The 68,092-nt window shown below is 65.2% G+C and overlaps 2 protein-coding genes across 6 annotated transcripts; both read right to left on the minus strand.

Annotated features, from left to right (window-relative positions):
* Positions 1–3,574: 3,574 nt before the first annotated feature.
* On the minus strand, positions 3,575–42,538 carry KCNQ2 (potassium voltage-gated channel subfamily Q member 2). 5 transcript variants are annotated; one of them, XM_045529360.1, is made up of 17 exons: positions 42,066–42,520; positions 28,340–28,430; positions 27,477–27,603; positions 27,076–27,251; positions 26,725–26,850; positions 25,676–25,786; positions 24,883–24,978; positions 21,965–22,059; positions 20,642–20,671; positions 18,868–18,936; positions 18,713–18,742; positions 14,638–14,691; positions 10,925–11,148; positions 10,164–10,269; positions 9,578–9,709; positions 5,462–5,585; positions 3,589–4,552 (listed from the first exon to the last, which is right to left on the minus strand). In XM_045529360.1, exons 1-17 carry the CDS (start codon positions 42,359–42,361, stop codon positions 3,827–3,829), a joined length of 2,613 nt encoding a protein of 870 aa, XP_045385316.1. In that variant the 5' UTR covers positions 42,362–42,520; the 3' UTR covers positions 3,589–3,826. The 5 variants fall into 5 exon arrangements, with proteins under 5 accessions (XP_045385317.1, XP_045385316.1, XP_045385318.1 ...); XM_045529359.1 differs by lacking the exon at positions 14,638–14,691 and adding an exon at positions 7,919–8,026 and having other exon boundaries at positions 3,827–4,552; positions 42,066–42,538; XM_045529361.1 differs by lacking the exon at positions 14,638–14,691 and having other exon boundaries at positions 3,575–4,552; positions 42,066–42,538.
* Positions 42,539–51,187: 8,649 nt separating this feature from the next.
* EEF1A2 (eukaryotic translation elongation factor 1 alpha 2) lies at positions 51,188–60,247 on the minus strand. Its single transcript, XM_045529364.1, has 8 exons — positions 60,122–60,247; positions 58,668–58,886; positions 56,992–57,171; positions 56,115–56,411; positions 54,623–54,773; positions 53,334–53,590; positions 52,321–52,555; positions 51,188–51,558 (listed from the first exon to the last, which is right to left on the minus strand). The coding sequence occupies exons 2-8, from the start codon at positions 58,809–58,811 to the stop codon at positions 51,431–51,433; spliced, it is 1,392 nt and encodes a 463-aa protein (XP_045385320.1). The 5' UTR covers positions 58,812–58,886; positions 60,122–60,247; the 3' UTR covers positions 51,188–51,430.
* Between the last annotated feature and the right edge of the window lie 7,845 nt (positions 60,248–68,092).

Raw genomic sequence — 68,092 nt, forward strand, 5'->3', positions numbered from 1 at the left:
TGGCTTCTGGGAAGCATCTAGAACTATCTCTGGGCCCAGCTCTTTCCATGGAGAACGGGTGCTCTGTATGGGGTGTCCCCGGGACGTGGCAGCTTCCTCCTCCTTCCCTCCCACATCAGCTCTCGGCCCACGGCCACCAGCCTCCAGCTCGGGGAGGGGACAAAGGGATACATTAAAACGTTCATGGCACCCGGCTGGTGACTCTCCCCGGGGTGGGGACTCGGGGGATGGGCGCACGGCTTAGAGGGCCACCAGGGAGACGCCCCTGCACTGCCAGCCTCCTGGTGGGGGTTGAGACAAGGCCCCACAGGGAGGGCTGTGCTCAGGGGCCCCTCCCATAGGGACGGGCCAGGCGCATAGGCCTGGAGCAGCCCCGCTCCTGGCCCACGAGGGCCACGGTGTGCGGGAGGAGAGGGACAGGCCCACTCCCCGGGGGTCCGGCACAGGCCGTGGGGAGGACACCAAGGACCTCAATTTCACCTGGACAGGAGAGGCAGATGCTGGGCCAGGAAATGCTGACAGCAGATGGGGACACCGGCCCGGGGCGGGGCCGGGCATCCGAGAAGGACACGGAGCCACCAGCACCCCAGGCCGGCCGGACTCCAGGATGCCCCCGGGCCCAGCCCAGCCGCTGCAGCACTCAGCAGACCCTCACCCCCCGCGTGGCTCCGGTGGACCCTCTGCCACTGCTGCCCAGGAGCCCCGGAGAGCCGGAACCCCCACCCCAGGGCTCAACACTCCAGAACCATCCACGACTCCCGGACTCAGCGCTGCTCCCTTTCAGCCCCTCCCCAGCAGCTTAGATCCAGCACAGCTGGAGAGACCAGAGACAGAAGGACTGCCAGGGCCGGAAACACGGTATGTGCACACGTGTGTGTCAGAGTGTGCCTGTGTGAGCGTGCACATGTGCAAATGTCAAAATGTGCCTGTGTGAGCGTGCACATGTGTCAGAATGTCCTGTGTGAGTGTGCACGTGTGTCAGGGTGTACCTGTGAGTGTGCCCATGTGTCAGTGTGCCTGAGTGTGCACGTATGGCAGAATGTCCTGTGTGAGTGTGCACGTGTGTCAGAGTGTGCATGTGAGTGTTCACGTGTCTCAGTGTGCCCATGTGTGCGCATGTGTCACAGTGTGCCTGTGTGACTGTGCACGTGTGTCAGAATGTCCTGTGTGAGTGTGCACGTGTGTCAGAATGTCTTGTGTGAGTGTGCACCTGTGTCAGGGTGTACCTGTGAGTGTGCACGTGTCAGAATGTCCTGTGTGAGTGCCCATGTGACAGTGTGCCTGAGTGTGCACGTATGACAGAGTATCCTGTGTGAGTGTGCACGTGTGTCAGAGTGTGCATGTGAGTGTTCACGTGTGTCAGTGTGCCCATGTGTGCGCATGTGTCGAGTGTGCCTGTGTGCATGTGCACGTGTGTCAGGGTGTGCATGTGAGTGTTCACATGTGTCGGTGTGCCCATGTGTGCGCATGTGTCGAGTGTGCCTGTGTGCGTGTGCACGTGTGTCAGGGTGTGCCTGTGTGAGTGTGCACGTGTGTCAGAGTGTCCTGTGTGAGTGTGCACGTGTGAGTGCCCTTGTGAGACAGTGTGCCTTGTGTGTATGTGTGTGTCAGAGCGGAGTGTGTCATGTGGGTGTGTGCACCTATGTGCTTGCATGGGTGTGTGGTGAGTGTGCAGGTGTACACACGTGTGCAGGCGTGTGTGAGCACATGTATGTGCAGTGGGCACGTGGGGACGCATGTGCTAACAAATGTCTTGGGAAACCTCTGCCGCCCCTGCTGTGGGGGGCCCTGGCCACACTCACATGCCCGAGGAAGTGCACACTTCCCGCGGAAGCGTCCGGCCTCCTTCCTGTGCCCTTCTGTGGGGCGAGGAGCCGGGCGGTGACGCTGCTGGGCTCAGGCCAGGGTCTCCCACATGGCCCCCGAATGTCCCGCACAGACACGTGCCCTCCCTCTTTGCAGGGGACACACGCGCTCCTCACCCTCCTGCTGCAACCCGAGCGACTGTCCCGGCCTGGCCCACGGGGCAGCAGGGCTTCTGGGAGGGGAGGGGACGGGTCCACACTCCTTGCAGAGCCCCCAAGTGCCCAGGAGCTCCCAGCGCCCCGGGGAGGGGACTGCAGGGCACACACAGCACGGGGTGGCACTGCACACAGGCCTCCCCCAGGGGCCTGGAGCGGGGCGTGGGGAGGGCTGGGCCGGGCTGGGCCGGGCTGGTTTGGACGTGCTCAGCCCCCCGCCGTGGGCCCCTGGCTGGAGCCTCCCTGAGGGCGAGCGGGGCTCAGACCCCCAGGAAACTCCGCAGCGTCCACGCTGGAAGGGGCTTCTCGCCACCACAAGGCGTGAGGCCACCCAGCGCTGCCCTGGAGGCCCAGAGGGCAGGCTCCGCGCACAGGGAGGTAGGATGGGGGGCCCGGGGGGCCTGGCCGTGGTGGGGTGGGCAGGGAGGCTGCAGCAGCGGTGACTTGACCACCATGGGTGACAGACACGACTCCCCAAAGATCCCTGGGCACCCAGGACCCCTGAAAGCCAGGAGCATGTGACCCTCAAACGCTGCTTTCAAAGCTCTTCCCACGGCAAGACGGTCCACTCGCTGGGCACAAGGCCCCCCAGGCAGAACAGACTCAAAGCGGAAGTGGCATGAGGACAGCCAAGGGCTCTTCCTGCCTGCAGCGCTGTCACCCCAAATGGCACTAACGCTGAGGACCAGAACGGGGCCCCGCTCTGCCCCTGGGGGCTGGGCCCGCTGCCCCCTCAAGGCTGCCCTGAGTGCGCAGGCGGCCAGGACAGGAGGAGGCTCAGCCCAGGATGGGGGTGGCACGTCCCCTGAGACCCCGAGTGGCCACAGCCAAGGGACTGGTCAGTGGAGGACAGGGCAGGGCGGTGAGCTCCGGGGGGACAGAAGGGAGAGGCAGGACCCCCAGCCAGGCTGAGGCAGGGGTGACATCGTCCACTGACGGGGGTGGGCAAGCTGGTGGTGGGCGGCCCGGGCCTGTCAGGGTGGGGGACGGCCCAGGTGGGGGCCCCGGCTAAGAACTGTGGAGGTCTGGGCGGGTCTCATGGTGCTGGCCACAGCCCAGGGACCAGCACCCAGCGGGGCAGGTAGGAGAGCGGAGAGCCAGGGCCGAGGCCCCGGGAGCCCCCACAGACCCCCTTTTGGAGGAACCCGCAGAGCCAGAGCCCTGGGCCCACCCTGAGCCCGAGGCCCAGAGGGTCCGAGACTCCCTCTGGGCTCCGGTTTGGCTCCGAGGCCCCACCCCCTCCTCAGCTGCAGCCGAGGGTCCCAACCCCAGGCCACTCCCAGTGAAAGACCCCTCAGAACCCAGAAGGGACGAGAAGACGCTGACCAGCAGCTCTCTAGCCGGGTGCCCAGGAGGCCGGAGGGTGTCGCCCCGCCGAGCCCACAGACGGGGCAGAGGCAGGGACCCCGGTGGCCACGGCAGGCCTGGCCCGGGGTGGCCCTGCCTCCTGCAGCTGCCCGGCGGGGCTCACAAACAGGCCCCAAGGCCAAGATCGTCCCCAGCTCTGCTCCGGACCCCACACCTTCACCCGGGCGCCCAGGGCCTGTCCCCACGGCAGCCCCCACGCTGAGCAGGCGGGCAGGGTGGCCTTGCTGCCCCACGGTGCTCCTGGGGCCACCAGGGCCCCTCGCCGCCTCCCTCCAGCACGGTGGGAAAAGAACTCTCAGACAGCGTTGCCACCAGGCGCCCCTGCCCGTCCCCCCACAAACCCCACACCCCCGTTACTCTATGAAAAGGCCCCACGGGGTTCCCGCCTAAAAACCTCAGCGCCAGGAGTCGGAGGGGTGGCGGGCGGTCCTGCGGCCTCACTTCCTGGGCCCCGCCCAGCCCACGTCTCCGAAGGGGCCCTCGCCCGTGGCCGAGCGTGGCGGGGGCCCACACGGGGTGCAGAGGTCCGAGTCCGTGTCCGACTCGCCCTCGGCGATGTAGGGTCTGACTTTGGCGCAGGGCGCCACGGCCGCGTAGCAGCTGTTGAGGGCGTCCAGGTTCTCCTTGGACTGGGAGATGCTGAAGCCGCTGAAGGAGCGCTCCAGCTCCTCGTGGTCCACCGAGGGGATGGAGATGGACGTGTCGCTGTCCCGCAGGGCGGCCTCGTGGGGCCGGCAGGCGGCGTCCTCCTGCCTCAGGAACTCCGTGCTGGCCCGGCTGCCCCCGCCGTAGGCGGACAGCGACCGCTCGTGGGCCGGCGGCGGCGGGATGCGCACCAGCGAGCCGTGGTCCCCCACGGGGGAGGTGCCGTGGCCCTGGCGCGGGTGGCTCTGCTGCCACGAGGTGGAGGGCGGGCACTGGGCGGCAGGCGCGGCCGGCGGCGCCGAGAAGTTCTTCTGGCCGGTGGAGCTGGTGGAGCGCACGATCTTGATGATGCAGCCGTGCTTGTCCACCTGCTCCCGGCCGTCCTCCGGGCTGTGGTACGGCGGCGCCGGCTCCGGCTCCTTGGCCCCAAAGTAGGCCTCGGTCTCCGTCGGGGGGATGCCCATGCGCTGCATGTAGATGCTCACCAGGAAGTCCAGCTTCTTCTCCATGGACAAGACCTGCAAGAGGCGCTGCTGGGCCCGGCCCCTCGGGGAGGTGGGAGGATGTGGGGCGCTCCCTGGGGAGATACGGGGGTCCTGGGCTGGTCCCTGGGGAGATGCGGGGGTCCCGGGGTGGTCCCCGGGGAGATACGGGGGTCCCGGGCTGGTCCCCGGGGAGATGCGGGGGGTCCCGGGCTGGTCCCCGGGGAGATATGGGGGGGTCCTGGGCTGGTCCCTGGGGAGATGCAAGGGGGTCCCGGGCTGGTCCCCGGGGAGATACGGGGGTCCCGGGCTGGTCCCCAGGGAGATGCAGGGGGGGTCCCTGGCTGGTCCCCGGGGAGATGCAGGGGGGTCCCGGGTTAGTCCCCGGGGAGATACGGAGGTCCCGGGCTGGTGTCCGGGGAGATGCGGGGTGTCCCGGGCTGGTCCCCGGGGAGATGTGGGGGGGTCCCAGGCTGGTCCCTGGGGAGATGTGGGGGAGGAACCCATGGGGTGCAGGAGGAGGACCCAGGGCAGCTCAGCATCTGACCCCCCCGGTCAGTGTGTGCCACAGGGCCCCTGGTGTGTCCGGGCTGCCCGTGCTGCCTGCTGAGTGTCGCCGTCAGAGCAAACACTCCAGGGAAGGGGCCAGCTGTTCCTACCCCAGGCACGGGTGGTGGGGGGTCAGGCAGCAGGGCGCTGGAGGATGGCCGGCCTGTGTAACCCCTGGCAAGCTCCCCGGGGACCCCCCAAGGGATGCACGAATGCAGGCTGAGCCTGGCAGCTGCCCCACCTGGGCACTGTGGTGCTCGGGTGCTGGCGGGAGGCAAAGCACCTGAGCCCAGTGGTGGCCCGTGGTGGGATCTGCAAGGTCTGGCGGGAGCAGCCGCAGCTGGGACGGGGCCGTGTGCCCCCGGGGCTCAGGACCCCCCGCCCAGCCTCTCCTACCTGCCTCTCCACCTTCCCGAGACGCCCCATCATGCTGACGTCCTCCGGCAGCTCCGCCTCGGCCGGGCCCTTGGTGCGGTCCTTGTCTGTGATGGCCGGGCCCCGCCCCACGATCTGGTCCACTCTACCGGGAACAGAGACCCGCCCCCACGCATGAGTTCGGGTGGGTGCAGCAGGGCCCTGGCCCTCTCCTCCTGGGCCAGGCCCAGCCCAGAGCCGGCCAGGGGGGCAGCGGGTGCCAGGCCAGATGGGCACTGGTGCGTCCGTGTCACCCTGCGCTGACACGCGGGGTCCTGTGCCCTGTCCGTCCCGTCCCAGTGGATCTGGCACATTAGCGAGGAGTAAAGAGAGGGAGCCCCCACCCGGCCCAGCCCCACCCGGCTCCCCCTGGGCTGCAGCCCCCACCCCTGCCCCACCTGCCCGCCAGCCCCCTGCCCCAGCCAGGGCTTGCTGCAGGCCCAGAGGGTCACGTGGGGGCTGGCGGGCACCCCGCTGGGCCGCACCCGAGCCACGCCCGAGCCACACCCACCCAGAGCTTTACTCCCACGTAATGTGCCACTGTGACGCTGGCCCACCCGGGTGACGGGGACAGAGTCAAACGTCTACAGCAGGAACGACAGAAGCGGAGGGCGGTGAGAGCCACGGCTCCATGCACCAGGACGGGCGTGGGGGACAGAGAGCAGCACGAAACCACCACGCACAGACCGGGAGGGGCGAGACGAAGCCGCTGCCAACCAGAGAGGTTGTAAGTGTGCATGCGTGTTCACATGGAGGTGCATGTGCTTGTGTGTGCATGTGTGTGCACATGGGTGTGTGCATGCATGTGAGATGGTGTACTGTGTACATGTGTGTGCATGGGTATGCACATGTTTACACATGTGTGCATGTGTGTGCACGTGTGTGTGCAGGATGCAGAATTCGGCTGAGTTCCTCTCCAAGGAGGCAGCAGGTCACCAGTGACAGTGAGAAGGGAAGGAGGCTCCTTCGCGGGGCAGGGGCGTCTGTCTGCCCGGCGTGGCATCCACAGATGCACACGGCCCCGTGGACGGGAGGCCCTTGCGGGCGGGCAGGGCCGCGGGTGTTGTGGGCTGAGAGCTCCCCGGGAAGCAAAGGCCCTGCGCGAGGTCTACACGCCCAGCTGGGCGGACGCGGGTCGAGACGGGTGCGAGTGGGCAGGGCCGACCCGGGCGAGGTGCCGTCTGGCTCTCTGCACTGGAGCCTCACGCGTGACCCTCGGCAGGGCCACACCAGCCAGGCAGGGCCACACCCCACCTTCTGCCTCTGACGGGTGGGGGAGGGCGGGGTTCAGGCTTGCGTCGGCCACACTGCAGCCCCTCATGCTCCGCCGGGCGCCATGCTGGGCTCATGCAGAGGGCCGGGCGGCGGGGGGAGCCGGGCTCGCTGGTGTTCCCAAGTGTCACACGTTCCAGGCACAGACGCTCGGCACCTTCACCCCTGCCACATGACGGGCCGCCCAACTCGGTCCCATGGGAGCCTGGATACGGGCTCGGCCAGGAGCTGCTGCTGCTGGGGCCGGGCAGGGTCCTCCGAGACCCTGTGCCACCTGCTGCCCTCGACACCCTGGGGTGGGGCGGGTGCCCAGACGGGCCTTCCGCCTTCCTCTGCGTGTCCCCTGCCAGGGCTTCCCGGCTCCCGGCTCTGAGTGTCCGGCTGCCGTCCCTGCAGCAATGCCCAGAGGACAGGGCTTTGATCTCAGGGCACTGCAGACGCCGTCCTGCCCCGTCCCCGGGGCCTCCCCTCTCGTGGGCAGAGCGTCCGGCACACTGACCCTCAGCCTCGTGCAGACACCCTGGCCCACAGCACTCTGCTCATGGGCTGTCAGCCAGGTGGTGGTGGCCGTGGTCACCCTCCACGCACCCGCTTCCACCGCGAGCTCTGCCCCTTCTCCACGAGCAGGGACCACGTCCTCCCTACCAGCCACTCTGACCGGTGACAGCAGCTCGAGGCGAGTACCAGAGCCTGGGGCACTGCCCGGTGCTGGGCGCCTGGTGGGGGTCTCATGTGTCCTTCGCAGTGGCGCACGGGGCCAGCGCTGTCACTGCTGACCCTCACCCGTAAGGAAAGAGCTGCAGAGGCACCACGACCTGCTGGGGGCCACACGGCACCAAGGTCGACCCCAGTGGGGGGCTGGCCTTGGGGGGCACCTTGGTGGCCACTGTCCCTGCATCTGATCCCGGAGGTGCTGTCCCTCTGCCCAGGTGGGTGTCACAGGGGACGTCCGCGGAGGCCCCGGCTTCCCCAGGACCTGCCAAGAGAGCGCCTGGGCCCTCTCATCCTCACATCCCGCACGGCCTGCCGGGCCCTGGCCCAGGAGCAGAGAAAACCCAAGGTCCCCTGTGTCCAAGGAGAGAACAGTGGGGTGTTGCCGTCATGTGGCCTGGGGCAAAGGGCCGGCCATTCACAGAGACAGGCGGGGCGCGGCGCCATTGTCCTAACCTAGGTGAGTACTGGGGCGACTCTCTCGGAGGGGCGGTGGGTCCTTTGGTGGGGTACTTCTTGTGCCGGGGAGTTGAAGGGGGTGGGGGGCCCACAATCATATCTACCCTGGCAGAGCAAACAGAAGAGAGACACCAGCAAACGCATCGTAAGAGCAACACGAGAGGGAAAGGGGCAGTTGGCGAGAAAGTGGCAGGAACAGAGGGGACAACCCCGCCCGAAACAAGGGATGCTTTGCAGAAACACGGGCCGTGGCAACACCACACCCGCTGGACCTCGGAGTCTGGAGTGGGGCCCATGTGTGCACCCACACGCACCTTGGCGTGACCCTCCCGTGTCTCAAGCAAAGCACCTGCCCCCAGGAGCTGGGTGCTGGGCAGCCACGCTGCTGCCCCCAGGCGCCCGCCACTGGGAGCAGGCGCAGCGGGACCCCGTGCCACCACGTCTGACGCGGCGTCAGCAGCCGACAGCAAACACCCTGCGTTCCTCGGGGCGGCTGACTTGTTTTGTTTTTCCAGACAGAAAAGGAAGGAAAAAGGAAACTGAGGACGGAAGAGCCTGGAGAACAAACACGGCCGGGGTGGGAGATGTGGAGGCACCCACAGCAGTCGTGACCCGGACACTCTCGCGCGCGCACGCACACGGCACGCGTTGCCCACGCTCTGGGGAGGGCGCTGCGCCCGGCAGCGGGAGGCCCTCGGGCAGAAGCATGAAACTAACTCAGGAGCAGCTCACGACAACAGCCGCACGGGCTCCTTACGGTGCCCCAAACACACAGGCGTGTGCGGTGCTTGTATGTGGCTGAGGGTGCACACCTGTGAGCACGTGTGTGAACTCATGGGACACGTGTGTGGGCACCAGGCTAAAGCATGGCTGTGTGTGCACACGTGCATGAGGCCTGTACATGAGGATGCACATGGGTGCATGGGAGGCTCAGGCCCCTGCTTGTGTGTGTATGTAAGTGCTCGTATACGTGACTCTCACAGTGACAGCTCAGTTCCCACACATGTGGGGCCGACACACAAGAGCGCGTGTGCGCCCGGCTACCGCAAGCCTTGGACATGCGTCCACCCAGTGCCCGCTCAGGAGCTGGCCTCCCCTCTAGAAGAGCACCCCGTGTTCCAGAAGAAGAGGTGCCACGTGGCATAACCGCTGCCTGGTGGAGCCCACGGAAACCCTGCAGCTTCATCTCTCAATAGAACGACTCCGTTTCCAATACAGATGCACACGTGTGTGCACATGTGTCCACACACATGTATGCATCAGTACACGTGTGCATACATGGCACAGCACACAGGGTCACAAATGCACACACCCACACATTTGCACACACACAGGGGCACATGTACATACACCCATGTACATGCATACATTCAGGGACCCACACGCATGTATACTCACATGAGTGCATACATGTGTACACATATATGTGTGAGTGCACACACACCCTTGGCCACACAGCGTGCGTGGGGGGAGATGGGAGAGACGACAGAAACATTAAAAACAGACAGACCGTGTGAAGACACCGCAGAAAGCTGAGGGGGCCCTGCACGCCCTCCCACGCCGGCCCCCCTGGGCACCGCCCACTCTGGCCACGCCTGGGCTCTGGCCCCGAGGCCCCGCCCGTGTCCCCGCCAGCGGGCAGGTGGAGGCTCTTGCCTGGACTGCAGGCTCTTGATGCGGGACAGCATGTCCAGGTGGCCGGCAGAGTACTGCTCGATGACGTCCATCACGTCGTACGGCCGCAGACTCTCCTTGAACTTCCGCTTGGACACCAGGAAGCGCATGACACTGCAAGGGTGTGGGCAGGGCCGTGAGCCCCGGCCAGAGACCACCCCGGCCGCACTGACAGCCTGGCTCCAGTGTCTCCAAGGTCACAGCCCCTGGAGAGGGCCAGACGACGTAGCCTCTTCTCTGGGCCACTTCTGGGGTCTCCTGGCCCTGGGCAGGCCACAGCCCTCCCCGCCACACCGGACGCAGGTGACGCGAGCTGCTTCATAAACAATGAGAGCCAGACTAACGGGGGTGCCAGCCCCGAGGCCCCATCCCCAAAACCAGCCCCCGAGGCCTGCATGCCGGGAACAGTGGACCCCGGAACACCAGGCCGGACTTCTTGCCTGGCTCTGCCCTGGAAGCCTGCCACCTGCCACCTGCCACCGGCCACGGGGCCGGCACCATGAGGCCGGCACAGGTGCCCACGAGGGAGTTCCCCTCTGCGCCCAGCCGCGCCCCGCAGGATCCTCACCACACGGCTCTGATGCTGACTTTGAGGCCCGGGGTCAGGTCCTCGGTCACAAACTCGCAGTTACAGCTCTTGTCATCCACGATGTCCTCCCCCGGGAGACTTGCTTCTGGGTGGAAGGAGACAGGCTGTGAGGGGCGTCGCACCTGGGGCATCACCCCCGCGGTCCTGCGGCACATGCTGTCCACGCACCTGACCGGGCACCTCCTGTCCTGGAGACCCGCCCCTCTGTCCAGCCCCTGCCGCCGGTCCCCTGGCCGGGAATTTCTCCATAGGCCGTGGGCAGAGGGTGGCCGACCTGAGGGCTTAAAGGGCATCCCTGCCAGCCGATGACGGGCACACAAAATGTGACGTTGCCACACAACAGAATAGTGGCCAACTGGAAAAAGGAATGAAGCCTGACACACGCCACAGCACGGAAGAAGTGTCACACGCCACGCTCCTTGAAAGGAGCCACACGTATGATCCCACTCACGGGAGACACCCACGAGATTGGGGGTGGCTGGAGCTTGGGGAGGGGATGGCTAACGGGCACAGCTTTCCTCTGGGGCGATGAGAATATTCTGGAACTAGACTGAGGTGACGGCTACACAGCACTGAATGTACTAAACGCCACTGAATTTGTACACTTTCAAACAGTTCACGTTATGTTGCGTGAATTTCACCTCAACTGAAAAAAGAGGACGCGGGGGGGGGGCTTCCTGCCCCAGAGTGCAGGCAGGAGGCTGCGGCGCCAGGGGAGGGGGCGCCGTGGCCACACCCACCTTCCGAGTCCTGCCGAGACGCGGCGCCCTTGATCCGGAAAGCCTGGCGCGCCCGGCTGCGGTCCCCGAAGCTCCAGCTCTTGGGCACCTTGCTGGGGCTGTCCTCCAGGCTCTGGTCGGCGCTGGGTGACCGCCGCACGGTCTGGGCCTGCGGGGACCCCTTCCCCTTGGCAGCCACGCCTCGGGGGCTGGAGAAGACACGATCTTTCAAACTGACCTTCTGACTGCTCCCGCGAGAACCGACAGACAGACAGACGGACACAGAGAAACAGCAAGAGAAGTCACTCTGGCAAGAAGGCAGCCTGGGTCTGCCGTGCGTCACAGGCCCACGCGGGAGAGGTGCGGGACCACGGCGGGGGCGGCGGGGGCGCGGCCGGGGGACCAAGCACAGGGGAGGGCGGGGAGGGGCGGCCGGGGGACAGCAGCTCCCACGGCTGGCACAGAGCTCGGCTGTGCCGGGAGGCGGTGGTGATGTCTGCGGACTCTCTTTTTCTTTTTCAGAGACAGGGTCTCGCTCTGTCGCCCCGGCCGAGCACAGCGGCACGATCACAGCTCGCTGCAGCCCAAGCTCCTGGGCTCCAGTGACCCTCCCGCCTCAGCCTCCTGAGCAGCCGGGATGCAGGCGTGAGGCACCTGCGACTGTGGACCTCAAACTGCTCCCCGCTGCCACCAGCGGGCGCCAGAGCCTCCTCACACCATCCTGCCTGCCAGGGGACACTCGGCAGAGCCATCCCCAGATGCCCGGGGCAGTGGCTCTTCCCTGGGCACCTCTGTCTGCCGGGCCTGGAGTATCTGCCCTGCCAGCCCCTCCACGGCCTCCTCCACGCACCTCCAGCCCCCGGGTCTCCAGCAGCCCCAGCCCCTTCTTGTCCAGCTACCCCTGGGCCTTTCCCATCACCCCGGGCAGCCTCCTGGCAGGACGGGGCTTCGGGGGGCTTGGGCTGCCCCATGTCTGGGCTCCGCCCACAGCAGGACATGCCAAACGGGACACCCCGGCCCGGGAAGGATGGAAGGGATGAGGCTGGCCCCAGGGCAGTAGGACTGTGGCGGCCACCAGGCCCACGTAGTGGAGTGAGGCTCACGGCTGTGTCCAGCCAGGCCGTTGTCCCCACACTCTTGAGGGTCCTCAGGCCTCCCTGTCCCCACGCCCACCAGCTCCAAGGAGACAGGATGGTAGGGCGTGGCCTCCCCACAGCCTGCAGAGCTCAGGCCCGACTCCCTTCCTCCCGCCAGCCAGTCTCCGAGCTTCCCCGGCGGCTCTGGGCAGGGGCACGCGCACTGTCCCTGGCCCTGGCAAGCCTGACGTGGTCACCGACGCCTCCGACACCACTTCCCGGCCCCACCGTGGCTCCCACAGCCAGAGAGACACGTCCACCAGACGGCGCGGAGAAGAGAGCCCACGGCACCCGTCCGCCGGCCCAGACACCACGACGGGGTTGGCGCCCCTCCCCAGCCCACGCCCCAGGCTGCAGGCAACTGCGGGGACCGCCTGTGCCAGCTCAGGGGACTCTGGGAGGGAGAAAGAAGCCCCCAGCAGCGGGGGCCAGTCGGGAAGGCAGAGACCGCGGCCGGGAGGTTCCCGGACCCCCGAGACATGCTGTGCCCGGGAGCGTGGGGAGCTGGCGGCGCCCGCCGGCCTCTGCTGGGTGGTTCCGGCCAGCAGAGCCCCAGCCGGGGAGGCCCCAACACGGGCCCGCTGCGGGGCAGCTGGGGCACCAAGGCCCAACCAGGCACCGGCTCAGCGGGACCCTGGCTCTGGAATGTTCTCTCCTCCTCAGCAGCCGCACCGTTCCACAGGTGGGACCTGCCCTCCCGCAGCCGGCCCACCCTCAGGCAGGCGGAACTGTACGGTGCAGCGTCTTGCGGTCTCAGGCCTCCCGCCGCCCCCGGGGCCTGGCCGCGCGGGGAGAGAAGCGGCCGCTTCTTCCCAACCACAGCCGACCACGCGTGTGCAGGAGAACGGCGCCACCGGCCACGCCCTCCCGCGGGGCTGCCTGCGTCTAGGCATTGCCACCCCACCGGCCGGGCGAAGGGCAGAACCCCAGGGTCTGCCGGGAGCCGCAGGAGGGGCTGGAGGAGGCGCCCACGGGCCCCGGCGGGGGAGCTGGCTGCCGCCCTTTCCCTGTTCTAGCAGCGAGGCTCTCCCCGCGGGGGGTGACGGCCCCACCAGGCGGGGCCGGGGGAGACTCTGCACCGGGGCCTCCAGGGGTGCAGCCGCCGAGCCACCACACGCACACGGAGCCGCACACGGAGCCGCCCACGGGGCCTCGCCTGGCCTGTGCAGCGCCGCCGTCGCCGTGCGGCTGCCACCCCGGACCCGCGGGACGCTCTGCCGGAGGAGACAGCGAGGCCAGGCTCGGACACGCCCCTCCCGGACCTGCACAGTCGCGGGAACTCCGCACCCTCTGAGCACCCCTCGGACGACCGCGGTGGAGGCCGCAGGCCCCCAGCCAAGGACGAGCACGCGCGGGGCAAGGCTCCCCTGTCCCCGGCCGCTGCCCTCGGCCAGAGCCGCGCTCTCTGTGCAGGGGGCGTCCGCGGCACCTGCACCTCAGCGCTTGCAGGGGTCGGGCCGGGTCCCCTGCCTGCCCAGCAGGAGGCCGCGATCGCACCATCAGGCCGGACGCTGCCATCTAGAGACCTGCCTGGCCCGGTCCGGACCGACGGCGGCCCGGAGCGAGGGAGGGCAGACGGGCGCCCGGGACGGCGCAGGCAGGCAGAGCGTGGCCGGTTCGTGCGCCCTGGGCTGCCGGCCGCCGCACACCTGCACCCGTCTGGTCTCCAGGCAGCCGGACCCCAGCCCCTGCCTGAGGGACAGCCGTGGCCAAAGCACCGTGGACACAGCAGCTCTGGCCAAGCGGGACAGCGTCGGCCACGCGGGCGGCACCTCCCAGGCAGGCACATGCGCTCTCCCTTCCTGGGGCCACGAACCGTCTGCCCCGCCAGCAGCGGAGAGACCCCCACGGAGACGCGTGGGCGAGAGGCGGCCCGCTGGGGGCTGGGGGCCGGGGGTCTGGAGCATGCACGGATGCCCATGCACAAGCACAGCCGAGCCCGGCCCTGCCACGGTGCCGCTGCTCCAGGCCAGCACCGCGGCGGCATGCACGCACCTGGCACAGCACCGCCCACACGCTGCCAGCAGCACCTGCTGGGAGGGAGGGGCCCAGAGCCAGCGGCAGGGCAGCCACGGGGGCGGGACAGGGGGCGGGGCAGGGGGCGGGGCCTTCGGTGTACAGGCAGCTTCCCCACCGCTCCAGCCTGTCCCGCGCAGGCCTGTTGATCGGAAGGGGGAACCGCGGCCTTGGCTTTCGGGGGAGGGGTGCCTGCTGTGGCAGGCGGAGCTGCCTCCTGCGGGCAAGGCGGCCGGCGAGGCGCGGTCATCCTCAGGCGTGCGGGAGAGGTACCCGGGACCGGCCCCCGAGGAAGCTCCGAGAGCCGTCGGGGAGCCCAGGGGGCGCAGACGCCTGGCTGGGCACAGAGCCCTGGCCGGCCCCTCCTGCCATGTGCGGCGTCACCTCTGCCCAGCTCCGCCCTGCACGTGCGGCGTCACCGGGACCAGCGGGCACCGGGTGCCCCAGCACAAGGGGCTGGGGTGGCCGAGCTGCTGGGCAGAGCTGGGGTTGGGGCGCCAGCCTCCCCAACTCTCTGGGACCTCTGCAAGCAGGGAGCAGCCGTGCAGCAGGGGCCAGTCCGTGCGGCGCGTTCCGTGGTACCTAGAGCGTCCAGGGCAGCATCCACACGGGGACCCTCTGCACGGTCTGCCTTTACTGCAAACGAGGAGAGCACAGTTAGTCCCGGGCGCCCGCAGCAGGACGTGACCAGGGAGCGGGAAACTGAGGCCCGGCACCCCCCGGGGTGGCTCCAGGCTCACAGTCCTGGCCACAGAGCTTGTGTCTGACGAGGACAGCGGGGAGGGTGCCCCAGAGTCGTCATGGCCTGGAAAAGAAAACAGCGCCCTATTTTTGGGGGGAAAAAGGCCCTGGTTTTTTTCCCTCCAAAAATATCTTTTCCTTCCAAAGCCACAGCTTGGGTTTGTGTCTTAAAGCACATATTATTTTTTGCTATATTCATGCCAACCAAAAAATAATACGTGGGCTAAGACCTCACGAAGTCCTCCCTTGGGATGGACGTGGCCCCGGGCAGGGACTGGGGGTGGAGGACGCTGCCGGATAAGAGCGGTCGGCGTTGTGGGCCAGTCGGCGAGGCCACCCCACAGCGCCCGTGCCTGAGAACTGGGCCTCGGTTCACCCACAGCGGAGGGGAGCCCCAGAGGGCTCGGGTCACGGCGGGGTCGTCTGGCGGCCAATGCACCTTCTGCGGAGCGGCTCCCCCAGCACAGACCCCCCCCAGTCGCGGCGGCTGTTGGGCGTTTTCCAAGAACCTCCCTGGAAACCCCGAGACTTATCTCTGCATCAGAACGTGCAAATTTTAAGGCAAAAAAATGGCAATAAGCAGGAACTACGGAAAAGCTCCCTTTTCCTCCAGGCCTCTCCCCACCGTGGCAGGTGTTTCTCTGAGACGGCTCTTCTCAAAACTATGCACCAGGGAACCCCAGCGTGTGCCGGTCTCTCGGGAGAAATAAGCTCCGGAGGAAAGTGCTCAATGTTCCATTTTCCTCCCGCATCTGTTTAAACACCCGTGTTCCCCACCGCACACTGTCCGTGTGAGCACCTCTGCACGCACAGCACACGCTCTGCTAACCCCGTGAACGGCGCTGCTGCCCGGACCCCCGGCCGCGCGGTGGCTTCTGCTGAGTCAGGGGTGGCTTCAGTGACCCAGGTCCGCGACACAGGGCAGAGGCTGGACCCCATTGCTGGCTGACTTGCTGTTGGTAGCTCGATGTCTGGCCCAGGCAGGAGTGCTCCCTCAGGGACAGCGCTCCCTCGGGGACAGGGCTCCCAGCGACCTGCCCCAAGGCCCTGGCTGTTTGCAGAACCCCTCCCCCAAGGGCAACTGCTTCTCCTCAGGCTGCCCAGCACCCCCGGAGTCCCCAGGCCCAAACACAGGCCCCCCCCTGGCAAAGGAGTGGAATGCAGGCAGAGCCCCTGGCTCCCCAAAATTTTGAAGGCCCCCAGTTTAGACCCCAGCACAACCACTTTGCCCAAGAAGCGCCTCCCAGGACCCCGTGGTCCAATTCTGGGGTGGGAGAAAGTTCTATAGCCCCACGGTCTGACGCGGTGGCCACGGGCCACGCCTGGCCAGGGCACTTGAGACTCAGGAGTGAGTCTCTAACTGCACTTTAGTTGTATGAGTGTTGATTCTGCAGCCATGCATGGCTCATGGCTCTGTGTCATCGTCTGAGAGCCAGACGGAGCCACCGTGCCCCTAGCATGACCCATCCGGCCTGGGCCCGCAGGATGCCTGGGTCCGCTCTGAGCTGAGGCTAGCGCTGGCTCCTGCCCCTCCCCGACAGTCCTGTCAGAACCGCCCAGTGGGCCTCAAGCCGGGCCGGGGGACAGACAGGCCCACGGGGGTCCTGGGCCCAGGGGGGTGGGGCAGAGACGCCCACAGACCAGATGGGGCAGATGCACCCACACACGCAGCCACCACGCTGCGAAGGGTAGAGACAGACGCGGAGTCTGGGGCTCCTCCCGGCACAGGCACGGGGGCTGTGACAGGCAGGATGGACGACATGGACAGGCGCAGCAACGAGACCCATGTGGAGCAGCACAGGCTGCCCCGACCCGTCCAGCACGGGGGCCCCACTGGACCCCACAGTGGGACCCCAGTCAGCGGGGCCGGGGCTCTTGGAGCTGAGTGAGGGTCCTGTGTCCACCTGCCCAGACAAGCTGGCCCCGAGGGCCCTGCCAGGCGGCTGCAGGTCCCACGTCCAAAGGACAGAGACCAGCGTGGCCTGTGGCCCCCGTGGATAACTGTGCCCGGCGGGCAGCACGGGGGGGGGTAGGGAGCGCTGGGGAGCCCGGCCCTCGGCACCCTACAGAGCAGCCCCTCCGGGGTCACACCCGGCAGAGCCACTCCCTGCTCACCGACCACGTGTGGGGACAGAGGGTTCTGGCTGCCCCAGGCCAAGGACAGCGACGCCGCCCATTACCTGGCTGCAGGCCAGCACCCCAGAACGAGGGGTCTTCACCGGCAGGGACCACTCCTCAGGCCACGGCACCCCAGGCGCCTTCCGAAGCCTCAGACCGGGGTGGCTCAGCGCTGCTGCAGAGGCCCTGGCGGCCCTCCCGGTGGAGGAGGCCGGAATCGTGGCTTCGGGCATCCGGGGAGGGCTGGGGCAGGCGGGTTCTGCCCTCGGGGAAGGGCGTGGGGAGCACAGGCAGGCAGGGACCACTGGACACGCGGGAGGAGACGGGGCAGGCAGCGGGAAGCCACGGAACATACCAGAGAGCCCGGAGGCCCCGCGTGTCCTCACCTGGAGTCGGCATCAGGCCAGCACCTCCTCCCCACAACAGAGCAGACGAGAAAAGGGCCCCAGAAGGGCAGTGACAGTGAGTAAAGCACTTGGGGGCGGCAAGAGTGTCCGGATTGGGGAGGGGCAGGAGGGAGAGAGAGAGAGAGAGAGGCTGAGACCAGAGCCATCGCCAGCCAGGCCTGGGCAGCAAGCACGAGAACACGCCAGACCGCGGGGCCGCTCGCGGGTGCTCCCAGCGAGGTCAGAAGAGCCTCCCGGGTCTGTCCCAGGACAGCTCTGAGGGGCAGCCCCCAAACCGCGGCCTTGGGCATCCCCCCAACAGCGACACCGAGGCCGGCACCCCCCAACAAGCGCCAGGGCCATGGGCTCTCCTCTTAACCGCATCTGCGCCGGCCACGCTGAGGGCTCCGCTGGCAAACGCCAACCCGGCTCCCCGGGCTCCGCCGCCGGCTGTCAAAGCGTGGCCCATTTTTCCGTTCAAGGCACGACCCTAGTCCCCTTTGGGGGGGGGGGTCTGGGGAGTGGAGGCCCGGTCCTTCTCCAGTGCCGACCCCACCCTGAGCCCGTGTCCTGTCTGAGTCCCCAGCGCAGGGGCCACTAGGGAGGGCGGCGGGGGCCGAATTACTCTGCGGTGTGTGGGGGTGGGGCACCGGCTCAGGGAAGCTCAGGAACTCGCAACGGGCAGGGGGTCCTCAGACTCAAAATCTGTGAAATCATCTTGATTTTCTTTTTAATACCAGGGCAACGGCCAAGCGCTGCTCCCTTCTCCACCCTGGCCCTGACCTGCCTGACACGCAGCACCTCGGGCACCAGCGGGGGACCGGGCAGAACGAAGCAACCTGGACTCAGCATCTCCACGGAGCAGGACACGGGGCGCAGAGAGGACGCCCGGCCCTCCCGGGAGCACAAGGGACAGCGAGTCTCTCCCACGTGCTCCAGGGACTGTCCACAAACTCAGAGCCTCTGCCCAGGATCGGGCAGAGCCCCTCCTCCCACCCCGGGCTCTCCCCCTGCCCTGCGCGGGGCCTGGAGTGGAGGGAGTGCCCTAGCAGAAGCCCTGCCCGGTCCCTGGAGCTGGGCTCGTGGGCGGCTGGAGGAAGCCCACCCAGGAAGCCCCCAGCTGTCCGATCCACAGTGCCGCGAAGTCAGCCCAAAGCAGGGGGTGGGGGCGAGCAAGGAAGACTCGGGGGCCCACGTCCCCACGGGCAGCGGCCGACACAGCCCCAGGCCGGCACACCAGGCAACCGCAGCCCCCACGGCAGCCGCTGCCCCCAGACACGCTGTGCACAGACAGGGGAGCAGGGCCAGAAAGACCGGACCGGCGTGCACACGCAGACACACGGGTGTGCACACGCAGACACACGGGAGTGCACACGCAGGCACGTGGGCGGCCGGAGGCAGGAGGCACTGACCTTGGGGACGGCTCTGGCTGGGGCTCCTTCCTGCAAAAGGGAGCAGCGGAGTCAGCAGCTGCCACAGGAGCCCCGAGCGTCCTCCGGCCTGCGCCCACCCCAGGCCCCGCGGTCGGGGGCTGCGTCGGGGGCTCGGGAAGGCACAGGGCGCTGACCTGAAGGTGAGTCCCGACTTGCTCTTGAGGCTGCGCAGCAGCTCCAGCTGGTTCAGCGGGGGGATCAGCCTGGCGAGAGGAGGCCGCCCGTCAGCGGGACCCCGCCCCACCCTCACCTGCGCCTACAGCTCTCGCGGCGGAGCGGCTGTCACACGCGGGGCGTGGCGTGGCCAGGCTCCGTGGCAGCACCCACCCTCCCGCCCCCGGCTGCCCATGGAGCCTGGGGCCCTGGACGTGGGCCGTGACCGCAGGGCTGGCAGAGCCCGGCTGAGACCCCGGCCCTTGCAGCCTGGGCAGGCAGAGGAGGGGCACAGCCGGGGGCACCCTCCCCCCACCCCTGGACACCCCCAGGGCAGCACAGCCACAAACAGCACCCCAACACATTGTCTGCCCAGGGCAAGGGACCTGGCTCTGCTCCAAGCCCCCTTCCCAGTCCTGCTCATGCCCACCCTGCCCGCCGGCCCTGTCACTGCCACTCCCAGCCCCTGGGTGCAGCCACACCTGGCCCCTCGGTCCTGTGGGCTCTGCCCCCGTCTCTCCCACTCCCCCTGCCAGAGGGCGCCCACGGTCCAGGGGGGTCAGGACCAAGCAGGAGCCCAGGTGCTGGTCACCTGGCACCACAGGTGCAGCAGAGCCCCGCATGGGCCAGAGTCTGTCTTGAGGGGACAGCTGGCCACCCCCCAACTCAGGCCCTGGCCAGGCGGAAGTCATGGGAGGACACGCCTCAACACACAGTGGCAGCCCCCGGACAGACAGGCCGCTGGCCCGGCACAGATGTGCACACAGCCCTGGCCGCCTCTGGGGGGCCGTGGAGGACCAGGGTGCAACGTGCCAACGGAGGGAGCGGTGCGTCCCCTGGAGAGGCAGAGGCTGGTCTGGGGTCCGCCGGCTTCAGGGCGGGCCACCCAGGCCAGCCGAGGTCTCCGCACGTGTGGGGGCATCTTGTTTCTGAGCACGCTGGGGGTGGAGGTGGCCAAAGAGCCGGACCCGCCACTGCCTGGCACGGCAGCCCCTTCCCTCTGGCAGTGGCAGAGTTAACGTTCTAACGGGTTCCCAGGAGGGAGGGGTCCCGGAGAAGTCGCCCCTACTCCTGGCTGCCCCGCGGAGCTGGGCTGGATACTGTTGTCGGGCACTGCCTGGATACTGTCGTCGGGCACCAGCCCACCCACTCCGCAGGGAAAAGCCCCTGGCCCGTGTGGCGGCTCAGTGCCCCCCAGTCTGAGCAAGTCACCCATTTTCCCACTCGCAGGCCGTGGGGAGAGCCCTGGACCAGACAGGGCAGGAGACTCTGCTCCCCGGCCTGACACCCCCCCTTGGTGCAGTGGAAAGACTCGGGGGGCTCGAGTCCAGGGAGGGAGACCCCGAAGCCGGGCCCCAGAGTTGAGCTGCCCCAGGGCAGGACCGTCCCTGGCCCGGGCGGTGCCCTGTGCCGGGGGCAGAAGTGCCACATCCACACTCTCACTGGGGTTGTGGGTGGGGGCTGTGAGCCTGGGGGGGGGCACAGCTACAGGACAAGGCAGGAAGCGGGACGGGAACAGAGGACGAGGACAAGGACCCAGCAGCACAGAAGCAGCAGCTGAGGAGGGAGCGGGGACACGGGAGGGTGGGCACGGGGGCTCCAGGCAGGGCGGACCGCGGGGTGACAAGGCCTAGACTCCAGCATGGGACCACGCGGGCACAGTGCGGGGCGCGGGGTGGGGCGGGGCTGGCCGGGCCGGCAGGCCCAGACAGAACGAGAACCACACACACGGCTTCCGCCCCATGCATCTCCTACCTGGAGGCCCCGTAGGTTTGAGTTTGTGAGCTTTCAAGTGTTATCACACACACACACACACACAAAGGGAAAAGAACGGAAATTTTTTAAAAAGAACAGGATAAGGAAACGAAAATAAAAAAAAAAAAAATTAAGGAAAGTGGGGAAACAACAGAACAAAGAAAATTAGCAGGAGGGTCACCCTGCCCCCGACCCTGGGCTGGGAGTGGCCGCGCTGCACGGAGCACAGCTGGCGGGTGACATGAAACGCCCACATTTCCGGGAAAGACGGGCGCGGCCAGGCCCCCCAGGCCCCGTCTTCCACAGGTGCGGGTGGGACGGAGGCTGAGAGGGGCGGGGGAGGCCCAGAGGACGACTTCGGTGGCCAAGGACCACCCAGGACTCAGAACCCTCCTCAGGGGGTCACCCCCTACAGAGGCAGGAGTGGGGACGGCCTCTGGCCTGTCCGACCACAGCTGACCTCGGGACCCTTAAGGGGACCCCCCCACCCACAACTAGAAGTCCCAGCCGAGCCCTACGCCCACCCACGTGGGGAAGCTCAGGACAGAAACACCCCCTGGAGCAGGGAAGGGACCTTGGGGCAGCGAACAGGCAGGCAGGGAGGGCAGTGCCCACCCTAGGGGACTCTGGTCCCGGGGCATCGGGTACCCTCGGCACCTCTGATCCCCCGACCAGCCACACAGAGACCTCTGGGGGCTGCCACCCACCCTCAAGAAAGAGGAAACCTGGGACGCTGTCCTGTGGCCTCTCGGCCCACCTGGCCTGTGGGCGGGGCCTCCCCTGGGGCCCCCCAAAAGGCTCTCGGGGCCCCCCTCCTCTACTGCCCAGGGGCTCCTGGGTGTCTGTGTGCTCGGTCCTGCTGGGGGCACCTGGGACCCTCAGGATAACCCGGGTCTCCTGAGCCTCACTGTGCTCTGGGGTCACCTTCTTTCCCCCACCGGAAGCCCTGGTCTGGCTGGAGGTCACAGTGACCTTCCACCCCTCGGGCCTGGGAGCTGCAAACCCGCCGGGTGCCGGAGGCCTCGGGGAGGGGCCCGTCCTGGCCGCGTCCGCGACACAACGCAGCCCCCAGCCAAGGGGCAGAAGGCAAAGGGCGGTGAATGGAGGTGAGAAACACAAGCCGAACGCTAAAAACAAAGAAAAAAATCAATACTTCGAAATAAATCACACACAGAATTCTTTTGAAATATGCATACATTTTAAAGAAAAAAAAATCAACTGATCAAAATAATGAACAACAAAAAATGGGGTTGAAGAACAGATGGAAACTAAAAAACAAAACCGATGGGCCGTGGCTGGGCCTGGCAGGCCTGGCGGCGGTACCTGTACATGGGCACCGTCACCGTGCGCTCGTAGTACTGCCATGTGGAGTGCAGGTCAGTGCGCGACAGGTTGGTGGCGTAGAATCTCCAGGCCGACTGCAGGGAGAGGCGGAGGGTCAGCGAGGACGGCAAGGGCCACCCCGCCCTGCCTGGGACCTGCGGCCCCGGAACCACAGCTGTGGTGCCAGTCCCCACCCCAGAGCCTCAGTCTACCCACGGCAGGGCAGACAGGTAAGATCCCAGCGGGACGGTGGGGCCTGCGTCGGGTGCAGGAGCTTGCAGGGGGCCGGGGGGAGGAGGAGGAGGAGCAGGGTCGCGCCTCCCTCCTGCCAGTGCTGAGCGGCTGTGGGCGCCGACGGGCATGTGAGCTTCCCCGGTCGGTGGGGACTGAGCACAACTCGGCCGTGAGCCTGCGGGTCTCACTGACCCCACCTGGCCTCTGTTCCTAGCTTTTTTGTTTTTTGGTGAAATGCACGTAACATATAATTCAGCATTTTGACCACTCTGACGTGTGCGGTGCAGTGGCGTCTCCCACCTCCGCTGACGTGCAGCCATCACCACTGCCAAACTGCACACGCCTTCACCACCCCGGAAGGACGCCCCGCACGTAAAGCAGTTGCCCCACTGCCCCTGCCAGCCCTGTCCGCACCAGTCCCCACGGAGCCCCCACCCCAGGCATTTCCTGTCCGTGGGGCCGAACGCCACGTGGCCTTTCTGCCTGGCGCCTTTCACTGGGCACAGAGTCCTCAAAGCCCGTCCACATGGTAGCACGCGTCGCAGCCTTGTTCCTTGGCACGGCTGGACGGCTCCCGTCCCGTGGGCACGTCACAGCTCGTCTGCTCATCCCGATGGACTCCGGGGCTGTGTGAATAGCGCTGCTGCGAAATTCGTGCGGTTTTTGGCTGAAGACCTATTTTAAATTCTTTTGTCTATTCCCGGGAGTGGCACTGCTGGCCATGAACGACCACGTGTGACGTCTGAGGATCCCCCAAACCGTGCTGAAGAGCGGCCGCTCACGCTACACTCCCACCAGCATGCCTGAGGGTCCACGTTCTCCTCGTCCTCACCGACACTTATTTCCCATTTTTTTATAATTTCTGCCACCCCGTGGGTGAGGAGTGGCGTGGCACTGCGGTCCACGTTAGGCGGGGCACCCACCCAGCGACCACGACACCAGCGCCTTGCCCTGCGTGGAGTCTGCTTGTTGCCGAGTTTCAGCCGCTGATGGTCATGTGACTCCGTGGGCCGCCTGGAGCTGACACTGTTAATACCTGGAGTTCCCTGGCTCCTCGTAGGACGGATTCAAGGCATCCCTCACATCTGGGATGTTTTCAGCCATAACTTCCTCAAGGGCTCATTCTGCTGATGCCGGTGGAGCGGACGGCGTCCCCAGGCCTCTTAGGCTCTGTTCATTTTTCCTTTCTTTTTCCTTCTGCTCCTCAGACTAATTTCAACCGAGCTTTGCTAATTCTTCTTTCTGCCGCTCAGACCTGCTGTTGAACCCCTTCTAGCGAGTTTTCCATTTCAGTTAGTGTACTCTTCAGCTCCGGGATCTCTATCTGGTTCCTTTTCATAATTCCTGTCTCTCTGGAGTGATGCTCAATTTGGTGAGACATCATGCTCCTGATTTCCCTGAGTCCTTTCCCATGGCTTCCTGTAGTGTTTTGAGCTTATTTAAGACAGTTAACTTAAAGTCTTTGGTAGGTTGAATGTCCGAAACTCCTCGGGGAGAGTTTCTATTAATTTCTTTTCTCCTGGGCATGACCCACACTTTCTTGTTTCTTTGCATGCTTCATAAATTTTTGTTGAAAATTTGACATTTGGAAAACTACACGGTGGTCACTCTCAACACCAGATCATCCTCCCTCCCCAGGGACAACTGTTGCTGCTTGTTGTTGGCTGTAGTTGTTTGGTGACTTTCCTGAACTATTTTATAAAGACTGCATTTTTTGTCACATATGTTCACTGAAGTCAAATTGTCAACAGTGGGGTGAGATTTGGGGCGGCATTTTTGTTCTCATTGATACTCTATTGCATTTTTTAAAAACAGCCATTTAGAGTTTTTGTACTGAAAGATGAATACATACATACATTAAAGCAGGCTGGACCCAGGGCTAAGACCACGAGAGCCACATCTTTTTCTCATGTGTCTTTTTGTTTTTGTTCTTCTTTAATGAGAGACAGGGTCTCACTCTGATGTCCGGGTGGCAGCGCAGTGTCTACTCACAGGTGCCACACGGCTCACTGCAGCCTCAGCCTTCTGAGCTCCAGCGAGCCTCCCACCTCAGCCTCCTGAGCAGCTGGGTCTACAGTCACGTGCCACCATGTGCTGCAAGACCCGTATCTTTAAAAAAGAAACGCAGGAGAGCCCAGGGCCACGTCTAGCTCCCTGTGCCCCGCGGGTCCAACTCTGGTAGAGCTGAGGGTGTCCTGCTGTTCTGCTCACATTTGCAGGCTCAGGAATGGCTTGCTGAGTGTCAGAGCGGCCACTGGGCCCCCTGGCCTCCTGAGTGACGGGACAGGGCCGCACGGCTCGGGGGTCCACAGCCAGGCTCAGCAGTCAACAGACAAGGCTCAGGCACCTACTCGCAACCGAGTGCCGACCTCTCTGGGCCTCAGCCTGCAGCGGCAGAACGAGTGAGCACCTACCTGCCGGGACGCTGAGGACGATGACACGGATGGCAGGGGCTCAGGCACCCGCACAGGACAAGGGCCACCCACAGCGCCCACACGTCGCTGGTGTGCGACCTCCTGTCTGAACGTTTCTCAGCACACTGACTTGGAACCCGCCTCCCCTCGACACATTCCTGGGAGGAACGAGGGCGGCGGCCCCGTCTGCAGACGAGGAGCTGCCAGAGACGGCAACACGGCCGGACGGGACGGCTCCCTGGGCCCCAGGCGGGGGCCGCCAGGACCCACCTGGATCAAGCCTGCAGCGGGGTTCCGCCTCTTCTCAAAGTGCTTCTGCCGATGCTGCTCCTGCACCTTCAGGGCGAAGCCCGACCCCAGGATGCCCTGCAAAGCGCCAGGCAGATCACACCGAGACCCAGCCCCGCTCGGCAGGGCCGGGCCACATCCCGGGACCCACGTCCCCACTGCCACCACATTCCGTGGCCCAGGGGCTCCGCCTTCTGACATCACGCCCCCACTCCCTGGAGACCAGATTGGGAGAAGCCCTCACATTTGGGGTCAAGGAAACCTCTGGCTCGCAGGAGACACAGCCAGACCCAGAGAGGACACTCCTTCTTGGCGTGTGCACCCCGAAGGCAGTCCTGAGACGAGTGCCCCACCCTCCAGGCTGCCAGCCCCACGCCAGCTGCCCGTCCGCCCTGCCCTGCTGCCCAGGACGGCCAGCAGAGCCCTCCCCCTCCTGCCTGCAATGGCCCCTGTGTCCCCTGGAGACCACAGAAGGGCCTGTGCCACGGGGCAGCCATGCTCCGCCGGGAAGACCCCCCTGTGCAGCCCCATCCCGACGCAGGGCAGCTGCCAGGCACCCACAGGGCAGCGGAAGCCACGCCGTGGCTTTGGGAGTGGTCATCGGGCACCGGGCACCGGGTGCCAGCAGTTCAGGGCTCGGGCCTCCAGGCCGGCACAGCCCACTCCAGTGGTCCCGGCCCAGGGCCTCCGGGGGACGGTGCCAGGGTGGCCTGTGGTCACCTTGGGAGCCTGCAAGACCCCGTCTCCCGCAAAGGCAGGAGGGCATGGGACTCACCGCCGGGAGGGCAAAGAAGGAGACACCAATGAGGGTGAAGGTCGCTGCCAGGAGCCTCCCATTCCAGGTCTGGGGGTACTTATCCCCGTAGCCGATGGTCGTCAGGGTGATCTGTGGGACACGGGCTCCGGTCACTCGGGGCTTGTTGCACCCCGAGAGCAGGCTGGACGCCAGCCACCCACCTGGCGGTCTGGGCTGGGACAGACGTGGGCCACCTCCTCCCATCACCCCCTCGGGCCTGATGGGGACAGGGTGAGCTGCCTGGCCCAGGGGTGGCGCAGAGGAGAGACGGCCATGGGAGGGGCGGGAGTGTCCCCACAGGGAGGTGCAGCGGGGAGGGAGGGAGGGTGGGCTGTTTGGGGCCTCGGGAAGCCCTGGGGGACTCGTGTTTCCAGGCAGCTCGGCAAGACTGGAGGTTGGGGATGGGGCAGCGCGAGTCCTGGCAGGTGGGGACGGCAGCACCCCCGCCCACCAGAGCCGCAGCGCTGCAGTCTGGAGGACCAGGCCAGGCCCTGGGCGGACGCAGTTGTAGACTGGGGGGTTGAGCTGTGAGTGAAGACCCAGCCCCAGGTCAGGGGACGCAGGCAGCAAAGCCAACTGTCCCGTGCGCTGGGGGCACAGGACACCTCACCGTGGTCCAGGTGCCACCACTGGGCATTTGTCCCCAGGCCCTGAAGATGTGCACAGGGCACACCGGGCAGCCGAGGAACTGCCTGGCCCCTGCTGTGTGTGGCGGGTGGACGGGCTCGGCCTCCCCTCCCCCTACGGTCCCCGGTGAGCGAGGGCAGGGCAGGTGGTGGTCACGGAGGAAGGACAACAACCGGCCACAGAGGCTCCCCGGGGGCCCAGCCTCTTCCCACCCGCACACTCATCCCAGACCACGACCTTGGCCGCCACCACCACACGCCATCATGGCCTGGGGTGGCCAGCAGGTGGCCCCCGAGAGACGTGTGCGGCCAGCTCAGCCGCAGGAGCCCGGGGCACAGGTCCTGGAGAAGTGAGAAGTGACATCCTCCGGGAAGGGGCACGACCCAAGGACCAGGACTCACCAGCCCCCACCAGAGCGCGTCCGCGTAGGTGTCGAAGTGGTCATTCTCGCCCTTCTCCGCCAAGTACACCAGGAAGGAGGCCAGGATGAGGCAGAGGAAGCCGATGTACCAGGCGGTGACCAGCTCCTGCGAGACAGGAGGGGCCGCGTCCGTCCAGCCCTGGGCCCTGCTGCTGGCTCCACGCATGGGGCCGGCGGGAGGGCTGGCGCAGCGGCACCAAGAAGGGCCGGCAGCTTCGTGGTCCCAGCCCCGGCAGCCCCTCCCCGTGCGTCTCTGCCCGGGGACAGCAGCTCACGCGCCCGGCGCCCACCCCGGCTCTGGGAGCGGCTGGCCCCGCGTGGCCCAGCTCACCTTGCTGTGGGCGTAGACCACGGAGCCCAGGAGCTTCCAGGTGCCGCCCCTCCGGTCCATGCGGATCATCCGCAGGATCTGCAGGAACCGCAGGCTCCGGAGCGCGGACGTGGCGAAGACGTTGCCCTGGGAGCCCGCAGCCAGAACCGCGATGGAGGCGATGAGCACCATGATGTCTGCGGGACACGGCGGAGCGCTCGCGGTGCGGACCGGAGCCCGCAGGTGGCCGGCGTGGGGCCCTCCCTGCGGGGTCTGGGACGGGCTGCCCGGCGCCCTGTCCGTCCTCGTGGCGTTAGCCACAGGCTCTGCCTCCCAGTCAGCAGGTGAGAGAAACTTCCAGAAGGTGCCAGCCCTGCTCCTGCAGTCGGGCCCCACCCTGGGCCCCACCCCACGGGCCTCACCAATCACGCAGAACGGCTTCCTGGCAAACTTGAGCCGGCCCCGCCAGCCGCGGTACCGGCAGCAGCAGCCCGCGGCCCAGATCCGCACAAAGTACTCGACGCCGAACACCACAATGGTCACGATTTCCTGCGGGGGAGGCCACGGCTGAGGCCGCCTCGAGGCCAGGGGTTGAGGCCGCCTAGACACCCACGCAGGCAGCTCTGGCCCAGGGACAGTGCAGGGGCCCCCAGACGGGAACCACAAGCTTGGCCCGGCCCCCCCAGACGGCCTCTGAGGACCCTGCAGCCACGAGAACGCCTGGGCCCGAAGACCACTGGGGGTCCACCCTCTTCACCCTCCTCCGAGCTAAGGGTCCTGCTCTGTCCGAGCTGGGGGGCCTTGTCCGAGCTGCGGGTCCTGCCCTGGCAGAGCAGTGGGGGGGGCGCAGCAGGGCTGACCGAGGGAGGATCCCAGGTAACTGCACAAAGGGGCGGCCTGTGCCCAGAACACAGGGGCTGCATTCCGTGGGGGTCCATCTCCCTGAGGCCCCCACCATTACCAACAGCAGCACAGAAATCGCACTCCCGTTGCCATGGCTCCCGTGTGTCAACACTCGGTAGCTGTGTCACAGCCCCCCCAGTGTCCACGTCTGCAGGGAGCACCCCACGCCTCCCGTGGGGGCCGCCTGAGCCCTCCAGCTCGAGAGAGGAGGATGGGAAAGGGGAGCTGGACCCCTGGGGGCAATGGGGGCGGGGCAGGCAGGAGCTGTGACATCACCAGGAGGTGGGGGCCTGTGGTGTCACCGCGGGGTCCCTGTCCTGGGAGCAGGGTTCGGGTGTCAGAGGAGACCCTGCCTCAGGGAAGGAGGCCCCGCCGGGCTCACCAGGATGTACAGGGCGCCCTCGGAGCTCTTCTCGTACTCCTTGATGGTGGAGAACACGGACAGCACGAGGCAGGAGAAGACCAGCAGGAACCTGGGGCGGAGGGACAGCGTCAGCGCCCGGTGGACGGGGACCAGGCGCCAGGCCGTCTTCTGGAAGCAGCAGGCCCCACCCCACCGCCCCTCCGAGAGCCAGCGTGGGAGGAGCAGGGGCCCTGTCCATGGCTGCCCTAGGACCCCACCCCGACCCGGACACCCTCCGCCTGTTTCTTCCCGACACCCTCGTGCTTTGGGAGCAGGGAGGGAACAACGTCTGCCCGTCGACCGCTGTAGAAACAGGAAAACGAGCAGAACCCGCAGCGCCCGCCCCACAGCCAGCGTCTGATCGCCGCTCCTGCCCGCTCCGTGCACGTGACATTTCCTCTCCACACTCTGGAGCACAGAGCTCGCCAATGGCACTTGCTGCTCAGCCGCCAGGTCCCACCTGTCACCTCCCAGCCCCGTCCTGGCTGCCGGGAAGCTCAGCTTCTCCTTTTCCCAAGTTGCAGGAGCCTCGGCCCCCCCAGCCACGCGTTCCTGCCACGGTTGCTCCTTGCCGTCCTCCCCCTCACCTGACTCCTACCGACCCTTTGCCAGCTCTTCCCTCAAGGTCGTGGCCACACCAATATTTCCCCAAGTGCTCTCTGACTGTGGGGCACACAGCCTGCTCCATACACCTGCTCTGACACACCTGCTCCATACACCTGCTCTGACACACCTGCTCCATACACCTGCTCTGACACACCTGCTCCATACACCTGCTCTGACACACCTGGCCTGATACACCTGCCCCCTTGCCCCACCCCAGACAGCCACAGACAGGAGGTGCCCCTGCCCCAAGGACCCTGCCGTGGGAACCTGGCTGGTGGCCCATGACAAGGCCACCCACAAGCAGCCCAGACACGTGTGATCTCCCCCCTTCCTGGGGGCAGCGCTGTGAGCCACAAGCCACAAACTGCCATTTGGCAGGAAGTCCTCGGTGGGAGGGCAGGAAAGAAACTCCCACATGCTGAAGTCATGGTACATGCTAGAAAACCCACTGGTTATGAAGCAAATCATAGTTTCATTTATATTTTCTGCAGGCGTCCTGGGATACGCAGGGGACGTGGCCAATGGGTCAACGAGTCCTTGGTCACAGCTACAAACGAGCCGTGCTCGTAACAAGCCACGGTCACTGGGCCACAAGAGGAGCCCCATGCTCACCCGGCCTGACGACAAACAGGGGCCGGCAGGGACGGAGCCGCCGGGCCAACCGTCACCTCCTGTTCTCCTGGGCTGTCTGCCCAATCGACCGGCAATTCACACAGCCGGGGATGCGGTAACCACGGAGCCTCGGGGCCCAGACCCCGCCCTGCCCTCGGGTGCCCAGCGGAGGCCTCGGCCAGACCCCAGGGACCCCGACACGGTCCCCACACTTCCCAGCTCCTGGGCAGAGGAGATGGAGCCTGCTGGCACAGACAAAACACCCGCAAAGACACAACCACATTGCAAAACCGCAATTAATTTCCTTTGCTCATTAGCTGATTTATTCAATTAGCTGAGCACTGGGAAAACGGACAACGTGGCGTGTGCCTCTGCTCGCAGCCGGACTGCCCAGGGGTCAGCAGGAAGGAGTGGGAGGGACAGCCCCACAGACCCACGCGCTGCGTCCTTGGTGCCGGGCCAGGAAGGCGGCTGCTCACGCTGCGGAGAATACGGAGGCGGCCAGGCACGGCGAGCAGGGGCCCCAGCCCTGCTTCCCACGGTGGCTGCACCGTGGCAGAAAGCCCGACACGGCCACGTGTGGACCCGGCCGCGGTGCGCCCCTCCCAGCCCCTCCCAGGACCAGGGCGAACCGACCTAGAAACACAGGATCTTGCAGCCGGCCCCTTGGAATGTTCCAGAGACTTCCAGCTGGGCTCCCACCGCACCGGCTGTGCCCACAGACCCTCCTCGGAGGAAACCGGCTCTGGGAGCCATCTCTGCCCAGCACCCCCACCCGGAAAGTGCCGGCGACGGCTCCAAGTTTTGTTTTTAAGTTTTCAGAACAGATGGTGCAGATGGCTGGGCCGGGGGTGGCCGGTGCCAGGGAGGAGAGAGACGGACGGGCAGGAGCCCGGGGGCGCGCTGGGCACACATCGGGGCTCCGCCCCGGACACACGCACCCGGGAGGGACAGCAGCCCTGCCAGGGCTGTGGCTCCCGCGCCAGGGTGGGGCGAGAGAGAGACGCTCCAGACCGCAGTTCACTCCCCTCCCTCCTCAGCCGCCGGCCCACTCAGCGCACGCGGAGAAACGCGCCCACTCCCAGACCCCGTCCCGAGGGAAGGCTCCCTCGCCCAGCGCCTGCCCCGCCCCACACGGCAGCGTCCCCAAGGCATCCACACTCGTGCCCACTTTAGAGACAGGTAAACTGAGGCTCAATGAGGGGCAGGGCCTGTCACTTCCCGCCGTCTGTCCCGGGACGGGCAGGCAACCCCAGGCACGGCCCCAGCAGGGGACGCTCCCTGTCCCTCGGGCCACATGGTCCCGAAGGGCGTCCCTGGTGGCCTGAGGTCCTCTCGAGGTCCAGCCCCTCCGAGCTTCCGGGGTGGGGGCTCAGCACCCTCAGGCCCAGCCCAGGCAGGCAGGGGCACAGCCCACGGTGGGCCTCTGTGCGCCCCCGACTCTCGTCACCCTGCGACGTCCCACTCCTGACTTTTCTGCTTTGAGGGGGGACGGGGGCCTGGGTGGGGGCTGGGGGGTCTATGGGGGCCGTGTGTTCAGAGCACTGAGGGGCCCAGAACCTTCCGCAGTGGCCGGCCCCTCATAGCACACGGCTGGACTCTGGGATTGGAGATGGGCGCCCTGCAGGGGGGGTGGCACCCCCACTGCGGGACCAGGCGGGAGGCCCAGCCCTGTCCTGACGGCCACAGGTAAACTAAGACCCGGGAGCCCTGGGGAGGCTGGCCCCTCGCCCCCCCACCCCGAGGGGGAGCCGGCCACGCCTGCAGGTGAGGAAAGGACAGAGAATCACAGCACAGGGTTTCGGGCTAATTATGATAATTGATTCAACTCCAGGAGCTTCCCTGGCAGCAGTTGCCAAGGCAACAGCATCGCAAGGAACCTGGGGCCAGAACGGGGCAGGCAGGACCCCCACGGCCTGGGCAGCGGCACCGAGTGGGGTGAGACCCACCCCACACCCCCGACACACACGGGCCCACCCCACACCCCCGAGACACACGGGCCCACCCCACACCCCCGATGCACACGGGCCCTTGTGCCACCAGAGACCCCCAAATCACAAGGGAAGCCACAAGGAAGGGCTGGGCCACAGCACCCCCGGATCCAGCACAGACGGACTGTCTCTATGCAGCAGCAGGGACCTCAGGCGGATGTGAGGAGGGACTTCCCAGCCACAGCCTGAGCCCCCAGCTTCGGTGACAGCCCCTCCTCTGAAATGAGTCCCATGTGCAAAGAGGGGGAGACAGGGCTGGGGGCCGTGGGAGGGACTGAGGGGGGACATAGGCACTGGGCCAGAGGGGCCCCCCACTGGGGCCAGACAGCGCCCTGGGTGGTCGCCCACAGCCGGCACCAGCAGGTCCCGAGATGCAGGAGGGCGTGTGTGCATACGTGTCCCTGCGTGTTCGTGCATGTGCGCTGTGCATGCGTGTGCCTCTGCGCTCCAGAGAGGGACCCCCACCTCCAGGGAGACTCCTCTGCTTCTGCCTCCCCTTCCCGCCCCCCCCATTACAGGGGACATTTCTTTTCTAGGAAAGCATGACACAGCTGCTGCCACCGCGGTGCTGAGTCACCTCATGTGCTTGGGGAGGGCGGCAGCAGGGAAGGGGGCCCCAGGCCCATCCCGCAGCCCAGACCTCCTCACTCCGGGGCCAGGTGCCCCAGACAGGCCCCTTCCCCAGGTCATCGGTCTCATTTCACATCAACAAAACTGAAATTTAAGACGCAAAGGGCAGGGAGGAAGGGAAGGACGCCTCCAGCACCCTCCGCCACCCCGGCCCCTGGCGGCGACTCCCAGGCCCCAGGGGCTAAAATTCTCTGGGTGTCTCTGAGCCAGGCAGGGAGCGACCCCTGGACACGCACGTCCACTTCACAGGTGAGCAACAGAGGCCCAGAGCGACTCTCCGCCGCCACGAGGGGCCAGAGTCCAAGCTGGCTGCAGCCACCCTGCACCCTCCTCTACGCCAGCAAGGTCGTGCCCCCCGGGAGGGGGCCCAGGAGCCCAGCAGGGCCCCGGGCTGAGCAAGAAACCAGTGTGGGGCCAAAGCCGCCGCCTGCCCCAGAGGCTGCTGGGCTCGCGGGGAATCCCACCACCTCGCCCGTTAGGCTGCAGCCACGCAGCCACCGGAATCTAATTTCACCCCTAATGAACTGCGGCTTCCAGGCCCTGCCACATCCAATCTCGGGAGTGAAGGACAGCAGTCCCGGGGACGGCTGCTCCAGGCGTGACGCAGGCGTGCAGCAGGCATGCGGATCGCTGCACACAGAGCCCTCTCTCCTGGAACCTCCCAGCCCTGGGGCTGCCACGCGGAAGCCCCCTGAACCCAGGCCTGGCACACACCAAGGGCCCCTGACAGGCCGCAGCCCAAGATGGCCCAGCTGCTGGCTCTGACTCGTGGTCTCCGCACCCGCCCGCCGGCCCCTCCCCACAGGCCAGCGACCCAGGACGCAGAGTCCCTCCTCCAGCCGGGGGGGCTCTCCCAGGATGGGGCGGCGGGGGTGCTGGAAGTCGGGGTCCTGCCCTCTCCGCACATGGCCAGATGCCCAAGGTGCCCAGGGACCCCCAGGGCCGCAGAGAGCACCCCCCTGCACTGCTGTAGCACCCACAGGGGGCCCAGGACCTGTGGGCGGGGGCAGGACTCCTAGGTCCCTGGCAGGAAACCCACTGGTGCTGCACGGGGTAGAAGCTGCCCCCAGCCACGGCCTCGCCCCAGGCATGGTGGCCCCACATGGCTAATTTGCTCCACACGGACCGCAAGTGCTACAGAGACCCGGCAGGTGCACCAGGCAGGGCTGGCCGCCCAGTCCCACGCAGAGGTCCCTGGCCCACCCTCCCGGCTGCATCCCCCGGCCCCCGCCCCCGGGCTCACGGCCCCCAACCCAGGTGCTCCCGGCCATGGCTGCCAGGCGCTCCCAGGGCTCTTCCTTCCAACCAGTCCCGACTGCGCCCACTCTCCACTGCCCCCCAGACCACGGGGACAGCCACGCCCTACTGCCAGCCCAAAAGCAGTGAGAGAAACCAGTCACCCCGCCCAGGCCCCGTCCTGAGGACAGACCCAGGCCCCGGCCTGGCCCTCGACGCTGCTCCGGCCACACCGGACACCACCCGCCTGGCTCCCTCCTGCGTCTCAGCCCAGGGCCTTTGCACATGCTCTTCCTGCCGCCCGAATCCTCTTCCCCTGCACATCCCGGGGCGGCCTCCTCCTCGGCCCAGTCTCACTCTCAGTGCCCCCTTCTGCAAGGGGCTGCCGCCCACCCGCCCAGGCAGCCCCCAGCGCCCTCCAGGCCCCTCTCTGAGGGGCCGACCAGTCCCGAGGGCGGGGCCTGCTCTGCTCACGCTGCCCAGGGCCCCCCAGCCCTTCCTCAGTCTCCTCACGCCCCAGGGACAGATGCAGGTGTCCACACACACGCAAGGGACGCTCCTGCCGCACAGTGACACTCCGGTCACCGGCTCAGCCGAGTGTCCACGGACGGCGTGACAGGAACGGCAGCCTCAAGACGGAGATGGCCGAGCACCTGCCCAACGGGCACGTCTGACCCACGAGGACATCGCAGGACAGACTGTGGCACAGGGAAGGGCAGTGTGAGCCGGAGCCCTGCCTGGTTAGGAAACACCTCGATGGGAGCAGATGCTCGGAAAGGATCAGGAAGAACCAATGTCCCTCCTCCGTTTTCCAGCACCTTCCCAGTTTGCTACATGGAAATGCCTTATTTCTGTAAGAAACCAAGCAGGGCTCGCTGGGCAGGGGCCGCCAGAGCCCCCCAGAAATGCAGCACGGTGTGCCCCGGCTCAGGGCGGAGCACTCGGCCTTTGCACGTGACCTTAACTCAGCTCTGGCTAATTAAACCACACTCGTCACAGGGACGGTCTGCGAGTCGCTAGCTGAAATGCCAGTTGTAGGGGAAAGAGGCCTCCCGTGTCTTTGCCCCAAGAGGCCCGAGCCCTGCACCCGGCAGGTGCCGCCCAAATGCCAGGCCCTCCCTGCCATTGCCACCCCCACCCTCTGTGGGCCGGGCTGGGCCCACCTGGGAGTCACACGACCCGGCCCCTCCGCCCACAAGGAGGCCCCACCGTGGGCTCCGGTTCAGGACCACGGTCAGCGGCCCCGCCCCGCCCCCTCCCTGGAGCACGCACCCGGCAGGGCCGAGCACCCTGCAGGGCCGAGCACCCAGCAGGGCCGAGCACCCAGCAGGGCCGAGCACTCTGCAGGGCAGGGCCGAGCGCAGGGCCCTGGGGCCTCCCTCTCTGCACCCAACGGCCTCCCTGGCCAGGACGCTTCTCACAAAATGCGGCTCTTCACTAACCGTGAGCAACAGCTCCTCTGCATACTTGGCCCAAGGAAAACCGCCATTTGGGATGAGAACATTTTACAGTAACCAGACAGCTTCTAGGAACTCACCCTGCAGACGTGTGCACGGAGGCCTCACCGCAGTGCTGCCCGCGGGGGCGAAACGCTGGGAGCCCCGGTGTCTGCCCCTGGGGAACCAGTCGCTGCTTCCACACACACCGCGCCCGGACCCGCGCAGCCTGAGCCCCGCGCAGGGGCAGAGACACATTTCCCAGCCGCCTGCCTGGCTCTCCAGCCCCTTCTGAATGGGCTTCCGGAAGCTTCTCACCCCTCCCCCAGGACGCTGGCCTTCCTCCCTTGCCCAGGGCTCCCGGGGGCAGGACAAGCCCACAGGCGGCTGGGGGCCAGGGGCGCGGCCCCCACTCTGCTGATGCGGACGAGGCTCTGGGGGGCCCGGCCCCCCCAGATGATAGAGCGATAGGGACGCCTGTTTCCACCTCCCACTGGCGCTTCCTGGACACCTGCTCTTCTGCGAACTGACCAAGTCGTTCCCAGTAACCCCCAAAATTACAGACTTAATTTATTCAAGCCGAGCAACCACAGAGCTTGATGGCAGCTCTGGAGCATGTCTGGGAAACATCCTTCCGTCCCCTAAGCGGAGCGGCCACTGTCCCCAAACCATCACTTCCTCTGCCAGACCCTGCTTGACAAGCCGGTCACTGCCGTGCCGGGTCCCCGTCCTTTGGCCAGCCCGGGCCACCGGGCAGCAGGACAGACACCAGCGGAGGGGCCTCCTCGTGGGCAGACTCCCGCCCGGAGCACACGAGGGGCGGCCACTCTCCGCGAGCCCTCAGTCCCCTGCCTCGCTGATGTCTGGGGATTACAGGCCCGAGAGGCTCTTGTCACCCCGCGTCCCCTCAGTGCTGCCATCCTAGAGACCCTGGTGTGTCTGCACAGCACGAGGTCACTCACCCGCTCCTGGGAGCCCCCCCAGGGACGCCCAACCCCCCCCACAGAGCACAGCTCGGCCCGTTTCTAACGGAGGAAACGTTTTAGATTCTAACTCCCCGATGCTGGAACCCACATCCCTGGCCCAGGGCCAGCAAAGGGCTCCCGGAATCCAGTGGGGGTCAGGGTCCTGCTGACTCAGTGGCACTGGCTGGGAGTCACCCAGCCGCAGACCTGGACAGTCCTCTTCCCCGCGGGACAGAGTGGCACCTCCCCTCACCATCCTTCCCCGCAGGGTCCTGGCACACCGGAGACACCCCGAGTGGCTGCGGGGAAAACAAGCCACCGCCACCTCCAGAGGGCAGAGCATCTCAGAGTCTCCTTATCCTTCCGGAAACACCAGCCCCACGGGGCCAGGGCAGCGCTGGGCTCGGGGTCGGGTGGATGAAAAGCGTGGCCCATGAGGTTCAGACAAAAACCCAATCCTGCTGCCTCAACTCCAGGCCGACCCATCTGCTAAGCAGCGTCCAGGCCGCCCTCCTCCGACACAGGAGCAGACTTGGGGGACGGTCCCTGGCCACTTCCTGCCACCTTACCCAGAGCCAGGGGGACAGAGCCTGGTTCTGCAGGGCTCGTGGACACCCTTCCCGGAAGGAAGAACCAAGCTCGGGTCAGCAGAGCCGGTCTGCATCTCAGCTGAGAGCTCCTCAGCAGGCCTGGCCAGCAAAGGGAAGTCAGTTCCAGAATGTTCTTTGGGGACAGCCACAGAGATCCACAGGTTCTTTTGACCTTGATCCAATAACCTGCTTTGGCCTTTACTAAGCAGGTTGGACAGGTGTCACCCATGACAACAGGAAGGCACTTTTCCTCCCGCAGTCATGGCAACTGTCGAGAGCAGAGCTGAGCTCCAGCCCCGTAGAGGGAAGGGCTGTGCTTGGCAGGCGTCCCCACGCTCTGGGGACAGTGCTCCGCCCTCCATCCTGGGGGCTCAGGCGTCCCCACGCTCTGGGGACAGTGCTCAGCCCTCCGTCCTGGCGGCTCAGGCGTCCCCACGCTCAGGGGACGGTGCTCCGCCCTCCGTCCTGGGGGCTCAGCCTTGCCAGGCCGAGCTGTCGTGTGGGTTTGCATGTCGTCTGCGTGGAAACCACATGTCCACAGGGCTCAGGGCTCCGTTCACGGTCTCGGGTCCACTGATAACACCTGCCCACGATGGTGTTTTTCAAGCCAAAGTCGCTCCAACCCTCAGGATGCCACAAACAGGAATCTGTCCCCAAACACCTGGCAGAACACCGGGCAAGCTCCGTTCTAGGAAGACGCCAGCATCTCCGCGGCCAGGCCCGCCAGACACACGGGCCGGCAAGCTTCTGAGGCTCAGAAGCGGGTCTCGCACCTGAACACACGCTCTTCTCCTCCAGCGCACCCGCACCTCCTCGTCAGGGGAGGGGCGGCCTCAACCCCTTCGGGGCAGACGGCAGAGGAACGCCGCCAGGACAGGTGAGGACTCTCATTCCGCGGAAGCTCATCATGCCACCACCTCCGTGGTGGTGCCCTTGAGAGCGCTGTGTGGACCCACATCCAACTAGCACCATGGCAACCAGACAGGCAGACAGAGCTGTGACCCAGACAACGAAACCAGGGTCCTCCCGGGGGAGGCAGGATCCCAGCCAGAGCCCAGTCCCAACTTGACCATCCTGCGCACCCAACAGCTAGCTCAGGGCCTCTAAACCATCCCCAGCAGTGATAACCACTTAGGGAACACACGTGACCCAGGGCACAGGCACAGACGGGCCACCTCCGTGGGAGACGAGGCCCTCTGTCTGCATGCTGGTCAGGCCCTGCCCTGTTCCGCCCTGCCCAGGCTCAAGGCTCTGCTGTCAGCACCTTCCACGAAGTTCCCCCAGGGCCCTTGGTCCCCCAGGCCCGGCCATTTCCCCTCTGTGCAGCGAACTCCTCTCCAAACTGCGAGCACCCGCAGGGCGGAGGACTGTCCCGCACCGGTGCCTTCTCTGCAGCGGGAGGACTGTCAGCCCCCGGGGCGGAGGCCAGCCCTGCGCTCTCACCAGCAGAGGCTCGGAGCGTCTTGCTGAGTGAGCACCCTGCGTGGACGTGCCAGGAGCACAGGGACTGAAAAGATCTGCGGATTAATTAATTTATTGACTAAAACAAACGGAGGAAACACTGTCTCCAGACGCCCCCCACCACTGCGCTCAGCCCACGCTTACGGGAGCGAAACTTCTCCGGAAACTCTCAGGGCTGGAGCATTGTCAACAGTGGAGACGGGGCTCCCACCCAGACGGTGGGCACCGGGGGCCGGCCAGCCGAGCTGGGCCCCCCGCCTCTCTGCGATGATTGGTTTGAACATCTGACTTGTACTGATTTCTAATACAGCTGAGATTTTCTCTGCTCTGATCTGTGAAACCGTCAAGAAGTGAGCTTCCTACCTACCTGTTAATATTAATTATTTTTCCTATTACCTGGCACATATAACAATGTTTATGGAGATTCATTCCGTAACATAATTAGACATAGTGATTAAAAATATTTTATCATGTTAGAGTAACTGCTTTAAACCATCCTCAAGCCTCCCAGCAGGCCCGGAGAGTCTGACACACCAGGTTTCCCTGGAAACCACAACCCTCTGAGGCACTTTCGCCTTTTGGGAAATTTCCATAAAATTCTTCAAGTCTTCAATCAACAGACATTTCCCCCCAGGGAGCTGCAGGGAGGCTCCCACTCGCAGGCAGTGGAGACGCAGCCGTTGGGAGACTCAGGTCTCCTCGGCACAAAATGCTCCATCGGCAGACCGGACCCCGGCCCTGCAGGTGGCCCCTGCCCCTCAAAGGCGGCCAACACCCAGCACCACGCCCGGGGACCCCCAGGTGGCCCTCCCAGGGCCAGCAGCAGAGCTGAGGGGGCGGCAGGGGGCCTGCACCCCCTCGGGTCACTGAGGGCCACTCGGGGAGCCCAGCCACACACAGGACACCTACAGCGTGTGGCCCCGTCCCGCCTCTGTGGGACACCCACTCTCACTGCTGAGAAATGGCCGTGGCCACAGGACTCTGAGACCTCGGAGCCTCCGGAGGTCACCCGGACACCTGCACAGGACATCGTCTGGGCCCCGCCCGGGCCGTCACCACTGAGCCAGAGTCTCCATCTGGCCTGTGTCAGACTCAATCCACGTGGCTTGTGCACTGGGAGGATCCAGCCACACAGCCCAAGCCCTCATCTCTGAGGCTGGGACCCCCTTCAGCCTGCAGGACAGCTCTGGGGCTCGCACAACCTTTGCTGGCCTCAGTTTCCCCCTCAGTGAAAACGGGGCTACCCGACCCTCTGCAGGTGCACAGTGAGACCGGCACACGGGGGAAGCACAGGTGCGGTTCCCCCCCACCCCACTCCTCACTTGAGCCAGGTAGAGACTTGACCTCTGTGGGGAGTGAAGAATGGAACGAGGGTGGAGCCCAGCTCAGGCTCCAAAAACCCCCCACAGCGCTGGGACACCCCAGGGAGCTCCCTGGGGCAGCCCCATGGGGACACATATGCCAGTTTGGGGGCTTTTCTGTGGTTCACACCCCCTTTGGGGGGGCTGATGGAGGAGGGTCCACACCTCGGTCCCCACCCCAGCCAAGGCAGGTTCTCCAACCCCTTCTGACTCAGGGAAGGCCGCTGTGTCCAGAAGAGGTTTTGGGGAAGCTCACAGCGGAGCGAGCGGTGGCCGTGGCTGTGCACAGAGGCCACCAGCAGAGAAAGCCCCTTCTGCAGAGAAGAGGCCGCCAGTGGGCCTGGCCCAAGGCCACCGAGCCCTGGGGGCACAGGGCACAGCCTCCCTCTCCACCTTTGTCCCCAGCAGGGACACCCGGAGAGGCTGGCACAACCTGACTCCTCAAAGCCAGACGTTGGTGGCAACAGGCAGGAGGCAGGTGACCAGGAGGGGACTTGCTTCCGGACAAGCACAGCAGCTGCGGAACCCCAGCCCCAGACTCCACCGCAGGCCCAGCTCAGCTCGATCTTCATGACACGAATAAACAAACAAAATGATGCCCACTGCACAACACAGGCGGGGCCAGGCAGGGGACACGGGGCACACACTCGGAAAGTCAGAGTGGAGCTGGGTCCCCAGACGGGCCTCGAGTCAGGAACAGCGGAGGATTCCACACCTGGGGTCTGGGGTGGGTGCTGAGTTACAACAGCGGTGCCGAGATGTGCCCCCTTCACAAACGGCCTGCTGGGTACCCTCAGTGGTCTCCGTGCACCAAGCAGCTGTGCCCACTTTACAGATGGGAAAACTGAGACTTGCAGAGCTTCTGAGACCAGGCGCACGTGTCCAACTGAGAGAGTCAGTCCCGGAGCCCCTGCTCTTTAGCACTGTCCCTCCTGCCCACTCCCAGAAGAAACCCCCGGCTAGTGGGGCCGCCTCCCCTGAGTCCAGGCCGCCCTGTGGGACCAGGGGACACCCTGTGCCCACAGCAGAAGAGCCGAGCAAGCTGAGGCCGGGCAGCCCCGATGCTGAGGGTCTCGCCCAGAAGGGGCAGAGCTGCTCTGAGGAGAGGCCCGTCCTGACTCGGGGATGCCCAGGTGGGGACGACACAGCCCCCTACACGTGCAGGGCTCCCCACGATTTGCTCAAGTGCTGGATGCAGCAGCTGTCAGGAGACAGGAAACAGGCAGGAGGGACGCAGGGGCTGACCAACGCAGGCCCGGGAAGGGACTGGCCACACACAGGACTCTTGACCCAGAGGGCAGCCCTGGAAATGCCGCCAGCCAGGGCTGCCCACACCCAGCCCACGGGACCCAAAGCAGAACCAAGCCTTGGTCAGCAGGAACACGGGTCAGATGCAGAGGAGGCACTGACCACTGGGCCCAGGGCCACCCTGGCAGGTGGCTGTGAGGGGTGGGCTCTGTCCTGTCCAGGTCCCAGAAGCCACCTCAGGCCAGGACCTGGCTGAACACGGCCAGTCCCACTGGGAGCCCCTCTGCCTCCCGCCAGGTGGGGACGGAGGTGGGGCTGGCGCTCCCAGCACTGCCCGTCCCCACCAGGCCTGGCCCTTCCTTGGGAGTCTCAGGACCGGCAGGTGTGTGTGGCACACGGCTGCAGGTGCCCAGGGGCCCTCCCAAGGCTGTGGTCTCACCCAGGACACCCTCCTGCATCCCCCTTCTAGGACCTTCCCCCACCCCAAAACCCTCCCCCACACGTTCCACCGAGGGTCTGTCCAGAACACACCGGCCCAGGGCACGCTGTGGGCACTCTCTGGGCACGCACCCTCTGTCCCGTGGGCACCCGGCAGAGACCATTTCCCAGAATGCGCTCTGCACTCCCATCCCAAAATGCCTCTTTCACACAAAATGGCCGAGTCCCTGGCTGGGTTGGGATGGGGGGGCGGGCGCCCTCGTGCTCAGAGGTTGTGCGCGCCAGCCACGCAGGCCGCACACGACTCCCACACGCAGCGACTTGTGCAAATGCCACGCAGAACCCCCATGGGCTCAGGCATGTGGGTCTGGGCCGCCCCCGCCTCCCTGCTCCAGGACGCAGCCGTTCGCCGAGCGCCAGGCCTGGGGAGGCAGGACAGCCTTTCTCGGTCCTTCCAGGTCCAGGGCTGGCGCCCGGGACAGCCGCAGCCCCTCCTGCAGGGTCTCCGCTCCGCCAAGCAGGGGTCGGGAGCCCAGAGAGCGCACGGAGGCGGCTGCAGAGACGGTCAGAGCTGCGCTGGGGGCCGGGCCGCGGATGGGTGCAGGCACCCATGGGGTCAGCTGCCCTCGCCTGCGGCTGGGATGGGGGTAATGGCGGGACCCCTCCCCGACCTCAGCAACCCCGAAGCTCGCCCCAGCCGGAGAGGCGGAGGGAGGCCAGCCCCTCCCCCGCACCCCAGCCGGAGGGTCCCGAGTCCAGACCCGCGCGGCCCGCAGCGCCGCCCTCCCTCCGCGCAGGCCTTTGTTCGGCGCAGGGCCGCGGGGAGGGGCCGCCCAGGCTGAGGAGGGGGCTGGGGGCCGACACTCCCGGCGCTGCGGGGGAGGGGCCGACACAACCCAGGCGGGGCCTCCCCGCCCCGGGAACGGCCCCTGACCCCAGAACTCCCCGAACTCCCTCCGGCCTGGCCCTTCCCAAATCGCTCTCCAATCTCCGCGCTTCGCCCTCGCAGGGGACGCGGTCCCGACCCAGCCCCCGGACGCGCGCGCAGGGGCCGCTCCGTCGCGGGCTGCGCGCCCGGCCGGGGTCGCGAGCGGGACCCGGGCCGCGCCCCACGCCCGGCCGGCCACTCACACGTAGGCGTGGTAGATGAACGCCCAGCCGCGCGGCCGCTCCAGCACGTTGTAGAGGAAATTCTGCAGCTTGCGGTAGAAGGCGTTGCGCTTGGGGGGCTTCCCGGCGCCCGCGCCGCCCGCGCGCGGCTTGCTCAGGATGCTGCCGCGCTTGGGGGCCTCGGAGCCCGCGATGAGCAGCGCGCCGTCCCGCGTGGAGTCGGGCGCGCCGGGGTCCAGCCCCACGAAGCCCACCTTGAGCTTCTTCTCCCCGCTCGGGCCGGGGTACACGCCGCCGTTGCGCGACTTCTGCACCATGGTGCCGGCGGCGCCCGGCGGGCGCGGGCTCAGCGGGCGCGGCGCGCGGGGGGCGGCGCGGGCCTCAGCCCAGGCCCCCGGCCCGGGAGCCGCATGGCCGAGGCGGCAGCGGCGGCGGCGGTGGCTCCGCGCTCCTGCCGGGCCCGGGCCGCGCGCGGGGACGCTGCGGCCACCTCGCTCCGCGCGCCTCGGCGCCTGGCCCGGAGCCGCGCCGGCTCCGCCCGCTGCCTCGCCCCGCCCCGCGTTAACCCCTGCGACGCCAGGCGGGACGCAGCAGGGACCGAGAGGGCAGGGGAGGAGGACCTGCCGGAGTAGTCATCTGAGCCACCCGGACCGACCCCTTCCTCCTCTGACCACGGGCACACTGACCGGGAATCAGCCCGTGGTCACCTCTGAGCTGGGCAGGACCAAGCAAGCGGACAGCCCTACGGGCCCTGCTCTCCCAGGGGTCCCAAAGCCCCCAGCGCCTGGCAGGGCTGGGTTCTCCCCCGCTGGCCGGGAGTGGACGTCTCCGGAAAGGGGGAGGGACCGGCCGTAGCTGAGCTGTCTGTTGGGGCTCAGCCCGCAGGGCCCTCACACTAGCCCCTTAGGTCGCTGTATGCAGGGAGGATCTACTGAGGCTTCCCAAGAGGTGGCCTGAGCCCCGCCTGGAGGAGTCCTGGGAGGGGCGTTCCCAGAGGCCACCAGGCCAGAAGAGGGAAAGTGCAGGCAGAGGGGAGGCCTGAGAGAATCACCCAGAAGGCGCTGGAGCAGGGGCCACGTGCTAGTGCCACCATTCAGGACAAAGGAGGGTGTCCCCTTGGGGGGAGGGGGCACCTCTGCCCACCCCTCTGCCAGGGAATGATGGGTGATCTGGGAGGGTCCCCCTGGAAGCTGTTGCTGGGAGGCCAGAGGGACCCATCTTTGAGCCCTGCAGGGCCCCGGAGCACTCAATGCCATCAGCACACACCTGGTCGGAGCCTTCCCTGCACACCTGGGAGGGTGTCGGCCACAGGTGCATCTCCTGATGACATCCAGCCCCCTTCCGCGTTCACCTGGCACCACAGGTCTACTAAGAGAAAGGCCCTCTGTTGAGTAGCTGGCACTGTCCTCACAGGTCACTCATAAGACAGCACTAACTGGCCTGGCACGGTGGCTCACGCCTGTAATCCCAGCACTGTGGGAGGCCAAGGCAGGAGGATCGCTTGAGGCCAAGAGTTTGAGACCAGCCTGGGCAACACAGCGAGACCCTGTCTCTACAAAAAGTAAAACTTTAATTAGCTGGATGTGGTGGCATTTGCCTGTAGTCTGCCTGTAGTCCCAGCTACTCAGGAGGCTGAGGCAGGAGGGTCACTTGAGCCCAGGAGTCTGAGGTTGCTGTGAGCTAGGCTGACACCATGGCACTCTGGCCTGGGTGATAGTGTGAGAACTTGTCACTAAATAAATAGACAGTGCTAACCCTGGCACAGGGTCAGCCCTTTGGTTTCCAGAGCTAGTTACCATGGGGTTTGTTGGTTTTTTTTAATTCGACTGGAAGCATGAGGGTCCATGCAGGCAGCTACTTTGTAAATTATCTAGACTGTTGGGATGGACTGCAGCTTACACAAGCATGTGCACATCCCTGGGCACACGCCTGATCCTCCACCTCCCTGCCTCCATGCCAGTACCTTGGCTATGTTGCCAGCGTTAGGCGGGCTTGCCCCCATGCAGCTGCAATTTCTCTCAGTTGCATGACCACCACCCCCCCCAGCCTACGGAGCCAAGCCCAGGCCTGGGTTAAGGGAGGAGGCACCGCGCCGGCCCTCAGGGGAGGGGCGGGAGACTTCATCGTGCAAGAGGAAGAAAGGCACCGCCTGCATCTCCCTGCACCGCTGGCCGGATTTCTTCCTCCGCATCTGGGCGACCCTCCTTCACACTCACCGGAAGCGGGACAAAGCAACCACGGCTCACACGTATATGCTCCGGAAGGGCTGAGCTGCCTCACTCTGTCACGGGGAAGCCCCAGACTACCGGGCACCACCTGGGCAGTTCCGGAGCTAGGCATGGTCCCTCCTGGGGAACAAGCGTGCCGGGTTTGATGCCAGAGCAAAGAGGGGCCCGTGGTAAGGGCTGGCTCACAGAGAATGAGGGAAAAGAGATTCCCGGCTTCCACTGCCGCAGATGCACCAGCCCTGAGATGGGAGCAAGGTTTAGGGCTCCCTCGGCTTCCAGGACACTGGGGAGAGACAAACATGCTCGTCTTATTTTCCAGAAAAAAGGAGAACACATCCCTGAGGTCTGGGGGAGCCATCGGCTGCCTTCGCAGTCTCCTGGGGCAGCCGTGAAGGACGCCACGGCCAGGCCGAGGGGCCAGCCCCGGACGCAGGCAGACCTCCACCCTCGCCTGCCCCCGGCCTCTGCGCCAGCGGCTTTGCCCCCTCCCCGAAGGTTCTGGAAAGTGAATCCTGCCATCAAGGTTTGAAAATCTTTGCTTCCTTTGTTTAGGATGTCCTTTCAAGGAGCTAGCTCATTAATCATTTATGCTTTTAATTCTGTGTCTTGCACACCCACGGCTGTACGCTGTCAGCAGTCTGGGCACCCTCGTGCCGCCCCACCCCACCCACCCGCACCCAGGCAAAGCGTGCAGGGTCGTGAAGATGCCCAGTTCGGGTAAATTTCATGCAAGCAGCAGGAATTCCATTTATTTAAAAATAGATGGGAAAAGCTTTCAGGCTCAAACAGGCTTTGCCAAGACTGCATCGACAGGATTCCAGAGAGGATGAGTGGAAAAATTCAGCCGCACACGACGCCCCGCTCCGGCTGGGGAGACGGCTTTCGCCCAGTGGCCGGGGCATCCGCGGGCGCTGTCCTTTCAGCACAGTCTCTCCCTGGGAAGCTTCCAAGCCCAGCCCACTTCTCTCTCCTCTGCTGGGGCAGGTGGCCTCGTGGCTGCACCAACAGGGGCTCCAGCCAGATCGCCCGCTGCACTAAGCAGCTGGAGAAGTGAACTATTGACAGCCAGAACTGACGGTCAAGGCCAGAGAACTCAGCGCTGAGCTCTCACAAATCCCCAGCTGCCCCAAAGCCCTCCCGGGCCTTCCTTCCCCATCAGAAGCTCCCGCAAGGGGCTGTGGCTGCCTGCTCCCGGGTGCCCCGGACTGCGCCCACAGGTAGGGCCCACGGTCAGTGGTCGTTGTGGCCACCGGGGTGGAGGCTGAGTCCGGCAACCTGGATGACCCTCTCTGGGGAACCTACACGTGACCCTGCCCGCATGACGCGCTTGGGGAGCACACTCGCTTCCACCTGCATCGCCCTTCTCTGCTCTCACTCAGGTGGGGCTGCAGCCCTGCTGGGCCACGACCCTGGTCTCACGGATCAGCGCTGGGACGCTGGGACCGCAAGGGAAGAGCACACGCACAGGGATGTGAGTGGAGACGCCTCCAGCCACAGGGTGCGGGCAGCGCCACGAGCTGCACAGGACACGTCCACGGTGCAGGTAGAAGCAGCCAGACAGCAGCTGGCTGGAGCCCCTGTCAGCACTGCCCCAGTGTGCCGCCACGCAGATGCTACCTGAGTTCAGGTGTTCAGCCACACCTGAGTTCCACTGCAGTTGCACACTGGGCACTGAAAAGCCAAGCTTCCTGCCTCATCCCTCCCCCACGGCCCCCCAGGAAAGGAGAGAGCTCCTCCCCAGTCACAGGCCTGCAGGAAAGCAGATGACCCCAGCAGAGGCCCAGAAACAAAAGCTCCACCAGCCGAGAAGCGAGACTTAATTTGGGGAAATGAGAAGAGACAGGTTCTCAATCACTTAACCTGGGTCGGAGCTGCTGTTGTTTTAATCCTGTAATTTGGGCAACAGGAAATACCTACCAGACAGACGGGGCCGGCACCCTCCCCCCGAGGAATTTTCCGTTATTAGGAGAAGGAAGGCTGTGTTCCTCCAGCCGCAGGGGAGCAGGGACGTGAGGAAAAGATTTAAGATATGAAAGCATTGATTTTTTTTTTTAACATCTTACGCTAAAGTCAATAAAAATTTAATTTATAGTTTTTTAAAAAGGACCAGAGCTCTCAACAAGCTTCCCTAGCCCCTGGCAAGCCAGATAATTGCATGAGGGTGTTTACTCGCATTTCTCAACCACCCGGAACACCTGGACTCCTCCTGTGGTTGTCTGTGACGGCCAAGGTGGCCGTGGCAGCGTCCCGAACCCGCCGCAGGGTTTGTAAGCAGCCTCCCACACGCCCCTCCTGCGCCTTCAGGCAAATGAAGAAGCTGTGACCAGCGTCCTGTTCTGTGGCAGCTAAATTGTGAGGCACAGAGGCCCCACGGCTCTCTGGGGCTGTGCTCGCGGCCTGCCGGGTGGCTACATGTCCCCCCCCCCCGCCCCCTCCTCACCGTGTGCTGCTCACCTGTGCAGCCTGCCCGGCCACTCGCTCTGTGCCGCGCCGCTCTGCCCCCACGTGGGAACACTGCCACCTGGGTGCCACGCGAGCAGGGGAAGCAGCCCTGGTGTGGACTGTTCCCTCTGCTAGTATCGGGGACACCCTGCGTCTTCTCAGGCAGGCCCTGCCCGCCCGGGGGCTTCCCTGGAGCGGGACCCCCCCCCCAACACCGTCGTCTCTGGGCTCTGGTTCCTCAGCACAATCCGAAAAGGTCTCACACTCACTTCCCCCTAGTGCTCCCTCTCCCGCTGCCCAGGGAGCTCAGCCAGGGGCCCCGGTAGCCGTCACAGCCCCCAGCCCACCCAGGGAAGGTGCTCCCCGACTCTGTCACTGGGACCTAGAGCTGGACGTGCTGGGGCCTCCCGTCGGGCTGCCCTTGGCTGGCCAGGGGCCGTGTGCTCAGGCTGCCGGGAGGATGTGGGCAGCAGAGCTCGGTGCGGTGGCGACGTCCTGCCCAAGCACAGGCTGCCGGCATCTGCCCTGGCCGCCCGCCCACTGCCAGCCCGGGCTCCTCTGAGTGCCTGGCTTGGACAGATGTCCAGTAGGCTTTGCACAGAGTGTCTGGCTGGGGGCAGGGCCCGTGGGCTGTCGAGTGTCCACCTCCACCCTGCCCTCGCCCAGCACAAGGTCGCCAAATGCTTCTCTCACCAGCAAGCCAGGGACACATCAGCCTGGGCAGGAGCTGGAGCCCCGCCAGTACCGGGGGCCTTGCGGTGGCCCCAAAGAGCCACCTTCACCAGCAAACACCGCCCATGGCCCCCGCAGCTCTTGCTCCTGCCCGGGCATGAGCACGGACACCCCGAGGGGGGCACACTGGGTTCACCTGAGCGGGGTGGCCTTGAGCAGACTGGTGACCATTCGGAGCCTGCTGTGGACTGAATGTCTGTGTCCCCCAAATCCACACATTGAAACCCTAGCTCCAGTGTGACGGTGTTAGGAGGTGGGGCCTTTGGGATGACGAGGTCCCCTCCGAGGGCTACAGGGTCCCAAAGCCACTGTTCAGACCCAGGACTATCACCACCCGGGGCACCCTGGGCACCTGGGGGAGGGGGCGGCAGTCCTGGGCAGATGAGGGGAGGGGGCAGATTGGATTCGGCCGGCTCAGCAGGGCCTCACAGCCATTCCGCTCCCGCAGCGTCCAAAGTGCAGACTGAAGCTGGCGGATCCTGTTTGAATTATTCACCAGCCCCGCGTGCAGGGCCACCACTCTCTGCACCAGGGTCCTCCCCAGCCACGCGGCAGCCCCGGTGCCCTAGCTGGGTGCAAGCACCAGCCCACGTCCCCTCTTGGGCCCCCAGCCCTGCCAGGATGTGCCAGTTCCCCAGGGACACTGCTGTCCTGGCTGTGGTGCCCAATCTCACCGCACCCCGCCCCATCTGGCTGCCTACCAGGCTCCCCGAGTGGACAGCCTCAGGGGATCTGCCCAGGCCTCAGCCACAGAGAGCTCCGCCTGGGTGCTGTGGGGAAAGGCCCACCCCCCACTGGGCCCAGGGGGGCCGCGAGTTTGCATCTCCCTCTCAGGCCCACTTGAGTGCAGCTCTCGGAGCTAGACTCCGGCCCACACAAAGCATCCTCTCACCCAATACTGGGGATGGCCCCCAGGGCAGGCCCTCCCTAGGTGGGTGCTCCCCCTCCAGGGCAGGTGCTCCCCCTCCCCAAGGTAGGTGCTCCCCTGGGAAGGTGACCCCTGGCAGGTGCCATCTGACCTTTTCACTGCAGGAAAAACGAGGCGTGGAGATGCCCCCCCATCACTCCACGCCAGGCGTCAGCGCTCGGACTTGAACCTGCACACTTGCCCCCACCCTGCCGCCTAGAGCAGAGGCTCACAGAGTGCCACCCACCACCCCAGCATCCTCCAAAACCTTCCAGAAGGCCCCAGGGCCAAACCTGTCTTCACAGCAACACAAAGGGTCCTGGCTCTCATTCCTGCTCGTGCAGCGTTCTCCAGAGGCCACAGGGCACCTGCCGATGTTTTTGTGCTGTGTGTGTGCTGCTTGTGTTTTCACTATTTCTCATGGCTAATTTCCAGTGCCAAATGGTGACGTGGCCTGTACACGGTCATGAGACCACAGGTGTGAGAACGCAGCCTAGAGTAACACCTGCCGCTCTGCCTGTCGTCCCCCCAGCCCTGTCCCCTTCCTCTCTCACACCGGTCTGTGGTCAGTGCCCACCTGCCCACCCGAAGCCCCTCCCACCCTGAGTGTGGGCGGCTGCAGGGACTCCCCAGAAGCCACAGCTGCAACCCAGAGTGGACAGTGGGCTGGACAAGGGACAGGCCCCCCTGGAGGTCGGTGGAAAAATCTTGGTGCCCTGATTCCATGTGCCGCCCCTCCCCCACAGGCAGTGGGAAGCCCAGCCCCGCCCTGGACCCCACCGGTGCACTAGGGGTGCCCCGAGGCCCGGAGCCCTGCCGGGCAGCCTTCGCCACAGCCTTCGCCACCCCACCCAGGAGGGGAGCCAAAGGCTGAGACCCTCCCTGGACACCTCACCCTCCCAGCCAGCACGTCTGCTGAGCACTCTGGGGAGCAGAGAGTGCTCCACCGGTCCCCACGCCCTCCTGGGCCCTGCCCCAGCTGGAGCGGGCAGGGTGGCTCCGGAACCGACCGCTGCAGGCAGGGTGGCAGACCCGGGCAGCTGGCTGGCCTCACCCCACCCACAGCGTCTGGGTGACCTGGGTTCCAAGGAGGCCAGAGTTTGCAGTTGGGGGACCCCTTGGCCCCTCAGGGACTGCCCAAAGGGGGTTTCCTGCGATTCCAGGGGCTGTTTTCCACTCTTGCCCCATCTCAGGCTGACAAATTTCTCCAGTTTGACCCCAGCTCTAACTGGGCCACTCTAGGTCCCAAGCATCAATGATGGTGCCCAGGAAAGCCGGGGATGGGCTGGCAGGTCCATCTGGAGGCCCCTAGTGTCGTAGGTGCGATCACCAGACAAATGAGTGTCACTGTAGTGTAAATGCGACCCACGTATTTTACACTGAAAAAAATTGTTTGGTATTTATCTGAGGCTGGGGTTTGACTGGCATCCGGTATCTTCATGTGCTGACTCGGCTGCCCTCTCCGGAGGCCTCGGTGGCCTGACACCATCTGCCCAACCCTTTCCACGTGGGCCCGCGGCTGCCAGCAGCCCCCTGGGGAACCGAGTTCCCAACCACACTGCTGCCTGGCTCCAGGGGTCTTCCTTTGTCCTACTCTCCTCCAGGTGGTTTTCGGGGCCCCCAGTTTGGGACTGGGTGGAGATACCAGCAGCCCCTCCAGGGGCTCCCAGGGACCAGGGTGCCCATCTCTCCTGGGTGGCGGAACTGCCATGACACGGACTGCCTCAGTCCACCCTCACCCAGCTCAGTGGGCTCAAGGTGCCCCCAGGACATCAGGCCCTCGTTCCTGGAAACTGGGACTGTGGCTTCACTTCGCAAGAAAGGATTTTGCAGATTCAGTTAAGGGCCTGGCGATGGGGAGATTGTCCTGGGTTACAGGGATCCTCATAAGAGGGAGACTTGACACCCACGGAGGAGGAGCAGGCAACGTGGTCACAGAGGCAGAGACTGGAGTGACTGGGCCACAAGCCCAGGAATGCCGCCGCCCCTGGGAGCTGGGAGCGGCGGGGAACGGGCTCTCCCCTCCCCCCTACAGAGGGGCGACTCTGCTGACACCTTGACTTGGGCCGGTGATTCTGATTCTGAGTGGCCCCCAGAAGCCATGCTGTTTGTGGTCATTGTCACAGCAGCCCTAAGAGACTAACACACTAGTCGTTCTGAGTGCCCCGCAGGACCCCGCAGTCCGGCACCACTGCAGGAGAGAGGCCTCACCCTCAGCACTGTGCACACGCCCCGGGGTGTCACCTCACCCCGACCCAACCTTGGTCTGCGACAGGAAGACCCGACGTCGGCCGGGAGGCTTTCCAGGAGCAGAGAGGGCTGCAAAGCAGCGTCCTGCCACCGCCTGGCCTCACTGGCCCAGACGTACCCAGGGCCCTGGTGAAGACTCAAAGCCCCCAGGCCCACTGGCCTCCCGGCTTCCAAGTGTGGAGACCCTACACGACCCCTGTGCTGAGGACCTGGGCTGGCTCCAGCCACAGGTGACCAGCTTGGGACAGGGAGCAAGACCAGGCTCCAAGGTCACAGGGACCCGCAGCCCTACGAAGAACACGTGTGGGGGACCATCACTCATGGTGAGCTCTTATCCGGTCCTCAGAGAGATCCCCAAACGCTCAGCCCCTGCCCTGCAGGTCTGCAGGGGTGCGTCTGTCCCAGGCCGCCCTCCGGACGCCAGGCCCGCGGGCCTCGGACCCGGGCTCCGGTGCGGGCCCCGGCCCGGGCGCGGGAGGACGGGTCCCGCAGGGCTTCGGGGTCCGGGCAGGGCACCGGGCCGAAGGGCTTCGGAGCGCGGCGCAGCGACCCCCGCACGCGACCCCCCAGCAGGCGCACACGGCTCTGGGTCGCTCAGTTTATTGGCAAAACGGGCACTGAGCGCGGCGGCGCCGGGAAGCCGGGGCGGGGCCTTTCCTCTTGAAGAACTTCCACTGGACCTTGATGGCGAGCATCCAGTCGCGCACCGGCGGGCCCGGGCAGGCGGAGGTGCAGGCGTGCGCCGGGGGGGGCGGGGCGCGGGGGCCGCGCCGGGGGCGGGGCCGGGGCCGGGGGCGGGGCGCGGCGCCGCCGTCGGGGGCCGCGCTTCACTTGCCCGCCTTCTGCGCCTTCTGCGCAGACTTGGTGACCTTGCCGGCGCCGCCGCTCTTCTTCTCCACGTTCTTGATGACGCCCACGGCCACCGTCTGCCTCATGTCGCGCACGGCGAAGCGGCCTGCGGGGAGGGGCGCGTGAGGCACGGGGCCTGGGGGTGGGGGCGCAGGGCGCAGGGGTCGGGGACCCAGGGCCCGGGGGTGGGGGGCGCCTGGGGACGTGGGGCCCAGGGGTGGGGGACGCGGGGCTCGGGGCTGGGGGGCGCGTGGAGGGCGCGGGGCCCGGGGCGGGGCTCGGCGGCTGGCGGAGCAGGATGCAGCGCGCAGGCGCACTGGCGCTCGCGCATCCTCCCTTGCGGGCCCAGCCGCCCCAGCAGAGCTCTGCGCCTGCTCCTGCCGGCTGCGTCTGCAAAGCCCTGCCTGTCTATGTGGCCCCGTGATTAGCAGATAGGGCTCTCCCAAGGCGATGGTGCCGGAATTAAACGATGTTCGAAACGTCCTTAGAAACCGTTTGGCTCGGAGTGCGCCCCTCTAGCTGTGATGACAATGGCCAGCCGCAGCCCTGCCCAAGGCAGCTGTCAGATGGACGTCTGTGGGTTGGCCACTTGGGGCAGGCCAACCCTAATTCAGCTACTAGACTGAGGGCCTTAGTCACTCCAGGGGGGTGCGGAGAGGACGCCACCCCAGGTCTGCCCAGTCACACGGAGGACGTGGGTCTCCTGCTACACTCTAAGCCTGAGCTCAGCAGAAAAGGTTGCCATAATAAAGGAGGTCCTGCTTTTGTCACCCACCGCCCCCATCCCTGCCACCCAGCAGTCCCTGCCCTTGGCCTGGATCAGCTGCCCCCAGGGCTGCACCTCCCCCGACCGACCGCGCTGGCTCACCGAGAGGCGGGTACTGGGAGAAGCTCTCCACACACATGGGCTTCCCTGGGACCATCTCCACGATGGCAGCATCACCCGACTTCAGGGACTTGGGATTGTCCTCCAGCTTCTTGCCTGAGCGCCGGTCAATCTTCTCCTTCAGCTCTGCAAACTTGCAGGCAATGTGCGCCGTGTGGCAGTCAATGACTGGCGAGTAGCCAGCGCTGATCTGCCCGGGGTGGTTTAGGATGATGACCTGGGGCAGAGTTGCACGTGGCCGTCAGGCACAGTGGGCACCAGGGGAGGCTCCAGTCGCGGGGCCCAGAGTGCCAGCTGCGGAGGAGGCTCAGGCTGTGGGGACCCACACCCCAGACCTGGACCCAGCGTCCTCATTAAGCATGTGACGATCCATGAGGGATAAACAGCTGACAAGTGCATTGTTTGAAAAGGCCAGGGCAGCGCTTACACTGCCAACCCTGGCCAGAGCTAAGGCGGGAAGGTGGGGGGTGACAAAACTGCACCTCAATTATTGTATTTCAATTGTATCTCAAAGCAGTTTTTAAAAATCAGTGTCAGGCTGGTCATGGTACCACACGCCTGTAATCCCAGCACATTGGGAGGCCCAGGTGGGAGGATCCCGTGAGCCCAGGAGTCTGAGGTTAGAGTGAGCTAGGATGACACCACTGCACTCCAGCCTGGGTGACAGAGCCAGACCCTGTCTCAAAACAGAAATCATTGTCATATGAAAAGGTGGCCAAAGAGGGTGCAATGAAAAATGGAGAGAATAAAAGTATTACAGAGCTGTCTCAGGCAGTAAGTCAATGAAAACGTTTTGCAGGACAGCCGTGGGATCCGCACACTCAGGAGTGCACAGAGTCTGGTGCCCGTCCCAGCAGCGGTTTCACCCCTCATGGCCTGAGAGGGGGGCTGCTTCCTGCCGGGCACCAGGCGATGTGCCCGACAGCAACCCCACCGAGGGCGGCCCCGCTGTCCTGCACAGGCAGGGCCCACCGGACTCCAGCACAGCGGCCCACCTGGGAGGTGAACTGGGCGGCCTCCTGCGGCGGGTCGGACTTGCTGTCGCCGCACACGTTGCCCCGGCGGATGTCCTTGACTGACACGTTCTTCACGTTGAAGCCGACGTTGTCGCCGGGCAGGGCCTCGCTCAGCGCCTCGTGGTGCATCTCCACCGACTTCACCTCCGTGGTGATGTTCACGGGGGCAAAGGTCACCACCATGCCCGGCCGCAGGATGCCCGTCTCCACTCGGCCCACGGGCACTGTGCCGATGCCTGGCCGAGAGGAGGGGGATGTGAGGGGCAGGCGGGGCAGAGGGGATGTGGGGGGCAGAATATTTGGAGGCGGAGCCTGGCATCTGACAAGGCTGGGATGTGATCCTCCCCGGCAGGGCTGGGAGGACACAGCCACGGGGAGGAGGGCGGGGAGGAGGCCGGGGACCAGGCAGATGCTGAGATTCTGGCAGAAGTGGGGGCTCCCGGCCCAGCTGGGGGAGTAAGAGTCTGGATGGACAAGTGAGAGCTCCCAGGGACCAGGGGACATTGACAGAGGCAGAGAGGGGAGGCCTGGCAAGGCGCGGGCCTGTCCAGACCTGGGTCTCATCCCTGCCCCCAGGGGTGGCTGTCTCTGGAGGGAGCAGTATGGGGACCCTCCTGTCTCTGAGGAGCCCTCCTTGTGGCCCAGGCTACGGTGACTGCTCTGCGTGGGACCCGGTGGCCCTGCCCACAGAAGGCTCCCTGCCCTCAGTCTCCGTCACTGAACCACCTGTCACGGACCTGCTTATAATCCTGTGTCTTGTCTGCCCTGGGGCGTGGGATGCCCCACCTGGTCTCCCTGGGCCGCAGTGGAGGCTTGTGTGGCATTTGGGGATGGAGGAGGCAGGCCGGTGGCTGTTCTCGGTGCTGGGCTGAGCACCCCGCCCTGCACTCAGACATGCCTGCCTTCCCTGGCCGGGGGCCCCTTCCAGTACCCCTCTCTGGGGGCCTCATATTTGCTTATGGTTTCTCATTCCTGCAGTGGGGCGGTGTCTCTGGGAGACTGGGACCTCGTGGGGACATGTGAGTCACCTCTATGCCCCCACACTATGCCACCAGCTGCTGGCACAGGGCTGGGCACTCACCTGGAGGGAGAAAGACCCTGGCAAATGCTGGATGGGTGGGTGGGTGGCTGCCTGGGGTGGGCAGTCAACCAGAAGCCGTGTGGTATGGGGAGAGAAGCCGGCCTCAGAGCCCCCTGTGGGGGTCCCGGTCTCGGGAGAGGGGGCGGGGGGTGAAGGGCACGAGTTCTGGCACGTGACCCTCTCTTACCGCCGATCTTGTACACGTCCTGCAGCGGCAGGCGCAGGGGCTTGTCCGTGGGGCGCGTGGGGGGCAGGATCGTGTCCAGGGCCTCGAGCAGGGACACGCCACTTGCATTCCCTTCCTTGCGCTCCACTTTCCAGCCTTTGAACCACGGCATCTGAGCAGCAGAGACGAGACTGATCAGACCATGGAGACCGCGACAGCTGCCCCACCCCACGGCCTGTCCCACCGAGACCCAGGTCTCCCGGGATCCCCAGGAGTCCTGGTGGAGACGCCGGCTGCGGGGTCCGGGGATGGCAGCCCAGCCCCGTCACTGCCTGAAGCCCACAGTTCACGCTGAACCGCCTCATGCTCTTCAGGACGCAGAACACTTGCCCTGCCCCGGCCACCCCAGCTCTCAGTCAGACGGGGAGGCCTCCTGGGGGGTCACAGAGGAGTAAAGCCTCCACCTCGGCCCAGACCTGCTCAGAGCCTCCAGCCCTGCTCCCCTCCCCGCAGCCCCCCGGGGCCCAGGACCATGAGAGCCCTGGCAGCGCAGGTGACCAGAGCGGGAGCCAACGGCCAGGCCAGAGTCAGAGTCCAGCCTGGGCCCAGCACCAGCAGCTCTGCGGGAACAGCAGGCCACCTCCAGTCTGGGCCGGCCCGTCACTGCCAAGCTTCTCTCAACGCAGACCCCCGCACAGTGCCTCCCCGGCCCACCCCCTACAAACAGTGAGAAGGGCAGGGGCCACAGCACTGTACCCCCAGGGCCACCCCTGTGTCCTGCCTTTGTCTTCAGGGCTGGATCCCAGCACCCCTGCCAACAGGTGGCTCCCTGAGCAGGGGCGGATGGGGTGCACTCAGCAGGCCAGGCCAATGGCAAGGGCAGGGCTGGGGGTCCCTGGTGGCTGGAGGCTCCCAGGAGGGGGATCTGCTGCAGCGGGTCCGGAGGGAAGGTGTGATCCTCGGTAAACAACCCTCAGCCCGGCAAGAGGGAGGCCGGCTGGGAGCAGTCCCTACAGCTCGGTCCCCAACCACGGGGCTCTGGGCTCCTGCTGGTCTGTCTCCCCGGCTGTCCCTCAGTGTGGCAGCTGCAGCACTGGCCAGAGCCGACTGGCCACCTTCTGGGCCAGGAATCTCGTCTGGCTTGACAGCCCTGGGAACACAGCCTCAGGTCCCCCCAAGCGTCCCCACTGGTCACCTCCAGCCCAGTCAGTCCCTGGCCCCAGGCTGCCCGTACCTTGAGCTTCAGAGACCAGGCAAGAGCCAGCCCTCAGCCCTCTGCCCATGCAGGAACACACACACTTCCCGGGATCCCAGGGAGGCCACCCCCCCCCCCGGCCCTGCTGCCCCACCCGGGGTCCAGGGCCAGGACAGCAGCCCGGGACTCTGGGACCACACACGTGGGCCTGGCCCAGAGGCTACTGCCCTTGCGGTGTCTGCATGGAAGAGCGTCCCTGGCCAGAGAAGGGCCTGGGCCCTCGGGAGTCTCGGCGCCCGCCCGCCCCGGCGCACTCACGTTGGGGGAGGGCTCCAGCATGTTGTCGCCGTGCCAGCCTGAGATGGGCACGAAGGGCACGGTGGCCGGGTTGTAGCCGATCTTCTTGATGTAGGCGCTGACCTCCTTGACGATCTCGTCGTAGCGCTTCTCGCTGTAGGCTGGCTCCGTGGAGTCCATCTTGTTCACGCCCACGATGAGCTGCTTCACGCCCAGCGTGTAGGCCAGCAGCGCGTGCTCCCGCGTCTGCCCGTTCTTGGAGATGCCCGCCTCGAACTCGCCCACGCCCGCCGCCACGATCAGCACCGCGCAGTCCGCCTGCCCGGCAGGGGCCACAGTGAGCCTCGGCCCCTCGCACCTGGGCTGCTCCGGGCAGACGGGGGCCTGAGCAGTTGCCCTGGGGACGGACACTGAGGGGTCTCCACCTCAAGGGCAGTGGGGGGCTCATCCGCGAAGCCCTGAGCCGGGGAGACCCCCAGCAGGCTGTGTGTCCCTGGACAAGTCACCCAGCCTCTCTGGTCCTGTCCCTCGCTGGAGGACAGAGTGTGGGCACAGTTGTAAAAGCAGCTTGGAGAGAAGGACCTCAAGGAACAGGGGAAAGTGCTGCATCTCAGGCCTGCTGCCCACACGGCGCCGTGTCCCCCATCTGTGCCTGCGTGGGTGCCCTGGGATGGCCGCCTGTCTGCTGTACCCACATCCCCCTGCCCCACCTGGCCCCAGGTCCCTGTGTCTGTGAGGGCGTGTCAGCGTGTCCACACTGCCCCGTCTGGGGGCCCTGACGGTGGCTGGGCGTCCTCACAGGCACTGAGTCCGTTCCTGGGGGGCTCCGTGCCAGGTGGGGTGAGGGGTGGCAAAGGTGAGGGGCCCCCAGCCTGGCCCTGCCCCCAGGCCTGCCCACCTGGGACGTGCCGGTGATCATGTTCTTGATGAAGTCGCGGTGGCCGGGGGCGTCGATGATGGTGATGTAGTACTTGGTGGTCTCGAACTTCCAGAGGGAGATGTCGATGGTGATGCCGCGCTCGCGCTCCGCCTTCAGCTTGTCCAGCACCCAGGCGTATTTGAAGGAGCCCTTCCCCATCTGGCGGGCATGGGGGTCACGGCTCAGAGCAGGGTCTGGGACTTGGTCACATCCGCCTGCCAGGGCTGGCCCTGGGCCGTGGCAGCCGCGGGTGGCAGCAGAGCGGCCGGCGGGAGGCGGGCTCCATCCCCCCCCTTGCTCCCCGCTGGGGTCCTGGGACTCCGGTGCCAACCCAGCCCCTGCCCTGCCCAGGGCCGTCCTCGTCCTCGTGCCTCCCCAGGCCACCCCCAGGTGGGCGTGGATGCACAGGTCCCCCAGCAGGGGGCGCCAGGGCCTGGGGGCTGCCGGAGAGAAGGTGCCAGGAGGGTGCAACCCCCCTCCCCTGCCAGGGGCACCCCTTGTCTGAAGCTGGGGCACCCCAGGTCCCTTCCACAGCTGGAGACACACACTACTGCTGGGCTGGGGCTATCAAATAAATAACCCCTCTGCGCTGTTTTTTTTTTTAAAGGGGAAAGGAAAAAAGAAAAGTCAAATAAGGTCGTGAGGAGGGCCTGGTTTCCTCCCTTCCTGCTGGGGGTCTCCCCCCAGGAACAAGGCTCTGCAAGCACCAGGGAACTGGGGAGCAGCGCGTGAGGCCCCAGGGCCTGGGCCGGGCTGAGCTGTGCTCCCTGCCGGGGCCTCCCACGGACCGGCCTCTGCCCCCAGGGAGGCTGCCCAGCCTGGGGGGCCTCCAGCGCCAGAATAGACAGGACCCAGCTGGGACCTGAACCAGTGGCCCTTGGAGCCCCTCGGCCTCCTCCCAAGGCTGGGTAGAGAGGGACCCATGGCAGGGGTGTGGCTCGGGGCACCCCCAGCCTCACCAGGGTGGGAATTCAGCCCAGGCCAGTGACTGCCCCTCGTGGGCCCTGGCCTCCACCCGCGACATCCAGGGGCCAGGGCACTCCCAGAAGGGGGCTTCTCCTAGAGCTGGGGGCAGAGGGGGGAGGTCAGAGAGCAGACACCCATTCGTGGCCCCTTCTGACCCACGGGTCTCAGCCGTGGAGGGGGTGCAGCTGCACAGGCAGAGGCCAGCAAGGGGCCCCTCTCCTGCTCAGCAGGCAGCCAGGACCCCAGGCCGGGGCAGCAGCCTGGACAAGCCCTCCCAGCCCACAGGAGCAAGTGGAGCAGATGGGCGGGCTGCCCACCGGTCAGCTATTAATAGCAGCCCTGAGTGCCTGCTGGCCCGGGGACAAGTGAGGGCTGCACCACCTGCAGCCCTGGCCCCGGCCTGGGGGCAAAGGAAACAGCTCAAGGGCCTCCAGCCTGGCAGCGGCAGACAGCGCCAGAGCCCTGCCACCTCCCCAGCACGGGGCAAATCTGGCAGCTGCCCCACCGAGCACCCCTCAGAGAGAGGCTGCCCTGCCCATCCCCACCCTGCATGTCTCCTCTGAGCCCTGAGACAGGCGCCGCCCACAGCAGGCTCCCCTGGGGGAGACAAACTGAGGCACACCCAGGGTCCCAGCTGCCAGTGGAGCCAGTCCCTCTGGGGGAGGGGAGTTGGAGCCCCCGGGGCTCACCTCAGCGGCCTCCTTCTCGAACTTCTCAATGGTCCTCTTGTCGATGCCCCCGCATTTGTAGATGAGGTGGCCTGTCGTGGTGGACTTGCCGGAGTCCACGTGGCCGATGACCACGATGTTGATGTGGGTCTTCTCCTTGCCCATGCTGCCCGGCGCGTGGGGAGGGGCTGGCAGGACCTGAGGTGCTCTGGCTCAGGACGGGGGTGCTGAGTGGTGCTTCTGTGAAACCAGGGTGGAGGGAGAGAGGTGACCGGGAGCCCCGGGGAGCCCGCAGAGATGGCCCTGGCAGAGGTCGGAGCGTGCCCCACGGACCTCGCCCCACATTTGGTGGGGAGGGAAGAGCCCCCCAAGCCGGGGCCTGCGGCCGCTGAGCCAGGTGGCAAGCACAGGCGAGCGCTCCCCGCACCCACACTTTAGCCAACGGCCCAATCTGCTGCAAACGTCTGGGCGTTGGTGCCCACGGAACCCGCTCCTCGGAGAGGCTCACCTCCATCTGGAGAGGCACCGCGGCCGAGCCCGGGGCCAGCCTGCGCCTGGGTGATGAGTCACGCTGCCCAGTTCTCCAGGCCTGTCCTCAGTGCTGCTCCCCGCCCCCCCAGCCTGGGCCAGGGACACCGCGCCCCACCCCCACCTGCCACCACCGAGGAGAGGGCCCGTGCTCCCACTCCCCTCCCGGCAGGGACGACGCCATCTTCCCCTCACCCCTGCCGGGCAGGCTGGCACCGGCACTCGACAGGCGCCGTGGGACCCAGCTTAGGGACCCAGAATAGCTCGAGTCCCCCCACGGGGCAGGGGCGGACAGCAGGGGCCCTGTTCTGGCTGGAGGGGGAAGATCTGGCCCCAGCCAATCTCAGCAAGCGCCGGCAGAGATGCCCTCCACCCCGCGGGGGTCGCGGGGTACCCCTCCCCCTTCCCTCTGGTCAAGGCCCGGGGTCACAGCCCGTGTCCCATCCTGGAGGTCAGTGGAGAAACGCCAGCAGCCCAGGAGGCGATGGGGGCCGGGGAGGAAAGGGCAGGACGCAAACCCTAGGGTGGCGAGGGACCCCCAGATCTCACCACCTCCCTCGCCCTCCTGCAGCCCATCGCCCCGGCACTCCCGAGGCCCGACCCCCTTCAGCCTCCAGCGCTAACTACCGTGCCCCCACCCCCAGGCCCCGGAGGCTCCAAGGTCACAGCTGCAGGGTGACCGTCACCGGCCGGGATCCGGCCCCGCCGCCACCAATGCCGCCGCCGCGTAAACAAGCGCCGCGGCGCCCCCTCCCCAGCCCGGCTGCCCGCGGGGACCGACCGGCGCGGTCCGGGCGCGCGCGGGGGGCGGCCGATGCTCCAGCCTCGCCGCGCAGCCTCGCCAGGCGCCCGGCCGGCCGCTCTGTCCCCAGGACCGGAGCACGGGGAGGGGTCCCTCTGTGGAAAGCTGGGGCCGGGGCGCGGACCCCGAGGCCGAGCGTCCTTACCCGGAGCCGAGGTCTCAGCCAGAGGGACTGGCGGCGCCGGCGCCGGCGGTTTTATCTCTCCAGGAGGGGGTCCGCCTATTGACGGTGCGGGCGCAATGCACTGCGCCCCTGCACTACGGCAATGCGGTACCGCGGGGGAGCGGGCGGGGCCGGGGGCGGGGACGCGAGGCACGCGAGGCGTGCAGGGCCCGCGGACCCACGGACGCGCGCGGGCAGGCGCGACAGCGGCGCGGGAGGCAGCGGGGGAGACAGCCACAAAGACGCGCGCGGGAGGCGCAGGCAGGCAGAGGAAAACAGGCGGCGGCGGGCGGGGGCGGAGAGCTGGGGGCAGGGAGAGGGAGCCGAAAGGCAGGGAGGGACAGAGATGGGGAGAGGACGGGAGAGACGCGACAGGGGACGGGGGGAGAGGGTGACAGAGGCTCAGACACACCGGCTGGAGAGACGCTGTCCACATAAAAAGAGGTCCCCAGGGATGGGGTAAAAACCCAGGACAGGAAGCAGGCAACTGGGGGCATGGGAGGAGGGATGTGGCCCTAGGAGCAGGTGGTGACCTGGACAGGGGAAGCCTGGGGTCCAGGGCCTGGGCCGTGCCCTGGTCAGCGGTGCCACTGCCTCTTGAGGGCTGCCCTGGCTAATGCCGGGGAACAAAGGAAGCTGGGCGCTGAGGGCTCTCCCTGCACCGTGTGCCTGTGCACCCGGCCACTGCCACAGGCCCAGTCAGCAGAGCCAGCCCAGAACCTCCCTCCCTCTGTGGGCCTGGAAAGAACCTTGTCCAGGGGTCCCCTGTGCAGGGGGTTCCCGAAGCCCACGCCCAGAGCCCACGAGTACCTGCAAGGGGCGCCCCTGGTGTGCCCTCCCAGGCAGCAGTTCCCGGGAAAACAGCACCAGCCAGAGATGAGCCGGGTTCAAGCAGACCCAGGCCCGACCCGCAGCCTCCCCTAGCAGAGCCCCCTCGCCCCGGCCCTTGGGGGTCCCAATGCCAAGCCAAAGGCAGGCCCCATGCTGTAGGAAGTGGGCCGTCCCTGAAGATCCCAGGCAGATGCAGGCAGTGGACAAAACGGGTGCAAGGAGGGGTGTGGCTGGCTTGCACGAGTGAGGACGGAGGTCAGGACTTCCTCCCAAGACCCCATCCTGTCCTCTCACCCAGGGGTTCTCATGCTCCCCATCTGACAGGGTCTTCTAGGCACAGGGTCCATCTCAGAGGTGTGTGCTGAGTGAGTGGCCCGGGGCCGTGCCTGTCCTGTGAGGGTCCCCTGGGTCTGGAGGCCCCGTCCTGGCCCTTCCTCGGGGGCGATGCCCAGCTGGCAGGTGTGAGGAGGCGGGAAGACGGGGGCCCTGGGCAGGTGTTGGGGGCCAAGCCGTTCTCCCCAGCCGTGGAGAGGGGCTCCGGGAGGGGCTCCTCACTCCAGGTCAGGACCACAGTGGGAGGGAGCACAGGGGGGGCCTCCCAGGTGACCAGCATTTCTGAGTGCTGCTGATACCATCAAACAGGAGCCAGGAATTAAAAATAACTGCCTGGCGGGAAAGCACCCCCAGCTGGTCTCTGTATTTAATGCCTCCCTCGGAGCCTGGAGGTCAGGCCTCGCCTGCAGGAGGCTGGCTTGCTGCCGCTCTGGCTGGCCCAGGCCGGAGTGGGTCAAAGGGGATAGGAGGCTGGGGTCCCTGGGAAGCCCACTCCCACTACTCCCAAGGGACCACCAGTACCCAGGATCTGGGTTGCCTGCTGCGTGGGAGGGTCTTCATCAAACACCCCCTCCCCATCACAGGTTGAGCTGCTGCTCCCGGCTTGCCCACAGCAGACGGCTGGCAAGGCCCCGGGGCCAGAGGCTCCCTGTGGCTGGGGGCATGTGCGCCAGGGGAGTGGCTGCTGATGGGGAAATCGCGTCCTCCCTGAAGCACCTGTGCTCTGACCCTGGGGAGGGTGTCAGGTGGTTCCTGCAAAGGGTCTCCTGTTGCCAGGATGCCCTCGGTCTGCCAGCAGCTGTGCTTAGACTCAACCTAACGAGTCTAAGTTAGGTAATATTGCTAAATAATAACACACTAACAGTACCAAGGAACTACTAATACTGAATAGTACTACACGGCTGAATAACTACTGCTATGGTCTCAAAGTGGCCCCCAAAATCCATGTGTTGGAAGCTTAAGCCCCAACGCAACAGTGTTGGGAGGTGGGACCTCTGGGCAGGTGTCTGGGTCATGAAGGCGGAGCCTTAGAAGACATGGAGTTTTTTTTTGTTTTGTTTTTGTTTTTTTTTTGAGACAGAGTCTCACTCCCTTGCCCTGGGCTAGAGTGCCATGGCGTCATCCTTGCTCATAGCAACCCCAAACTCCTGGACTCAAGCGATCCTCCCGCCTCAGCTTCCCAAAGTGCTGGGACTAACCTGGGCGGGCGTGGGTTAATGCCCTATAAAAAGGGCTTGTGGGAGCGGGTTCTCTCTCATCCTGCCAAGTGAGGACATAGCAAGAGGGCCCCTGCCAGGTGCCAGCACTCTGATCTTGCACTTCCTGGTCTTCAGAACTGTGAGGAATAAATTTCTGTTCTTTATAAATTACCCAGTCTTAAGTATTGTGTTAGAGCAGCACAAAAGGACTAAGGCAACCAGTAACTAGTGAATAATACCAAATGACTACCCAGTACCAAGCAATGCTAAATAACTACAGCACGCACTAACGGCCAGTCACCAGGCCATGGGAGTTCAGTGTGCGCGGCAGGAGCTGTGAGGCCGGCCCCACGGGGCAGGCCAGAGGACCTCGGAAACTGAGGAGGCACCTGGGCACAGAGAGGCCAAGCATCCTGCCCAAGGTCACCACAGCAAGTAAGTGGTTCAGAAGGCCTTAGCCATGCCAGTGTGACTTCCAGCCAGAAACCCAGGTCCCACCTTGGCCCCGGCCGGTGCTTTCTCTGTCCCCGGGTCAGGCCTAGGCCCCCTCAGTAGCCCTCCTGCTGCGTCTGAGTCACTGGCCGGTGACAGCCGGTGGAGGGTGGCCAGCCGGAGGAGGGCACCAGCAGTCAGGGCTACTCCAGGGAGCAGGACTGAGGGAGGGGCATAGGCCCCGCCCCCGCCCCCTCCCGGGGCCCCCAGGGCCCATTCACGAGCTGTCTGGGGAGACGCAGGCAGCCCCTTCTTTGGCTGGCTAGGGTTTCACCAGCCTCAGGAAAGAAGATCCAGCTAAAATTAACCGTTATCAAGCTGTCAGCCCTGGAAATAAACCTGCCTCCCATTGGCTGCTGGTGACGTCACTGCCGGGTTAATAATAGCAGCGTGTGCATAACCAACCACCTGTGCCTGTGCCCTGCCGCGGGGCCACAGCCAGGCCGCCACCCTGGGGGCTGCCGCCCTGAGCAGGTGGTGGCTGCAGCCCAGATCCAGACGGGGCTTGGGACACGGTGGGGATCGGGGCTGGGGAAGGCCCCTCCCTGGCCTCGGAGTGTCTCAGGATGACCTCAACCCTGGCCTTGGGCCACAGCTGCCCTCTGACCCCAGAGCACGGTGGATTCAGTCACTGCATGGAGCATCTGCTCTGCAGCCTGCCTGGGGGCTGGGCAAGCCCTTGGGGCAGCAAATCAAACTGTCCCCAGGCAGAAGAGGAGTTCTTGCCCCTGAACAGCAAGGCCAGGTCCCCTGAGTCAGGGAGCTGGGGCTGCACAGGCGACACGCAGGCCCAGGGCCAGCCAAGGGCCTCCTCCAACACCCAGCGTCAGGCAGGTCTGGGGCAGACCTGAGTCTCCCAGGGAAGCCCAGAGAGGGATGCAGCCCCCCACAGAGGGGGGGAAGCCTGGCCTGGCCCCCATCTAAGGCCACCTGCAGTGTCCCAGCAGGGATCATGGCCAGGGGACAGGCAGCCAGAGCACGCAAGGCCCCTCCTCCCCAGGAGCGCAGCCCACCTGGTGGGGAGCGGGGATGCAAGCCCCTCACATTCAGCCCGTTGCAGGCTGGGAGGCGAAGCAGGAGGCAGGGGCCACTGACGGGGGAAGCGGTCAGCCTTGGGGACCCAAGAAGGGGCAGCCCCTGAGGTCAGGGCAGGTCAGGACCCTCCAATGCTCAGAGATGGGGGAGAACCCAGAGAGGGTCTGCGGGCCCACCGCCCCACAGTTGGTCTCCCCAGGCCCAGGTGGGAAGGGCCTCACCTGCACAGCTAGGTCCAGCGGAGAACGAGGGGGTCCCGGGTCTGTGGTCAGGTCCCCTGCAAGGGCTCACTGAAAGCCCTCCCCCCCCGCCAGCACCCCCGGCCCCATGTCCTTTCCCGGACACTGGACTCCAGGTTCAAGGAGGTGGCCGTGGGGTGGTTAGCAGCTCCGAGGCCCTGCCTTCACCCCGGCACAGAGCTCCCCAGCTAGGCGGCTGGGGTCTCACCGGGGATAACTGGCCACTCCCACCGCATCCTGGCCACCAGCCGCTGAGGAGGCAGCTGGCGCCATCATTCTCGGGGTCCATGGAAGAGACCCAGGAAGACCCCTCCCCACGGCCAGAGCAGGGAGGCCGGGCTGTGGCGGGGAAGGCGCAGAGAGAGCCCCATGGGGCACAGCTGCCCCTCGTCAGAGAGCCGCTAGGCGTGTTCTTAGAGAAAAGCGCACACATTACAAACATGCTTGATGAATTATTACAAAGAACCCGACCAAGAAACAAACGTGCCCTCTCGCCCCTCAGAGGTGACCACCATGCTACCCCACAGATCGCTTTTGCCTGTTTTTAACCCTCCTGTGGACGAACGTACGGTGCGTCCCCCGGGCCTGGCTGCTCTCACACGCCGGTGTGTCTGCAAGGGTCATCTCTGCTGTCCCATGTAGCAACACTTGTTTGTTTTCATTGCTGTATAGTATTCCACTGCCCATTTTGGGCTACTACAAGCAAAGCTGCTGTGAACACTTTTGCGCGTGTTGCTTGTGCAGGTGCTTCTGTTTGGTGTGTGCCCCAGGAGCAGTTTTGAGTCCCGGGGTGTGTGCGTTTCACCGATCATTAGTTTATTGTCTCTTGGCTCTACGTTCACCCTTCAGTCCCTGTTCCACAGCAACAGACAGGAATTACCGAGCATTTCTCCTTTGCACTAAGCAGATCCATCTTTTCCGGGCAGGCAAGGAAGGGTGAATTTGCACCTGAGAGGAAATTAATCGATAATTGGCTTTTTTCCTTGACTGTGGGTGCATTTTCCTACTTCTTTGTATGTCTAGTGATTTTTACTGAGTACCGGACATCGTGTAGAGACTCTGGATTTTGCTGTCTTTCTCTGAAGAGTGTTGGTTCTTCTTGTAGCAGGTCTAACCACTGCAGGCTGGTCCTCATGCTGTTAGTGTCCGTCTGTGGATGGCCACGTGTTTCCGGCCCCTCCGACATGGTGAGAGTCAATCTTTGACCTCCGTCTCCCCTGCAGACGCCGGTGGGACTTGGTTTGAGCTTGTGCTTGGTGGGTTTAGAGTAGGCATTACTGTAAGCTTTCTCCTAAAAATAGAAGAAGATCTCTCCACTCCGGCTGTGTCCAAATGCAGCGCGGCCTGGCACTGCGTGTCTCCCCCCTAACCTTGGTGAGCCACGGCCTTCAGTCATGCCTGCCCTGAGCGCAGAGGAAAACTGTGCCATGGAACACGAGAAGGGGGATGAGACGCTGCCGCCCTTGACTGGTTCCCCGTACTCAGGACCCCGTCCTGGCGGACTGGGTGGTGCGAGCTCCACTGTCCTCGCGGGCGTCCGAAGGCCTGTGAGGGGCCACACACCGGGGAGCTGTGGGGGCCTCACAGCTGAGGGTCCCCCAGGCCATCGGCCAGCGAGAAAGCAGGGACCTCAGTCCTACGACCGCAGGAACTGAATGCTGCCCCTACCAGGTGACCTCTGTCATCTTCCGTCCTCTAGCTGGGTGGGGTCCGCAGGTTCCTCAGTCAAGTGACGCGTCCCCTCTGCACTTACTGAGCTATCGGTGAGGGTGGACCGGATTGCGCAAACGTCCAACAACCCTCCCGAGACTTCGCTTCACTGAGGACTCACACCCACGTCGATGTTCACCATCATGGTTGTGCTTTCCAAATCACGTACCCAAATGTTTATATTTTTTGAATTATCATACAGAAAACTGGCTTTTTGGGAAGCAGCGCAGCTCTATGGATAGTCTCACATGTACAGAGAGGCCTGTGACCACTGCCACACAGGATGTTCCACCACGTGGACCTTTCCTGTGCCCCGGAAACCTCATTGCTTCCCCATCACCACAGCTTGTCTTCCGGAGAATGTCAATGAGGCGTCGGGCACACACGCTGTGTCACGGTGAGGTCTGGCTGTTTCCACTTAGCGTGATGCCTCGGGGTCCATCCGGGTTGCTTGGTGTGTCGGTGGTTCGCGCCTTTGCGTCACTGAGTAGGAGTCCCCGGGTACCCCATCAGCCCTTGAAGGCCGTTTGGGTTGTTTCCAGTTTGAGCAATTGTGAACAAAGTTGCGATAAACATTCTATGCAATGTTTTCTGTAGACGTAGTTTGAACTTCTCCTGCATAAATGCTCAGGAGGGGAACTGCCGAGCCGTACGGAGGGGCAGCTGCCTGGCTGACGGCCGCAGTGGCTGGGCCGTTTGCATGCCCACCGGCAGCGCCGGGAAAAGTTCCGGTTGCTCCATCTCCTAACAGCACTGGATACTGTTGGTTGGTTTGGAATCTTTTCTCTAGCTGTTCCGACAGGTGTGCGATGGCATCTCGTGGTGCTTTTATCATGCACATCCCCAGCGGTTAACGTTGTTGAAGATCTTTTCATGAGCAGATTGGTACCTCGTCTTCAGTGACGTTCCCACGTGAGTCTTTTATCCCTTTTTAAAAACAGTTTTATCGAGGTATCTACATACCATAAGGTTCACCCATTCAAAGTGTATAGTGTAATGGCTCTTAGCGTATTTGCAGAGTTGTGTGACATCACCATTATCTGATTTGGGAACACGGTCGCCATCTCAGAGAGAAACCTGGCGCCACGAGGCAGAAATGCTCACTCCCTCTCCTGCCCCATCACGCCTGGGCAGCCGCTGCTCTGCTCTCTGTCTCTGAGCCTATTCTGGACATTTCACGGAAATAAAATTGCACAGCGCGTGGTCCTGTGTGACTGGCTGCTTCCGCATAGCACGTCTATGGGATTTATTTGCTGTAGCATGTACCGGCACTTCGTTCTTTTTGGTTGCCACGTGACGCTCCACCGTGTGGACACAGCACACTTTGTCACTCATTCCTCAGGTGCCCGACCTGGGGCTGTGCCCACTTTCGAGCTGATGTGAATGACGCTGCCATGGGGGCACAAGGGTTTACGTGGACATGTCCTCACTTATCCTGGGTAGATACCTAAGAGCAAAATGGCGAGTCACGTGACTCCCCTTTGGAGGAACTGCCACAGTGTCTTCCAGAGTGGTTACACTGTTTCACTTTCCCGACAGCTCTGTAGCAGGTCTCAATGTCCTCACAGCCGTGTCACTGTGTCTTACCGCAGGTCTGACTAGAGCTGTCCCAGTGGGCTGAGGTGGTATCTTCTATTCTGATGTGTGTTTCCCTAATGACCAACGGCGTGGAGCATCGTTTCATGGGCTTATTATCCACGCGTATGTCTTCTCTGGAGAAATATCTATGCATATCCTTGGCCCATTTTTACATTGAGTTGTTTGTTCTTTCAGTCTTGAGTTTTGGGAGTTCTCTGTGTGTTCTGGATACAAGTCCTTTGCAGATGTGTCATTTGCAAACATCTTCTCCCAGTGTGTGTTTTATCTTTCTGATCTCTTAACAGCGTCGGTCATGGGACAGAGTGTTTAATTTTAATGAAGTCCAATGTGTTCATATTTTCCTTAAATGGATCATGCTTTTGACATTAGCTTGCCCAAGTCCCAAAGATTATCTCCTATGTTTCCTTCTAAATGATTTATAGTTTTACATTTTATATTTAGATACATTATCCATTTATATAGTTAATTTTTGTATAAGATGTGAGATTTAGGTCAAGGTTATCTTTTTTTGCATG

Source organism: Lemur catta, chromosome 17 (genome assembly GCF_020740605.2).
Source record: "Lemur catta isolate mLemCat1 chromosome 17, mLemCat1.pri, whole genome shotgun sequence".
NCBI lineage: Eukaryota > Metazoa > Chordata > Mammalia > Primates > Lemuridae > Lemur > Lemur catta.

Excerpts from the sequence above, each read along its gene's own strand:
- KCNQ2 (XM_045529359.1), bottom strand. The coding sequence starts at position 42,361 with ATGGTGCAGAAGTCGCGCAACGGCGGCGTGTACCCCGGCCCGAGCGGG. Across the intron at positions 10,270-10,924 it reads GTCTCGGCAGGACTCGGAAG|AAGCAAGTCTCCCGGGGGAG; the intron begins GTGGGTGTGGCC and ends CCTTCCACCCAG. Across the intron at positions 8,027-9,577 it reads ATCAAGAGCCTGCAGTCCAG|GGTAGATATGATTGTGGGCC; the intron begins GCAAGAGCCTCC and ends TTGCTCTGCCAG.
- EEF1A2 (XM_045529364.1), bottom strand. The coding sequence starts at position 58,811 with ATGGGCAAGGAGAAGACCCACATCAACATCGTGGTCATCGGCCACGTG. Across the intron at positions 57,172-58,667 it reads TCGAGAAGGAGGCCGCTGAG|ATGGGGAAGGGCTCCTTCAA; the intron begins GTGAGCCCCGGG and ends CATGCCCGCCAG. Across the intron at positions 53,591-54,622 it reads GGACGTGTACAAGATCGGCG|GCATCGGCACAGTGCCCGTG; the intron begins GTAAGAGAGGGT and ends CCTCTCGGCCAG.